Consider the following 72,089-nt stretch of genomic DNA (forward strand, 5'->3'; position numbering starts at 1 on the left):
GCTGTCCCATCAGACTTGCTGCAGCAGAACTGGCCTGATCCCTTCACCCAGAGGGGAGAAATCACTACTGTCCCACCACAGAATCATTCCTAGAATGCAGACCCTGAAAGCCGCAGAGCCGCGCAACTGCAGTGCCTGCGACTGAAGTGGACTTGGCTGCCGAAGTTTGGTCCGGAGTGCGCTGGGGGTCGGTGAGTACTTACAACCCTTACCAGTGGCCCCTGTTGCATCCATCCATTTTTACACAAGTGTTCCCTGAAGGCCATTCTTATTTATCGAGGTAACCTATGCTACCAAGCTATTCCTAACTCTTGATCCTGTTCTGTCCTCTTGGAGAGATCACCCACCTTCCTGAGTCGCTACAGCCCCTTGAAGAGACCCTGGTTTGATTTAACCACATGATCGCATGCAACAGCACCGAAAGTACTTTTGAGTTCAAGGCTCCACTCATCTCAGGGACTGGACTGCCTCTTAGCTAGGGTGTGAATTGTGAAGGAATGGCACAGGGATATCCGTATGTATAACCCCTTTCTTTGCAGGTTGTGAAACTGTACTCAGTAATATCCGTGTTGGCTATTGGTTACTGTTTATATGTTTGCTAGATTGGTGTTGTGTTGGTTTTGTTATTACTGCTGAATAAATATTTTGTGTTTGACTTAAAAGGCCTTTAATACATGTATATATATATTTGATGTACACCTGACTGAGAGTAATTTGTGGTTTTGTTTACTGCATGTGCTCATTGTTGGCTTTCGATCTCCCTCAACCCTCCTGAGACCTAGTCTTCACTGCCGCCAATGCTTCCGTGATTGGTCTGGCTTGTCCAGAAGGTTACCCTGTTACAAGAAACTAGACTGGCCTTCTGATCCTCTGCCCATCAGGTCAGAGTTCATAAATCCATCTTAACAAGGACAAAGACAGATGAGTGAGATGTGACAAGGTTGACTCCTTTTAAGGCTTATTATCTAGTTCATGAACATATTCTGAATAATCTCTCCGCAGAGCTACATCAGTGTCTTGCTGATTCCAATGGAATCTGACACAAAGAAACTGGTAGTGGCAGCTGACGTATGTGTCTCACAAACAGTGTCAAAGAAGGGTTTCCTAATTAGGCTGAAGGGCACGAGCCTTACTCTGAAAAAATCCACTGAAAGATACCCACAACATAGATGGTGATGTTCTATGAGATTGGTTTTAGTGCTAATGTAGTACCTGTCCACAATCAGGAGATAAAGAATCCCTTGCCTATATTGTCTCTCAACTGTGCAGATTCAGGGAATTCTGACCACAGGAAAAGTAATACAAGGTGTAGCGTAAAGGGTCACCAGAATTGATACAGGCCACAGACCTCACTTTACTGACTGAATTAGAATTCAATGGGCCTTGTGCAGAGCTTGCTTCAGTATCTCCGGGTGTCTAGGGAAGCCTCTATGACATTACAACAAAAGTTCCAAGATGCAATAGACAATCTATTTATAGGACCCCAGCTCACCAGATGTCCTGGTGTGGCTTCAAGAACATATGTTGTTGCTCAGGTGATTGTAGAGGTGGGTGGATTATCTGACTCTATTCCACTCAATGGCTAGGAAAATGTAACTGCAACTGTCCTGTTTGGGAATGACCTGGACACCTTTGGCTCTCTATATGTGTTGAACTACAATTCCCATCAGCCACAGCCAGCATTGTCAATGGTGAGGAATCAGGATCCAAAACATTTGAAGAGACACATGCCCTGGAAGAACCTGTCATGGTGCTGTGATCACTAGGTCACAAACAAAACTAGAGCAATATGACAAGGATGATCCCACACCAAAGAAGCATCAGTCCTGTAGGGAGTCTACCTGCTCTAAGGAGAAACCCAAAACCATGACGAGTAAGACAAGGATGTAATCTCATGTAGTTAAGCTTGCACCAGAGAAATCACCTACAACAGGACTTGTTCCCTTAGGCAAAGAAATTAATAGCACATTCGTGGAAGAACCACTAGAATTTGGAAACTACCCTGAGCTACAGAAATGTTTAGCAGAGTGGGGTCCCTCGACAGAAGAATTATGCCAGGTCCAGTAGGAGTGTCCTACTCTACAAGGCTTCTTCCCAGTCAAAAAGGTAAGCTACTGGGAATCACAAAATATTTTTCGATGATCGGCTCCATTAAGGTGAGGTAGTTGAGTTTGGGCATGGTGCCAACAATAGGTTTGTGGTGCCAAAGCACTTTTTGACTTTCCTAGTTTTGTTATCCCACAAGCTGTCTTTGATGGCCACCTCGGAATAAAGAAGACCAAGGAGAGTTTAGCTTATCATCATCAAATAAATGTTTTCAAATTGATCATTGCAATTCATAAAAGAAGATAATATATCTTAGCAATTGGTTACAAGAAAAGGTAAAAGAGAATCAGGTAAAAAAAAATGCAGCTATATCTAGTCACTATATCAGTGCATCTGTAGACATTTGTTTGACAGCTTTTCTCAAAACATCATTCAACAATGTAGAGACGCTTAATTCTTTACATAAAATCAGATAGTTAAAAGCCTGGGAAAACTGTCCTACATTAATGAATCTTAAAACCAGGATCAACTATTGTGCATGCAATGTGGCATATTTCTGGCCCAATAATACAAAGTGGAGGCTTGTCTCTATTTTATCAGGGCAAAAGGGGCAAAAGGCATTTGGTAGTTTTCCATGTTTTTTTAAGAGATAGACCAAGTATTTAAAGGCGATACATTAAAACGGAATCTTGCAACAGCCCTGTATACATACAAAAACACAGATGTTCATAAATATGGCTGTAGCACTATTACAGACACAGTTTGGTAGTATTGCTTCTTTTATTAATGTATTTATATACAGGAGGAACAATGCTCTTTTGACTAAAAAAGAACGTAAAATAGATAATAAATCAGATTTGATAGGAAGCAGTCAGCTTCCTACAATGAGGTGAGTTTGAGGGACATTCTGACCAGGTTGTGGAGGGAAGTAAATGGAACAGTCTCCCGGAACAATACATAAGTGAACATACATTGATTAAGGACAACCACAATTGAACATTTCTAAATGCAGAAAGGCGGTACGGTCAGCTGTGCTTGGATGTGAACATGATGGGTGAAGTGCTGGAATGGAGGTAGAGGAAGTGAGAGATGGAGAGAGGTTAAAAGCTAGGGAAACATGTTAGCTAGCAGGCAGATGAGAGGAAGGTTAAGCAGGTAACTCATAGGCGAGGAAGTAGGCATTTAGTTTGGTTTAGAACTAATCCGTGTGGACTATTTTTCAAATGTCCAGGGGAAGAGAATTCTATACAAGTGTAGCAAGAAGAGAGAAAGAGCGGAAGCCACAACGGTAGAGGAGGCAGGGCAGAGATTATGAGAAGGCTTATACATTTGGATTGAGATGGATAGATACAGTGGTGCCTTACTGTGCATAGATGTGTGAACCAGGAGAAGAAATTTAAATCTGGTCCTGTTTTTCATCATCAGCCATCCATCCTGGGTATGGTACGGGCAAGTAGGTGTGAAGTGTGCGAGCTCAAAGAGAGGCTTGGTAGCAACGTTAATGATCTTGTTGAGAGGACAAAAATCATAGATGGAGAGACCATAGAGGATGCTCTCACAGTAGTCCAGCTTAGAGAAGACAAGAGTGGTTAAGAGTTGCTTGGCAGTATTGAAATTAAGGTGGTGCCTGATTGTCCTTATATTTAGGAGGATCAGGTGAGCTCCTGTTCCAGTTTTAGAGTAGAAAGTAGAGAAGGTGTGAGAAGGGTAATCAATGATGCTGAGGTTTCTAGCTGAAGGAGAGTAGGGAAGAGTGTCAGGTGAGAACTGGATAGGCAGAGGTAGAGAAAGAGAGATAACTTTTGGAAGGGAAGAAGAGTGACTGTTTTGGTAGAGTTTAGCATCAGAGAGTCTGAAGCAATCTTATATTTAATGCAGAGAGATAGTGTGACATTTTAATAGAGAGATCATAGGAGAGTTCAGGAAAAGATGAGATTTGAGTGTCGTCTGTGAAGAGCTGGTATGAGTATCTCAAGAGCAGAAGTGTACGGCGTAAAGAGGAGTGGACACAAGACAGAGCATTGTGGAACACCAATAGTTTGAGGAGTGAGTTGAGCGGTGTTGCTGCTTTAAGATACAGAATTGACATGGTGCAAGGTAGGATTCAATCCAGGCAAGTGCTTGATTGCAAATCCCAAGAAGAAAGGAAGTATTGAGTAGATTAGAGTCAAAGGCACCAGACCAGAAGGGTCAAGGAGAGTTAGGATAGGGGATATGTTTGAGTGCTTAGCAGAGGCGTTGAAGTTGTACACATTTGTGAGAGAAATTTACATCGAGTTACAAGGATCTAGCTTATAGTGTGTCTTGAAGCAGAAACCAGCTTGTAAGGGGCCTCAAAGGTGGTGGATGTTTATGAAATTGGTAAGACAGTTAAACACTACCCTTTCAAGCATTTTAGAATAGTGCGGAAGGAGAGACATAGAGTGAAAGTTAGATGGTAGTTTTGAGTCAGCCCCCTGCTTTTTTTTAGGAGAGGGATGACTGTGGTTGTTTTGAAAACAGAGGGAAAGTAAGCGGAATCGAAGGACAGGTTGAAGAGTTCAGCGAGCTGAGAGGCGAGTATTGGGGCAATAGGCTTAACTAGCTTTGGAAGAAGAGGGTTGATGGGGCATAAGAGGGGTCAGCCTTAATCAACAGAGATAGCACTTTGTCAGTATTAGTGTGACTAAATATGAAGATAGAGGCACAGGATGATGGTAGAGTAGGCAGAGTATAGAATGTAGGAAGAGGGAGTGCGAGGAAGGTCAGGAGTGAGTCTCTCACTTTGGACATTTTGAAGTGAAGTAGTCAGCAAGGTCATTAGCTGTGATAAAGGAGTTCATAGTGATAGACTTAGGATGAGTGAGGAGTGTGTTTAGGCTCCTCTGTAGCCAGCAACAATGATTGCAGTGAATGCCAATGAGGGTAAGATAGAATTCCCTTTAAGCTCTATGAAGAGCGGGCTTGAGAGAGTTCATGGGAGAGAGGTAGACTTGCAAGTCCTCATCCAAGTGGGTACACCGCCATTTGCACAGCAGCCAGTGCATTTCTGTGTGTAGAGAACATATGAATGGGGTGACCGATGGTTGAGTATGTTGAGACTTAGTGGTGAAAGTAAGCTGTGGGAAGTGAGAGGATAATGAGTCATATAGTAGGGATTGGGAGCTGGAGAAGGCAGTGTTGATGGAAGAGGTATTGGGTGTGACAGAGGAGAGTGAGAACTGTAGGTCGGATAGAAGAGGGAATGGCAGAAGGTTTACATTTCCTTTTAATAATAGTTGAATCAAGTGGTGAGGAAAAGTCGGAGGGTGGAAAGGAGATGGTGGTGGAAACAATTGATCAATCAATCATACTTTATTTGGCATTAGCAATAAAGTAAAAAATTATAAATACAATATAAGCAAATTCATCATTAATACATACAAAAAAGTGTAACTGATGAGTAATATCCATTAATAAAAAAAACAGATATAAAATGGAAGAGGAGGCAACTATACAGTTAAATTTGAACACCCAAGGGAAGAGAACTCACATCCCCTATATAAGATAATTTACTGTAACAGTTATACAGCTTCCATTTTAAGCACAGTTATAGCTCATACAGAAACACAAAGTAAGTATGTTCTAATCCAGACATAACAAGATTACTCATCATGGGCAACCCATGATATGGCATTTATAACGCGTCTATACACATGTTAATTTATATGGCGGTTAACAAGTTCTTAATTGCAAGCCATGCCCAATGTATTGTACTTTGCCACAAATAGCACAGTGGGTACATTGTTAGAGCTTTTGCAAAGAACCAGTGCATCTGCTATGGAACAACCACCTGCTACTATTAGAATAGGCTTTATTTATTGAGTTCCCAGGGCACTATGGGTGGGACATAAAAACAAAGTGGGCCATGGTTTCTTCCATAAGATGACACAATTGGCAAATAACAATTGAGTGATTAGATATGGATGGTGTGACAGTAGTATTAGTGGCTAAGAGAGAGGTGGAGCTGAATAAGAGATCCAAAGAGTTACCTGCAGTGTTGTTAGGTAGGTATGATATATGATATGGCATCTATAACGCACCTGTACACAAGTGTTTCTTGGTCACGCATAGGGTGGAGGGCATTTTCACTAAGAAACAACTGAAGTTCAAACTTCTGAGAAGTGGTTGGAGAGGGAAAGTTAATGTCACATAAGAAAATGAGGTGATGTTCTGTAGAAAGAGAATCAAGAAGTTGTCTAAGATCATCTTAGAATGGTCCGGTGGGACCAGGAGGGTGATAGATGAAGAGGATGTGAACTGAGTGAGGCAGAGCAATAGTAAAGATGGCGAATTCAAAAGAAGTAGGAGAGGACATGTCTTCAGAGATTTAAGAGGCATTGGGGGGAGAGAGTAGGTGTCCAACACCTACACCTCTGCCAGTCAGTCAAGGAGAGTGAACAAAGGATAGTTTGGAGCCATGTAGAGCTGCCATTGTGGCAGTAGCAGTGTCAGATGGAGAAATCCAGGTTTCAGTGATAGCAAGAAGTTCTAGGGAGAAGAGCTAGAGTAAAAGTATTCTGTGATGAAGGCCATTTTGTTGCATTTAGGCTGAGTTCAGAGTTCAATGTTCAGTTGACGAGGTAAGGAAGAGTAGAGAAGTTGAGTCTCAGAGGAAGAGAGGCAAGTTGGATAGGTGTTAGAGGAGGCATGGTTAGCTCGTCGGATTTGTTTGTTGGAATGAGCTGAAAGAGACATGGAGTAATGGGAGTTTTGAGTTGTGAGTTTTACAATAGGGACAGGAAATGTAAGATTATGTAGGGAGGCCTATCAGAGAAACTTAGCAGATTTAAAGCATAGTGTAGCATACTGTTGGGTGTTAACAACCTTAACATGACTAACTATTGCCACTGCTACCAATGCTAACTAATTGCAATACTACTGATATTAGCAATTAGACTGGGGTGAGAGTGGGTTTAGCATCTCTGCTGATGAACCCCGAGCATAAGACGTGGGGAAACACGTGTTGAGAGGCAAACCAACTATCAGTTTGTAAATTAATATTTAGAAAAAAGGATATTGCGTGCTACTAATGCAAAAAATAAATATTACTTAAAAAGTGAACTTGCTAGTGTGACGGATTTATTATTTTGCCTGAAGCGCATTCCACATAAGTGTTTTCCAAAAAGAAAATTTGAATAAATATTGCAGCAGCCGCAATACTCACTTAAGGGTGCAGCATCCAGGCAAACAACAGTTTATTATTTGCACTTAGAAATCGCCTAAAGAGGAAGTAAAAGCCGAAAAGGACTGCAAAAAGTTAAACAAAACTGCATCACATACTTACATTACATCTTCCATCATGATCTGATTCACATCCACTAAGACTCTATTCAACCAAAACATTCTGCATGGCCAGGCATGTTTCCAGATAATTCACACATGTCCCTATAAAACTGCTATCACTGGAAGATCAGCACTGTCTCACATTTGCCTCAAGGAACCTAATACTGAATCTTTTGAAAGGTTCATTCACATTTTGTTTATAAGCCAATAAATACTAAAGACACATAAATAAAGAAATATAGCAGTTTCCTCATGAATTAAACAACCTGGATAGTTACTTGAAAACTCATTTTTCCAACAGGGAAGGAACTAAAAACAGGTGAAATTCCAAATCGGAGTTTAGTGACTACACTACGGATATACAATGGTACACATTGATCTAAATCATTCTCGTACCAAATCAAATGACTTATTTCAAGACATTTCAGTGTCAGTTTGACCTTGAAGTATTTATTTATTGTTTCTTAACATGAACAAATTTCAAGCTCATTAAAAAAGGGGAGTATTAGGTGTAGAGAGCAGCAAGCCAAGAAACGTATTCACAAAATTGTTTTCCAGAATCGACAGATTATCATCTTTCTAATTGACCCAGATTGCTGCCCCATAAATCAATGCAGGCACTGCCTGGGCTTAACACACAGAGAGCCTGACTGCTTGATTTTGGGGATAGCATGGACGGAGTGAGCATGTTTAAATTGTTTTTCCTCATCTTGTTGTGTCCAAGTTACTTGTGGGTGCCCGGGTCTAAGAGCTAGGGTGTCACAACTGTTTCCCTTTCATTGCTCTGGGTATTTTGTGTGGATGTCAAAGAATTATTTTAATAAATATTCACAAAGGTTTTTTCCACAGGTTTTCACAAATGTTTCTATTTTGTGTGGTGCATCATGTAATAGAGTGGTGAAGTGTCTTGGGTCTGACACCTACTCTGGTTGCTTTGCTGACAACGTTCCTATCTGTGGATTTGGGATTGCTGCATCAGGTCTCGCCCCACTCCATGAGTATGCATTCTACTTTGAGCCTGCAATTCCTATTTTAATAAACTGACAGCACATCAGCGCATGCATCATGTAGAAGAGCAGTGCAGAGTGTCTTGGGTCTTGAGGCATGAGCGAGATGCAGTAAGCTTTGATTTGCCTTTCCAAATGTAAAATCATAAGTATGTTGTGATGAAACGAGCAGCTTATTGCAAATATGGCCTTTGTATCGCAGTGGCCCACCCTCACAAAAGACCCTGGAGACCCAACAACATAAACATTTCTCAGAGCAAAACTTCCCACACAAAAAAAGACAGGCTCAACAAGAGGTATTGGATACAGCCCACTTTTTTTTTTTTTAACATCACACCACCTATCACTGTGGCAGAGGCCCTATCTGAAATGTTGACAAAACAGTCAGACAATGATGGCATGGGCCACGGTTCTTCTCAAACAATCGACAATAACAATTCTCTGCTGAACATGTGCATTGGATTGCAACAAGCATCTTTTGGAAGAAGAAACACTCTTCCCTTTAAGGATAGTAGTGGTAACATGATTAGGACAAATCTCTTGACTACTCAGGACCCAACAAGTTTGCTCTCTTCATCTGGAACTTCGGATTAGTCAGGTCTCGTGACCAAAACTGATGATGACTCTGATTCCAGTCCAGAATAGTTTCCTTTGTCAAGGAAACCTTGCCCACTCCCACCTTAGACGCAATCACAGCATGGGTGGAGGCTTTATTTAAAAGCTCCACTATTGAAGAAGAACACGATTGTATATATATTTTGGCAAAGTTTGTCAATGTTGGAACATTTTGCCCCGCCTGTGCCAGACAGCTCTCCGCGACCTGAAGCAATTACAACTAGCCACCCAGTTCCTCCTGCCCAAAATGTACCTTTCATTTCAAAAACCTCAGCCTATATCAACAAGCCAGTTACAGTGAAACCAAGAAACGACACACAGCAGCAGAGAAAGTGCAAAGTTGATTTAGTACACCAGCATACAGCTTCTCCCTCGGGTTGGGACCACAAGGAAATGTCTATACCTGCCACTTTTTCTGATGAAATAATAACACTAGAGGGTTTGACGCCAGATACCATGGCACCCACTTGCAAACTTAGAAAGAACAAAAACAAAAGGAAAAATACCAACGAACAGGGGAAATAGATAGTTCATGTTGGTCCAATTGCAGTCATTGGCTCTCATTACGAGTTTGGAGGTAGCCATGGTACTATTTGCGCCATGGCTGCCTCCAAAATCGTGTCCGGGTTCTGTGAATGAGGAATTATCGGATCATTCTTACCTTGGAGGACCTGGTAATTCCTCATTCACAAATCCAATCCCCATTTCCATCTGAGCCCCCATATGGCTCAATGGGAATGGGGATGGAGCTAATAACGGGCCCGTTATTAGCTCCTTGGTCCCGTTGCGGGACCCGTAAAGGACGTCTGGTGTGACCAGACGTTCTGTGCGGGTCCCGCAAGGGAATCTCTTAATAGGGCGGAATGAGTTTACCGGCACCAGCAAGATTACCGGTGCCGGAAAACCCATTTTGCCAACCTTGTAATGAGGCCCATTGAGTGTGACTGCGCCAATAAAGACTTAAATCTGCAGCCATAAAATCTGCTGACTCATAAATCGATGGTTGCTATAACCAGACAGGTGCAACTTGAAGACCCTATGGATCCATGGCTGCAACCATCTTCGACTGGTCCATGGCACCTAAGTTTCAGCTATAAGTTCAGACTGTCCACACTGCTACTTCTCAAATTATAGAGCGACTTGCTTCACGGCAGTTTATAGGCCCATCCAGTATTGGGTACCCACAAAGTACTCATTATTTCTTACATTCAAACAAAGCATATCCCATTATGCAACCACCCATTCATCCTGTCACAACCCCTAGTCTGCCTAACTATAAATGGTCAACCAACGATTCTGGGAAAACATTCAGGGTCAATGAAGATATGCGACTGTTGGTAAAATGGATTAAATTGGAGGAACTCTATGCCACTAATGCTGGCCCCTTTTTAAACCACACTCATATTTTGGACTTATTCAGCAAAATCCAACAAACAAGGATGATTAGTTCAGAAGACATTGTCCTTATAAAGTGGCCAGGGATAAGCAGTTTCTCCACCTGGGCTATAATTGAATTTACTTCACCTGTGATGGTGATCTTATTGAAATCCTTTGCTGTGGCCTTACAATGAGTAGGTTTCCAATTTACATATGTCAAAAATCATCAAACAACTACTGCCTTCGGACAGACTGCCATATAATGTGTAATCTGGTCTGATGCCCGAATCGTCAGTAGATAACAAGACTGAGCGAGCCACTTTGCAAGCTTCTCAACCACACATGGAAAGAAAATGAGATCATCAAAGTGATCAAACAGTGGATTTCGGAAACAGTCATAGGCAATGGCAATTGGCACACACCAGCTGAATGACTCTTGAATTCAATATCATGGGATATGCAAGGATTTAAATCTTTCCTCACCCATTCTCTATGTTATTTCATGATATCGGCTTTAGACCTATGTATGCTGCAAGAAACTTGGGCCACTAAGCATTTTAAATCATATTTGACACAATCTTGCTACACTATCACACCAGGGAAGAGAGAGTGGAGGTCTGGCAATTGGAACCAAGGCTAACTATCCCTTGGAAGCGTTTCCAGGCAACACTCACTCTCTGCATGTTTTGTCAGCCATTTCTGACACAGAAATAAATCTGTGTCAGAATGTTGATCATTAACATCTACGACCCACCTAATGGAGCTTACACAAAAAGAATCTCAAAACTATTAGGAATGATTGATACATTTTGGTACGAGTCTCATTCGAAAGGTCTGATATTAATTGTGGGTGACTTAAAAGTTAAAGATCTCCACCTAAAAGAAAGTGGCCCTCATTACGACCCTGGCGGAAAGGGGTTTACGCCGGCGTAAAGCATGGCGTACCTTTCCGCCTGACTACGAGTTCCCGTAGCGCCATGGTGATTTTTACGCCTGCTTTTTGCAGGCGGAAAAATCCATGGCGCTACGGGACTTGTTGTTAATTACGCCACCGTAATTTACGGTGGCGTAATTAACGCCTTCCCCACTCCCATTATACCCTATGGGGCAAAAATGGGAATGGGGAAGGGTAAATGGGGATTGGGGACTTACCGCCCCGCCAAGGTCGGAATGGGGCGGTAAGTCCGCCAACCACCATGGCGGAGTTGGCAGCTTAGCGCCATGGACCATGGTGCAAATTGCACCATGGTTCTCCGCCAGGGTCGTAATGAGGGCCAGTAACTTGGCCAAAGCTGATCAGAACCGGAAAGGGTTTTGAATTATGCATGAATCAGTCTGTTTTCTTCATAATGATTCAGCCAACACTGCTCCTAATTACACCTGCACTAACGGGCAATCTACCTCCCATGTTGACTATGTTATTACAGACTACTATGGCTGCATGTTGTGGCCAAGTAAAAATCAAAATAAATAACATGAGCAACCATGCATTAATAATCTGGACGATAAAAACCACACCTTCCAGAACTAGAGTCAGTCTTAACACTGGAATCAGGGATAACACTCAAGGTAATCATGTAATACGGACAGGAAGAATGCTAAAAAAGGTTAACAACATCTTTCCAGCAAACCAACCAACATTAGAGTCTTGGTTGGCGTTGCACCATTGGGACATAGAGGAAATGATAAGTAACTTACACATTTAAATAAATCTCCTCCGTTGAGCAAATCTTGTAGTGCTCATCTGTCCTTTGTTGATATATTGATACAGCAAAGAAAGCTTACGTATCAGAAGGCCATGTCTATTATTAGGGGTAAAGCTTCCTTGACAAATAAAGAGAAAGAGATCTGTTTGGTTACTCTTGCTACTGGACCAAAAAATTGCTGCGCCAAAACAAGCCTTCACTTAGTAATGCAAATTGGCAATTCATGTTCGAACTACTCAAGTCAAATGATAATTGTAAGTTTTGGGCTCACTACAGATATTTTCAGACAGCGCCTATCTCAAAGGAACTCAGTTCGATTTCAGAAGCCACTTGGGTCTCCCACATAATCGATGTATATTATGTCCCGAATAGTGAGGATGCCGAAGGTATTATATGCTCATTTCAGCCTAAACTTTTAACATCTGGCTGTGAGCTGGATGGCATAATTTACATCATTAAAAAACAAAAGGCCTCAGCATTTCTAAGATACTTATTACAACAAATCCATTATTCTGGGGCAATATTTTGCTGAAATCATTCTGCACAATAGAGACTAACGGTGAGATTCCAAAAAGCTGGAGAATATCCATCCATCCATCCATCCATCCATCCATCCATCCATCCATCCATCCATCCATCCGTGTTTAAAAAATGGGATGGACTGGATTCCGCTAATTATCGATTGCTTGAAATGCTCGATTCTAGTAAAAAAAAAATACTCTTGAATATTCTATTAAAAAAAAAAAACGAACTAACTAGGCACAAGAAAGCTATTTGCTGAAACCTTTTCAGACTGGGTTCAGAAAAGGACATTGCACCATCTGCAACAACTTGGGGGATAGACCCTCTTCTTTTGTTTTTCATTGAAATTTTGTATGCTAACACATCTCTTACAGTGTGCCTGAGTCAAGAGGGTCAATGCACTGAATATATCAACACCACCAGAGGACTAAAACAGGGATGTGTCTTATCACCCCTCTTATTCAACGTATATTTTGCTGACATGGCTGTAGCCATTAATGCTGCCCATAATTTCCCTCCTAAATTAAAAGCAGAGTAAGTGTCATGGTTAGCTTACACTGATGATATGATCTTATTCGACCTGCCTCCCATGGTGGGCAGTCATAATTTCGAAAAAAAAATGTCGACAGACAAAAATGTCGACAAAAAAATGTCGAAAAAAAAAATGTCGACTTTCGTTTTTTTTAATTATATATTTATTTTAGGGGTTCGGGAGTTAAAAAAAGGGAAAAATTAAAAAAAAAAATTAAAAAAGGGGGGTTGGGGGGAACCCCCCATTTAAAAAAAAAAATGCATTGAAAAAAAAAGTCGCCATTTTTTTTTTCGACATTTTTTTTTCAAAATTTTGACTTTCGACATTTTTGTTGTCGAAATTATCACTATAAAGCGCCTCCCATAGGTTTACAGCATTTGATTGATGTTCTTGCCAATTTTACTTTAAAAACTCATATAGTAATAAATATCTCCAAAATGGTAGAAATGTTCCTAGAAAGCTGTCATTCGCCTGGAAGTTGAATAACAACAAACTAACAATAGTGGAGGAATGCATCTATCTAGGCTTTCTAATAAGACAGAACCAACTTTTGTGATTTTATGGTGATACAATTATTACCAAAATCTGACAAGAATGGTTAGCGGCAGCAACCTGAAGGGGCTACTGGTTATCTACCATGTCAGCATCATACCAAGTCTAGTGTATGGCCTCGCTATTATACCCCTCAGAACACTAGTTGGCTAGACAGGGACTTCAGTGACCACTGCGAATCTGCTCGTTGTCGTGCTACCTGTGAACATCTCCCTGTTCTCCTGCCACTAACTACCCTGCTTGCTGAATCTAACTGTAAGGGCAGGACACCTAATCATATCTCCTTGATCTCTAAATTTCTATATATTTCAAAGGAACGTACCTAGAAGTGTTATGTTCATTTGTCTCATTGCCATTGGCTTGATTTTAATTTGTTATATTATCGATATATATCAACTGTCATCAGTGTCAATTGGGATCAAATTGCATCCTTCGTGGACCGTATAAGCTTGTTTCCTTTTGATGCATGATAGTATATTCAAGGGACGAGTAACATGTTCGGATTTTCATCACATCAATGAATTTTTATGAAGGTTATCCTATAATACAGCCGGCCACGCTACACTGATTTTGCTGTGGTCCCCAAAACATACCTTGCATAGAAGAATGTATGGAATAATTCCTTCTTTCTCACGTTTTTATGCAAAGTAATTTTCGAATAATGTTGACCTATTTTTTTGCAGAATTTCCAACAATGCCTGCATGTGTGATTATCAGTTGCCCTTGAGAAATCTGAAGACACTACAATGCAATTCCCAAAGACTATAGATCTAGTAAGAGAAAGGGTCAGATATTGCGGATATGCGCCGGCAGAGCTTGAAAGTAGAGTCAAAGAAGTCTTGCATGACACAAGGGATGATCGATTCTGCGTCTGCAGCCTGCACTTTACCCCAAATATGTACGACCCATCCATGTATACAAAGAAGAATCGACTCAGAACGACTCGTAAATTGTTCCCAAATGCAATTCCGACTCTCTTCGTTCACATGCCGCCTCAGGTGAGTCATGTTTCTGGATTTATCTGTAGCCCTTAGGGTAGTGAACAGTTAACTAAATAGACGGATTGGTGTTTTAGGTGTAAATGTCCCTTATAATACTTTTCATATTTACAAGATTGTATTGCTTTTTAAATAAAGACCATTTTGCTAAACATCTGTCCTTGGTTCTAGGAGCATCACAGAAAACGATTTATGGGCACAGATTACTATGCTATAGTGTCCTTTGAAATAAGCATAATGTTTTTGTAATCTCTCTCCTTACATGCCAATTGTTAAGATTAGCATTTCTAAATCAAATACAATGTTCCCTTTACAACTCCATGACTGCACACTGAATATGAAGGAGCAAGATTCAGCATCCATGTCTTTCCTGGAGTCAACAGACACTTTGAGCGCGTATCAGGTAGTCTTACTTAGCTATTCAGTTACGGAATTGTTTTATGCATGGAATTTGAGATAATCTGATCATATTTACGTATCGTGTCATTCGTTTACACAATGTTTCATTTGTGGTTTGATATTCATATGTACCATTGTCTCTGTCACATTGTGTGTGTTACATTTCAAATGTTTTCATCCAAACTTATACAAGTACTGTTTTACAGGGAGATGCTGAAGCTTCGACTACAATGACATCATCCCTCGTAGTTGATACAGAGCCAGAGGTATGCGTACTGACAGTTCCCTCAAATGAAAGAAAGTCGGTCCTAGATCTGATAGTATTAAACAGTGACAATATTAGAAACAAGCAGCAAACTAGTCACCAATCAGGTGAAATTGGAAATGTATATTTTGACTAAATGACATACACAATGTACAAGTTTATCTGTGTAAGCCATGTGTGCGAAAGAATAATTTGATTTCTAATACAAATGACTCATTTTAAATGGATACTCTTTTCTAGGCATGTATACAAGATCGGGATATTGAAGAGGAGGCACGTGGATCCAAGTTGGTGGACTAGCTTTCTGTTGCTGACGTTACAGTAAATAAGGTTTCAAAGAAAAGCAAGAAAGATAAGGTAATTTACAAACAATTTCATTTTTAAACAGTGTTTTGTGCTGGTGCCTTCATAACATGCTTTTTTTAAATGTAAATTGTCCAATGCTGTATGTTGGATTCACATTGAACATCTTTTTCCAACCTGTCTTCTAGTTGCCCAATGGTGTATGAACTATGAAGACACAGACAGTGACAGAAATGAGTGATGCTGCTTGCCAAACTAATTTCACCATGGAGCAATTAATAATTGAGGCGCAGAATGTTCATATCAATAAGCAGACTTGAGATTTTGCCCAATGGCCAGAAAATGAATTTAATGTGACCAGCGAAGCCAGCAAAGTGTTTTTGGACCATTGCTACAATGCGACTGCTCCACCAGATGAAGATGAAACTGAATGTATTGAAGATGCTTTTGAATTAGTCACAGACCACTTGACACAGTTGACACCCGCCAAAAAAGGGCCACCCAAAAATCATTCGACATTGATGCATTCTCCGATTCACGTTCAAGTAACAGACACTGAAATGACAGAGACTGAAACATCAATACAATTGACCGAGGAACTAGACAAAGATCTAGACTACAGTACGTCCAGTTTGGCTGATATGTCAACCACATTTCAGTCAGAAACAACATTAATGCAGGATGACAGTCTAATAAAGGAGGCCAAATACATGGTATTCAATAGCAGCTTGATGGAGATTATAAAGATGCTAAAATGTGTGCATTCAATGAGAGGGGAAATATGTGGGAAGCCATTAGTGAATGTGACTCGTGTATCACAAGGCAGTAGCCTCAAAATACATGCCACCTGTGAAATGTTCTATGAAAAATGTTCATGGTCTGCTCATCCGATGCTGGGGAAACTTCCAGCTGGCAATCTACTGTCTGCAGCAGCTTCACTTTTCAGTGGCTCCAGTTTCATTAAGTCGTCCAGTTTCTGTCAATTTGTGGGACTCCATTTCATTTCTAAAACGCAGTACTACAAATATCAATGTCAATATCTATTCCCTGCCATTAGTCGAGCTTGGAAAATTGAGCAATTGTCTATTCAAAGTACATTCTCCGAAAAACGGTTCAGGCTAGCTGACGATGGACAGTGTGACAGCCCTGGATTTTCAGCAAAGTACTGCACATACCACTTTCAGTACATGGAAAGTAAAAAAAATTGTGAGTTTGGTAGTCGTGCTGGTGTCCGAATGTTAATCCTCAGTGGCCATGGAGAAACTTGGTTTTATAAAATCACTGGAAGATCTACAATTGAGGGGAATGCAAATCGACCGCATAGCCATGGACAGACAAGTTTCATTAGCCAAGACAACAAGAAAGCAATTTCCAAATATTTGCCATCAATTTGATATATGGCACATTGCCAAATCCATCAATAAAAAAATCTCAGGTGCAGGGAAAAAAAAGGTTCTGAAAGTATTTCAGAGTGGTCCCAGTCTTTCAGCAACCATCTTTGGTCGAGCTCCAAAACTTGTGATCGGTCTGTGGAAACTGTACTAGAAAAATGGCTGTCACTAATGCACCACTGTTCCAATGTTCACTCTTGGACAGAAAACCAACATTTCTACCAATGTGAACATGGCCCTTTGTCGCCGGAGCTGGAATGGAAGAAGAAGTGGTTGATTCCATTTTCACCTCCACACAAAGCCCTTGAGAATATAATGTTTGATAAAACTCTATCAAGAGATCTGAAGGGACTCACAGAATTCTGTCACACGGGAAATTTGGAGGTGTTCCACAATATGTGCCTAAAGTACAGGCCAAAGAGATTGCATTTCGGCTTAAAAGGGATGACCTATAGGACATTACTAGCGGTATTAGTGCATAATGAGAATGTAGACTGTGAACAATCGAGGACTGCGGGAAACTTTGGGATGCTTTGCTACACTATGGCATTTACAAAAAGAAGCAAAAAATGGGTGGTGAAACCAGTATATGAGGAAATGGAATTCGATTTTGTGAAAGATCTTATTAATAATGTTTTGGAGATGCATAATCACGGAATTGCGAGCGATTTCGTTCAGATTACACATACATTGCCACAAAACATTGCCAACGTGCCCTGTCCACCAAAAGCAGAGCTTGTGGAACAGTTCACTTCCAGGTACAAATGGTTACCATCTGTTTTTTTTCTCAACAATGTTTTTATGAAGTGTCCAGATAAAGCATTCAATTTGTCTATTAAAATGTATCCTCTTTCTCAATTTTTTTTCAACTAGTACCATTTTTACGATTGCCATACAATGTAACACTGTGCTTTCATAGTTCACAGTTTCGTCGAGCTACTGTGGGACCTTCACTTATCGTGGGAGGGCCAGATGGATAACAGTGTGAAATAAACTTTGGGGTTCGGCAGTTGCCTTACCATACAGTTGCCCAAATAGCTGAATAACTGTCCATACCACAAAAGGGATGAGACCTAGGCTACACCTCCTGTGCCTGTGCTTCACAATTCCAGTTGTCATGGATGCGGTGAGACAAGATGTTGCAAACTAAGAATGTATCTTCATTCTGAGTGAATGTCACCAGCTTTGAATTTTTGCTTGCAAGCTGAGGAAGCCCAAGCATTGCACACAGTATAAGGTTCAATATTTTTTGACCTTGAGAGAAAGAAACTATTCCGAAAGGAATTGAATTAAAGGAGGGGTATAATAACCTGATATATGGTAAGGTTCTCCATTCCAAAACTGGACTAAAGAACATGTAAATTCAGTTTATGAAAAATCGTTGATCCGAACTGAGTCTGTGTTACGGTCTGTGTTATGACAAGAGAATGGAAATGCTGAATATAATGTAAGTTTGACTTTCAATGATTTTATACCCAAACAAGTCAACTTATCATTAGCTGACCGTTATTGCTGGGTTACATTGTACTCGTTTGTTCTGTGTGACATATTGCAATGAAACACAAGTAAAACCTTTGTGTGTACTGGTCTTTCTAACGTGCACATGGGCAGTCCAGCATCGAGATGCATGCAGACCACCACTCGGTTCCCCCATGTTCAATGCTAATAATTCATTAAAATGCCATCTATGTTCACCTCGAATTGTAGCATGAGCTTCCGCATCCCGTTTAGAGCTGAACATACTACATAGCACTATCCTCCGAAGCAAATTGTGGAGTACTTTCCAAGTTGTTTTCTCTCTTTTCTTTTCTCATTGTTTCACATCTGTGCTAATCGTTAGTTTGAATACGATGCAGAATTAATAAGTAAAATGATAAATTGTAATAAAGATCGACTACTGAGGCACATTCCTGTTATGTTTTCCAAACAGGCACATCCTGCCATTCTGCGATTGTCATCGATTCCAGATACCAACTGATGGCTTTTTCAACCAGCAGCTGCAGATACACATCAATAGCTGGATATATTTGATTCTTTTTTGGGACGATCGCCAAGTAACATCATGGAGAAAGGTGGAGAATATCACTAGGTTTGGTGATGTCAGGCTCAGGGTCGGGGGATATGATTTAGTGCCGCCAGGGCAGTCCTGCTTGGGCGATGCAGCAACGGATCAGATTATCATAAAATGGCCATGCCCTGTTGCCTGATTTCGTATGTGTACAAAAGTGAAAAACTACAGTAAGGTGCATAGGAACTATTCCTTTAAGTGATTCTGTGAGGGGTATTTTAAAGGCTATTTTCTGAGACAAATGTATGATAATGTAAAGGAGAGTTATTTTGTCAAATTATAAATACATTTTTAATTTAAATGTGTATGAGTGAGGTATGTTGAGAAATACATATTATTTTGTTTCTTTTGTCTAAAAGACTTAGAGGAAATAGATATGTATATTGTGTACTTGGTTTCAAAAATTAAAACCTTGCACAATGTAATGTCTGGGGTTGCTTGGTTTTCTGTGCAGAGGGGACCTGGCCTAGCAGTTCAGGCTGGGCTGCTACCTTCGGTGGCGGCAGCTGCTGACTGATTTGCAACTGGCTGGTCCCCTTTTGCAATGGCGCAGACGGGCTAAAAAACGGTGGTGTGGAAGGTTGGCCCAGAGCAATTGCCAGTGGTTTAGATTCATTCGAAACCTTCCACCCATCACTTTTGTGGTCAGTTTGTTTCTCCTTGTGAGAGAGGGTATGCCCAGACGTGGGTCCCTTGCTCGCTGCGCCACAGGGAACCAGGCTGCACCTCACTGAGAAGGTCCAACAAGGCCGAAACATGTCTGGGGTTGCTTGGTTTTCTGTGCAGAGGGGACCTGGCCTAGCAGTTCGGGCTGGGCTGCTACCTTCGGTCGCGGCAGCTGCTGACTGATTTGCACATGGCTGGTCCCCTTTTGCAATAGCGCAGACGGGCTAAAAAACGGTGGTGTGGAAGGTTGGCCCAGAGCAATTGCCAGTGGTTTAGATTCATTCGAAACCTTCCACCCATCACTTTTGTGGTCAGTTTGTTTCTCCTTGTGAGAGAGGGTATGCCCAGACGTGGGTCCCTTGCTCGCTGCGCCACAGGGAACCAGGCTGCACCTCACTGAGGAGGTCCAACAAGGCCGAAACATGTCTGGGGTTGCTTGGTTTTCTGTGCAGAGGGGACCTGGCCTAGCAGTTCGGGCTGGGCTGCTACCTTCGGTGGCGGCAGCTGCTGACTGATTTGCACATGGCTGGTGCCCTTTTGCAATGGCGCAGACGGGCTAAAAAACGGTGGTGTGGAAGGTTGGCCCAGAGCAATTGCCAGTGGTTTAGATTCATTCGAAACCTTCCACCCATCACTTTTGTGGTCAGTTTGTTTCTCCTTGTGAGAGAGGGTATGCCCAGACGTGGGTCCCTTGCTCGCTGCGCCACAGGGAACCAGGCTGCACCTCACTGAGGAGGTCCAACAAGGCCGAAACATGTCTGGGGTTGCTTGGTTTTCTGTGCAGAGGGGACCTGGCCTAGCAGTTCGGGCTGGGCTGCTACCTTCGGTGGCGGCAGCTGCTGACTGATTTGCACATGGCTGGTCCCCTTTTGCAATGGCGCAGACGGGCTAAAAAACGGTGGTGTGGAAGGTTGGCCCAGAGCAATTGCCAGTGGTTTAGATTCATTCGAAACCTTCCACCCATCACTTTTGTGGTCACAATGTAATAACATAACAAACACACAATTCTATCACACAATTGATTTTGCATTTAAATTATAACAACTTATAAAACGAATATACCATACATTCACATAATGACAGAACTAAAAACTCATATACATTATTCATTTAAAAGTATCTCCAAATGGACAGTCAATTCCAGTCCCAATAGAAATTGATATAAGCTTTTACGCCAATCCCAGGTGGATACATGTTGTACATACAGCCACATATCTTCTTCTGATAGGGCAGTTTAACCAACAGGTTCTAAGACATTCTTCCCTCTTTTGTCTCAGACTTAGACATATCACCACTAAATATTTTATAGATTCTAGGTCCACTCTACAATATCAGCAAATATCATCATCAACTGATTTTCTTCTCCACTGGAAGGCATTTTCCTTAGTTAGCAAGAGATTTAATCAAAAATGTAGCAGCATGTTATAACTTTTTTCTATGGGAATTTGCATAGATATGGGGCACATACATTTAACCTCTTGTGTACTATGATCAGGTCTGCAACTCGCGTACATGTTGTTATACTATCCAGCATCACAATCCGATCTGCCCTCAAAAGATGTTTCATGAACACATATGGGTTATTCAACATGTTATCATAATTTAGGTCATACTTATCGAAGATGTCAGTCAGTAATATCTTGTTCTGCTGTTTTTAGCTCTGCTTATAAGGAACCCTGAGGCAAGAATTTCCAACTATTACAGAGAAGTATTTGTTTTCCATAAAATATGTGCGTTTAAAGAAAACTGGAATCTTAGTGCAGCCATGGGGATTGCAGTTGTTAAGGAAAGTGTTGTTTTCCAGATAATACCTTCCAATGCTGTGAGATAACAATTCTCCAGCAAATTATAAATCTCTGTCCTATATATCAATGATGGCACTACCTTTGCTTCATAAAACGTATGTACCGGGTGAAGTGAGAACTTCCCAAATTTGTAGTCAAGTGCTTCATTGAGTTGCCAGATTTTTTGCTTTCTCTTTCAGATGGTTCACCACAACACTTTTACTTAGCTGGGCTGTTACAAAGAATCCCAAACTCAAAAACCACCTCAATTTTGCATTAATCTACCCACTATGCATGGATTTTCCTACGTCCTTTTGAAAAGGAAATTGCTTTCAGTTTTTTCGTATTGAAATTCGAATACTTGTCTTTACAAAAGGTCTCGAAGACCTTCAAGACTCCTTGCGTAATCTTTGTTTGATCCAACAGGACAATCTCATCTGAGAAGGAAATCCATGGGACCTTTGACCTATTGATGATAGGGGAACAAAGAATACTTCCTCAATGTGTTCACCAAGGTCCACCAAATATATGTTAAATAAGATGAGAGATAGTATCCACCCTTGCAGTAAGCCATAACTCATGGGTATATGCTGCGTGTGGTCTCCCTCTATATTTAACCAAACGCTTATGGTGGTGTCTGTGTGTAGGTGGATTATGATTCCCAATAAGCCCTTCAGCAGGCCCCAATCCATTCATTTAGTCCATAACTGACCTCCCTTTACGCAGTCAATTGCCAATGATAAGTTGATCATTGCAGCAAAAATATTGTGTTCTTTATGCTTCCAGGCCACCTACTGAACCTTATCGACTACATAGTTGGTGGTAGTTGTACCTACAGCCGCCCGAAAACCAACCTGATTGGGATACATACTTTTTTTGGCCCCTTCCCAGATGTTAAGTTCCTTCAAAATAATTGTAGAACAAACTTTTGAGTCTGTATCAAGTAGGCCTATATAACAAGGATAGATTAAATTCCTCAAAAACATAGCCCACTGACATCCCTGCAACAAATGCTTCTTTCTATGCTGATCACACTGTTCAAAAAGAACATTCCCCTCCTCTACACATGAGCTACATTCTCCATTAAAGTCCCCAAGTAGTATAATCACACACATATTCTGGGCATACCATCTGTTAAAGATTTGTTCCATGTGGGCATTCAGGCTTACTATGCTGTTGTCCAAGTAATTACAATAAACATTAATCAAAACCATCTTTTCCCCATTTTTCTCCGAGCTGAGAATAGCTTCAATAGCGAGGACTCCCACCATCGAAATATCAAACACCACAACATGCGTGAATATGGATGTGCTCATGAAAGTGAAAAGCCCTTGCTTCGGCCTACCACAAATGCCCATCACAGATTTATATACATTTATATACATGCATTAACACCGCCTCCGACAGGACGGTTTCTTTGAGTCAAATGGCATCATCAATACTCAAGATTGAGCTGATCCCTTACACCTCTAATAAATGACTGAATACACGTGTGCTCCAACAGCATACTCTAAAAATCAGAATGCTTAAATCCATCTCATGCTCTGAACACGGCCAGGCTTCCTGATAACCAAGACCAGCCTTTTCGCTCTTGCACATTATTATCATTTTCCTGCAATGCCACAACTCTGCGATTATCTGTTCTGACAGTACATGAAATGGGAACACTAAAAGCTATATCACCATCACCATTCCAGTTATGTTGAACATAGAAGTTGAAGTCTTGCAGTCTTATTCATCTCTTGAGGATAGCAGCATTGAGGACAAAGTGACAACTGCAATGTCAAGTCTCTTTTCCTCAATAGAATTCACACATGTAATATCACCTGAGTTCAGCAGTTTTAATTTTGGGATATCATGAAAGATTTATAATATGGTCTAGTGGTTCAGACAGATGCTGTCCTCTTTCAGGAACATTGATTGGGGGACATAGCAGGTTGTCTAAGGGTCTTATTGACTGCCCCTTTCCTCTAACTTTTGTGGTGTCCCCAAGGCTCGTGAGATGTACATATGTTTCTCCTCCTGCCAAGTACATTGCTGAGTTGGTGTTTGTCTATCAAAAATAACAGGCTTATTTGTTAGGCCTAAAGGGTGGCGCTCCCGCCATCTTTCTTCAATATTCCTGCCCACAATTTTAACACAACCACTCCTCTTTTGTAATAAATCTATTTGCTGTACTGATTTGACCATCTTTAGAATCGGGACACCTGGCACCGAAATTCTCTGCTTCCACATCCTGATCTACCCGACCAGTTCTTTCATAATGTTGGGTGGCAGCATTCTTCACCAAGCCCACATCTAACATAGCTGGTCTAGTGATGGATTGGTCTGTAGCCTCCATTGCTCTTTCCAAGATGTTCATGTTGTTCACATTTTGCCTTTTCTGTGGCGATTCTCCTTACACCCCTTTTTGTTGTTTAGAAAAATTGGGGCCACTGTTTTACTCCTGCTACCTTGTGTTAGGTTGGGGAGCAGAACTTCCCCCACACTGCTTCCATTTCCTGTTGTATTAACAAATCTTTATACCGATTCTTACTTCTTATTCTTTGCTTTTACATTTTTGGTTTTCTTTTGGACCTGTATAGGAGCTATAGATTTTTTTTCTTCCCCTTTTGGTAACATAGCTGTCAACCTCTGTACAGCCCTTTCTCTAAATCTCCTATGGCATGTTCATCTCACACGTCTATGAGTGATTTAAGCTTGTCAACACATGACCTGCCTTTGAGTTACCTGGGTTACTGCGAAGGCCAGATTTTCGTCAGGCTCGACATATATAATTAAGCCAAGTCTAGCAGGTTCATCTAAAAATGACATTTAAATACACTGGCGTTCTGCTCAGTTGATAAGGCAGCTGCCTGTTGTATTGTCTGTGTGCAGACTCTTATGGGTGTAAATAGCTGAGCCCCTGCCTAGATGCTCACAACTTAGCGCCCATTTAGTGATTCTCTTTCGATATTCAGAACATTCCTCAAGTATCTCTTCTTCGATCCAGTTTTAATTGGGTGCCTGGCTATTCCCTTTCAGACAGCGCCACCCAAGGTTTGAATATTGCATGCATGCGGATTGGCTGGGTTCCTGCATAAAAAGCAAGGGTCTTGATACTGAAGCCAGAGTCGACCACTTGAAGATACAATCAAAAGAAGAAGGAGGAAGGGGGACATCTGCAGCCACCTCTGGCGACTACCAAGGAGTTTTCATTGGTGTGACACGTAAGATCCAGACTGGATGACATACTCCTTGGACTGCTGGGCCTAACCAGCCTTGAGACAGCAGTCTGAGCCATCCCACAAAGTGCTTTGACCTCCCAGGCGTGCAATACCAAAACACCTTGCTACCTCTGGCACTGCTGCTTTTATCTGTGGTTCTGGCTGCAAACTTGTGGGCATCTTTCTGGGCCTACACAGACTCCATCCTGATTGTTAAAGTCCCCTTAGAAAGGTGAGGACTGTGAGAAGGAAGCATGTCTGCTGGGTGACAACCGTTGCTGCTACAAAGCCTGTGTTGAGCCTCCAAATCCAAGTGCCATGAAGAACATATGTTGGGCATCCCTGTGTCTGAGTGACTGCTCCTGACAAAAGTTCTTCATCCAGCCACCAAGGCCAAATGCCCAAACCAGAGCTGCTTTCCCCTTAGATTGGCGACCCGCAGGTGAAAGTTTTCTTCTTCATCATAGAAGGTACTGCCTTACTGATGGGTACGTACTTGGGCAGTATTTGTGTTGATACTTTCTCCTCCTGAGCTTCTGGAGTAACAGTGTGGTAGACAACCCAACTGTGTCCTCCCAAGCCCAAGGACATCCATCCTAAAGGCTTAAATCCTTCAGTTGGCCTGCCTAGTCCCCCTGTACTCTTGGAATCAGGTTTCACTATTTACCATTTACTGCCTTCCTTTGTTCTGCCACCCAAGGGTCACTGGTCCCCAAGGGTCACCATCTGACTTTTTGAGACTCTCATGACCCAGCTAGGGTTGTACCTCTAAAGAAAAGGGCTTTCCTATAGTTGTTAACCTACAAGTATTGCTAATTCAGCAAATGTTGGTTGACTAAATATTTGCCAACCTAAAGCTACTCTGTAACAGCAAACGTCTATTATAATAGTGGCTGTGTAGTTATGGTTAAGTTGTTAATCCCATAGGAAGAGCACTTTTTGGGCGGCTTATAACTTTGCTCTCCCTGGACGAACCCTAACCAAACTTTGCAAAAAAAGTATATGGCCCACTTTGTAAAGTTTGGTGAGGTTTGGTCCGGGGGGGGGGGAAAGTTACAGGGGGGTCCCACATTTTTTTCCCATAGACTGAATGGGGGAAAAACTTTGCGCACGCCTACAGCCCCAACCACTGGACGGATTTTCGCAAAATGTCCTAAGGATAGTATTCCCATCCATGCTGTGCGCAGGCAAGTTGAAACTGTTCTAAGGACACGCGCCGTGTCAGTGGACATATAAATTGACCACCATATGCTGCAGTTGAAATGTTTTATTCTATAGGTGTGATATGCTGCAGTGGTTGTGGCCAGGGCCTGTAGTCTTGGGTGCATGGCCGCAGGCCGTAGGCCGTAGGCCATACTCTCAAGACTCTAGGCCCTGGCCACAACCACCACAGCATATCACACCCATACATCACACCCATGGAATCGAATATCTATCAGGTAGTTGTGGGCAGGACCTAGAGTTTTGAGTGCATGGCCAAAGACCATGCACTGAAGACTGAAGTTATATGCACTGAAGTTATAAGCCACCATGGGTGGCTTACAACTTCGCGCTCCCTAGATGAATTGTCACACAACTTTGCAGGAAGTGTGATATGGGTGGGTCCATATAGACAGTTAAAATGTTTGATTCTATGGGTGTGATCTATGGGTGTGATATGCTGCGTTGGTTGTGGCCAGGGCCTAGAGTCTTGGGTGCATGGCTGAAGGCACAAGGCTGAAGGCCATGCACCCAAGACCTAAGTTATAAGTACTGAAGATATGAGGCACCATGGGTGTGATATGGTGCAGTGGTTGTGGGCAGGGCCTAGAGTCTTGGGTGCATGGCCGCAGGCCGTAGGCCGTAGGCCATACACCCAAGACTCTAAGCCCTGGCCACAACCATCACACCCATAGATCACACCCATATAATAGAATATCTATCAAATGTTTGAAATCTACAGTTTATGTACTGTTTGATTTGTATAGTTTGTATGTGAAGTTGTGGCTACGTCATGTTATTAAGATTGTAGAGTTTGGTAACAAGCACTGTAGTATAACATATCCATGGAGGTGAACATTTTGTATTGTGGTGTATGGTTAGATGTTTGTTTCAATGGTTCTGTCATGCAGCAGTATTCATGCGTTGTATTACAATATACTTACTGTTTGATTTGTTGAGATTGGATATATTTTTTCCTGGGTTTGGTAACTGGAGTAAATATTCTTTTTGAATTTCTGTGATAAAAGAAAACAGCATGTTAATGTATGTATTTTATAAAGATTTATTACATTGCATAATAGACATTTCAGCTTTTTTTTTACCCTCATATTTAGTAGTTTACAAACCAGTGTACTGTGCAATTTGCTCAGTTTCTGTGTTTGTTTTTCAAATCATTGGGTCTGTGGGAAAAAAAATCCATGTTGGATTAAAAAAAAAACTTTTTTTGTTATGCTACAGTCTATTTGTTTGTTTGTTTTCAATGTTCACTTGTTTCTGGCTAATGTTCTGTCTGTTGGCTTGTTGCAGATTTTTGGAGCAGTTAGTTACCTGTTGGCGTATTCTAACTGTCTATTTTTTGTTATAATTTAGTGGTATTCATTTATCTGTTTGCTTGTTATAGAATCTTGGGGCAGTTAGATACCTGTTGGCGTATTCAGTTTATCATTTTTTAATTGAAGTTTTGTTAATGTTTAAGTAGAGATTAGTTGTTAAACTTTGGTTTTAAAAGATTAAATAAGCGTTTGTAAGATTTACTGGTAATCTCTGCTTTAGAGTAATAGTAACATCATTACATTCAAACCATCCACATTTGTTTTTTATATATGCAGTTTAGTGACCTGCATTGGTGGTGGCTCCTGCGTGGTAGATTATACCTATTGTTGTGAAGGTTTTCTTACCAAGTGATACTTGACCATGTGTGAATCCAGTCAGCTTGCAGTTATTTTTGTTAACATCTGCATTGTAACATAGTAGCTTTAGTATTATGTATTTACTATGTGTTTGTATTAGTAAGGTGGAGCGATTATCTGAATTGCAGGTAGTACATAATCTATCATGGTTTGCATTTTGTACAAGTTACTGAAATGGAACGGATTCACAATTAGGTGTGAATACATACACAAAGCGCTCATTAGGGATTTGTTCCTGTGTCACATTGTTGCAGAGAGTGCTTGTATGTTTCCACATGTATGAAATCTGGAAGATTTCATTTATAGGTATGTTTTTGTTTTCCAGTACTTGTAGTAAGTACATTAGAAATTTGTGTGGATCTTCTTGTGAGTTTATAGTGAATTTCACCATTCCAGCAAAAGTGGTCCAATTCTTGTCTTATTCCATGAACACTATACGTGTTGTTAGGATTGTTTGTTGCGTTTCTATGAAGGACTAACATTTGCAAACACAATTGGTCTGTACTGTGTAAGTAAATGTTGTTAACAATTGGTGGCAATTGAAATAGAATATTCATTGCTACATTTGCGTAGCAACTTATACCAGTTATATTTGAAAATTTGAATGGACCAGATAGTTCTGTGTCCAAGTTATTTTTTTTGGAGTGTGTGTTGCTTCTTTGAAGAAGTACCTGAGTTACTTTGAGTAATAGGTTCTTCTTTGTTTGTAGTAATTGATGTAGTATTAGCTTTTTTTACTCCTTTTGGTGGATTTGCATTTCTGTTTGAATTAGTTTTCTTTTACAAGGTTTTCCTTTTTGTAGAACAGCATATGCCGCTCGAGCCATCAGAGAGGCAAAAGAGTGAAGATCTCAGAAAAAGGGCTACTGAAACTTGAGGCACAATACACAAGATCTGAAAAAAAAACTAATACACAAGCGAAAAGGGATGTTAGTGATCTGGACTATACTCCCTTATTAAGCAGATTCCAGATGGACCCAAACAAAACATCTAAACCACAGAACGGATACCGACACTCATATAATAAGGATCTGGTAATGAAAAGGTCGGAACACAGAAGGTTGAAGAAATACTATCAAAAGTTCCCTTCTCCTGAGAATATGGCACGTTGGATAAAGGCTGTGCGAGAGTACAGACAATGGTTGCTCCACTATCGTTATAAACTCCATTTGAACGATTCAGAACAAATGCTGATGGCAGTCTGTGGAAATAAACCAAAAGAATTTTGGAACCTGATCAAGGGGACCCAAAGCAAAGTCAACGATAACATCCAGAATAATTTGGGAGAATCCCGCTGGATTGAGCACTTTTCCAAACTATTTGCACCAATCCTTGACGAGAATACCACCTATCCCTCTATCAGAGAAAGTACCACAAATGATCCAACGTGGAACATTCCTGTCGACAAAGACTTAATTGTAAACAAACTTATGAAATTGAGCAACTCCAGGGCGCCGGGCCCCGATGGCATTAGCAACTTGAAACTCAAAAAACATCCCGAGCTGTGGACAAACTTTATGAGTAAGCTTATTTCAAATTGCAACCAGTCGAAAGAAATTCCATCTACCTGGAAAAAGGCAAACATCGTCCCAGTCTTTAAGAGAGGTGCAACCGATAATCCAAATCAGTACAGGCCGATTGCTCTTTTGGATGTTATGGGAAAAGTCTTCTCGTCCTTTGTGTTGGACGACTTCCAAAATTGGGTTTGTTCAACTAACTTTATGGATCACTTCCAGAATGGTTTCGTCAGAAATTCGGGGACAACCACAAACATTCTGCTTATGAGTGCCCTGAAAGCAAAAGCAATACAAGGTGGTCTTCCGGTATATGTTGCCTTTATTGACCTGGTCCAAGCCTTTGACCAGGTCAACAGACAACGTCTCTGGGTGAAATTAGAAGCAAAAGAATGTCCGGCCTCAATTCTAAATCCCATAAAGGCTTTACACCAAGGAACTTCCATTCAAGTCCGCCTCAGTTCGGATGGACGTCTGTCTGAGAAGATCGTGACAGCCAGAGGAGTTAAACAAGGCTGTCCCTTGGCACCCTCTTTATACAACGCGTACATTGCAGACTATGGGGAATCAAGTCTTGCTATCAGACACTTTCCACCGGCGTTGGGAGGAGAGAAGATCGACCGTCTATTATATGCTGATGATATCATCCTGATGGATCTGACGCCCATCGGCCTTCAGCGTCAGCTGGACAATCTGGTATTATATATTTCAGAAAATAATCTCCGGCTAAATAACGAAAAAACCAAAGTGCTCGTTCTGGGCAGGCAAGAAAAAAGGAATCTAAAACATTCTTGGCATTGTGAGGGTAAGAGACTGGAAACAGTACAAGCTTTCAAGTATCTGGGAATGACAATTAGCAATGACAGAAACGAAAAGACCATGCTAGATACACTTTGGATAAAGCTAAAGAACCTCACAGCACAAGCAAAGGCGGTGGATAGGAGGCACGGCCGCTTCTCAATAATTCCCATCCTGAGATTCTACAAGGCCAAGGTGGTGCCAGCTCTGATATATGGCATAGACGCAATGCCACTGGTCCCGAATTCTATCTGGGTGAAATATGAAAGTTTTTTTGGGCGAAACGTCCTGGGCCTAGCGACATCAACTCCCATGGCACTAATAAGGAGGGAACTTTGCATAACATCAATTTTGGCAATCAAAATGAGAGCCACTTTGATGTTATATCGTAAAGTTATCAACAAACCGGAAGCACGAGTGCTAGACCTCATTCGTAAAGAAATCATAGACGGAGATAATTGGATGCTCGCGGAATGGGAACAAAATAATCAAACAATCTTGAAAGAACTGGACCTGTCTATAGAAATTCTAATCCAAAACCCAAACAGATTAGTGAAAAAACTGTTTGAAGCGGACTGGATTCACACGCAAGAGATGGCAAATGACTACTCACTGACAGCTAGTTTCCCAAACGCTCCAATGAAGCTAAACACAGTCCGAAGCTACCCTCACAAATTTCCGGATACTTCTACTGTAACGGGGGGTGGCCCTCTCTCCCCCCCACCCCAAATGGAGGGCCCCACCTCATGCATCCCTCCCTGGCATCAGATAGGGGGGCACCTCATGCATCCCTCCCTGGGGTCAGATGCCCTTCCTAGGAGCAGATATCTGCCCCCAGGGAGGGTTGCATGAGGTGGGGTTCTCCATTTGGGGTGGGGGGTGAGTGCCACCCCCTGTTGCAGTATAACATTTGCTGCCAATTTAGGGTGGCCCTCAGCCCCCCCTAAAAAGCAGCCTACAATTTTGTATTATTTTCTTTGTTAACCCAACTTCGCTTGGCGCAGATGGGCACATTAGTGTGCCAATCTGCCCACAGGGTGCCCAAACCCTACTGCCCCATGCATTGGGGTGCCTGTCCCACCATTTTTGGGGGCCCTCTCCCCCCCACCCCAAATGGAGGGGGGGTGTACCTCATGCAGCCGTTTGTAGGAGGGCCAGGGAGGCCTGCATGAGGTGCCCCTGCCACCCATTTGGGGTGAGGGGGGAGAGAGCCCCCAAAAATTGTGGGACAGGCCCCCCAGTGGGTGGGGCAGTAAGGTTTGGGCACCCTGGGGCCAGATTGGCACACCAATGTGCCCCTCTGCGCCAAGGCAAGTTTCGTAAACAAAGAAAAAAATGGAAAATGGTGGAACGCTTTTTAGGGGGGCTGTGGGGCACCCCAAAGGGCCTGGGAAGTTTCTAATGGGATGGGACATTGACCCCCTACCCCCAGCCGCAATGGAGTGGGTGCCATGTCATGCAGCCCTCCTTGGGACCAGATATCTGATCCTAGGAACGGACGCCTGAGCCCAGGGAGGAGTGCAGGACAGCCCCCCCATTATCTGCCCCTGGGGAGGGCTACATGAGATGGGCCGCCCCTCCAATTTGGCCATGTGTGGGTTCCAATGGGTGTCCTTTTTTGGAAAATGCATGGGGTTCCTTGTTTCCCTTGCTGGCTGCATGTGTGGGTGCACCTACCGGGGGCGGAAAAGGAAAAGGGTATCCCACTGGTAACCCCAAGCCTTTCGCCAATGCCCATTTTGTTCATTTGGGCAACCTGCAGATTTGGCCCTAGGGTGTCAAAGCCAGCAAGGGAAACAGGGAACCCCATGCATTTCCGAAAAGAGGACACCCATGGGAATCCACAGAGGTCTGACTTGCGCAAATCGGCCCAGAATCTACTACCCAGAACCCCCGGCAAATTCAAAATTTGGGGGTAAAAAACACAATTCCCAGACATTTCACTCTGCTCAACCACCGAAACACGCTTCCAACAACCGATGTCATACCTTCCCGCGTTCCCACAGGTGTCCCAATGAAAACGGTACCTCACATTTGTGGGTTCACCAATTTAGCTGCAAAGGGAAAAGGCTAACCCACTGATAACCACAAAAGTGTTTGGCGAGATAACCTACAGATTTGGGCTTAGGGTGTCAAAGCCACCAAGGAAAACTGGGAACCCCATGCATTTCTGAAAAGAGGGTACGAGTAGGAATCCACAGAGGTCCAACTTGCGCGGAGCGAACCAGAATGTTTTACCCAGAACCCCCAACAAAGTGAAAAATGTGGGTTTTTTCGGCACATTTCGGATTTGTCTGGGGCTTCTGGGTAATAAATTCTGGGCCAATTTGCGCAAATCATACCTCTGTGTCCTCTTTTTGGAAATTCATGGGGTTCCCTGTTTTACTTGGTGGCTTGGACATCCAAGGCCCATATCTGTATGGTGTGCCAGTCGGCAGAGAGTCTGAAATTCCGGTCTGAATACAGACTTGGGGTTACTTGTGTTTTAGGCTTTCCCCTGGGCGCCCAGGTAGGTGCACCCACACATGTCAGGTACTGTTTTTAGCGGGACACGTGTGGGAATGCAGGACGGTAGGCTATGTGTTGTTGGGGGTGTGTTTGGATGGGTGAGCCGAGCGAAATGTGCGGAAAATGCATTTTTATTCCCACATTTTGGACTTCGCAGGGGTGTCTGGGTACTTAATTCTGGGGCGATTTGCCCAAATCGTACCTCTGCAGATTCCCACGGGTGTCCTCTTTTCAGAAATGCATGGGGTTCCCTGTTTGTCTTGGTGGCTTGGACACCCGAGGCCCATATCTGTATGGTGTGCCAGTCGGCAGAGGGTCTGAAATTCTGGTCTGAAAACAGACTTGTGGTTACTTGTGTTTTAGGCTTTCCCCTTGGCGCCCAGGTAGGTGCACCCACACATCTGAGGTACTATTTTCATCGGGACATCTGTGGGAACGCGGGACGGTAGGCCATGTGTTGTTGGGGACGTGTTTCGATGGGTGAGCCGAGCGAAATGTGCAGAAAATGTGTTTTTTTTCCCACATTTCGTACTTTGCGGGGATGTTTGGGTACTAAATTCTGGGGCGATTTGCTCAAATCGTACCTCTGCGCATTCCCACGGGTGTCCTCTTTTTGGAAATGCATGGGGTTCCCTGTTTTCCTCGGTGGCTTGGAAACCCGAGGCCCATATCTGTATGGTGTGCCGGTCGGCAGAGAGTCGGAAATTCCGGTCTGAAAACAGACTTGGAGTTACTTGTGTTTTAGGCTTTCCCCTTGGCGCCCAGGTAGGTGCACCCACACATGTCAGGTACTGTTTTTATCGGGACACGTGTGGGAACGCGGGACGCTAGGCCATGTGTTGTTGGGGTGTGTTTCAATGGGTGAGCCGAGCGAAATGTGCGGAAAATGCGTTTTTATTCCCACATTTCGGACTCTGCGACGGTGTCTGGGTACTTAATTCTGGGGCGATTTGCCCATATCGTACCTCTGCAGATTCCCACGGGTGTCCTCTTTTCAGAAATGCATGGGGTTCCCTGTTTGTCTTGGTGGCTTGGACACCCAAGGCCCATATCTGTATGGTGTGCTGGTCGGCAGAGAGTCTGAAATTCTGGTCTGAAAACAGACTTGTGGTTACTTGTGTTTTAGGCTTTCCCCTTGGCGCCCAGGTAGGTGCACCCACACATGTGAGGTACTGTTTTCATCGAGACATGTGTGGGAACGTGGGAAGGTAGGCCATGTGTTGTTGGGGGCGTTTTTCGATTGGGTGAGGCGAGCAAAATGTGCAGAAAATGTGTTTTTTTTCCCACATTTCGTAATTTGCGGGGGGTGTCTGGGTACTAAATTCTGGGGCGATTTGCTCAAATCAGACCTCTGCGGATTCCCACGGGTGTCCTCTTTTTGGAAATGCATGGGGTTCCCTGTTTTCCTTGGTGGCTTGGACACCTGAGACCCATATCTGTATGGTGTGCTGGTCGGCAGAGAGTCGGAAATTCCCATCTGAAAACAGACTTGGGGTTACTTGTGTTTTAGGCTTTCCCCTTGGCGCCCAGGTAGGTGCACCCACACATGTGAGGTACCATATTCATCGGGACACCTGTGGGAACATAGGACGGTAGGCCATGTGTTGTTGGGGGCGTGTTTCGATGGGTGAGCCGAGCGAAATGTGTGGAAAATGCGTTTTTTTCCCCACATTTCAGACTTTGCAGGGGTGTCTGGGTACTAAATTCTGGGGCGATTTGCCCAAATCGTACCTCTGCGGATTCCCACGGTGTCCTCTTTTCCGAAATGCATGGGGTTCCCTGTTTTCCTTGGTGGCTTGGACACCTGAGGCCCATATCTGTATGGTGTGCCGGTCGGCAGAGAGTCTGAAATTCCGGTCTGAAAACAGACTTGGGGTTACTTGTGTTTTAGGCTTTTCCCTTGGTGCCCAGGTAGGTGCACCCACACATGTGAGGTACCATTTTCATCGGGACAAGTGTGGGAACGTGGGACGGTAGGCCATGTGTTGTTGGAGGCGTGTTTCGATGGGCGATCCGAGCGAAATGTGCGGAAAATGCGTTTTTTTCCCCACATTTCAGACTTTGCAGGGGTGTCTGGGTACTTAATTCTGGGGCGATTTGCCCAAATTGTACCTCTGCAGATTGCCATGGGTGTCCTCTTTTCAGAAATGCATGGGGTTCCCTGTTTGTCTTGGTGGCTTGGACACCCGAGGCCCATATCTGTATGGTGTGCTGGTAGGCAGAGAGTCTGAAATTCTGGTCTGAAAACAGACTTGTGGTTACTTGTGTTTTAGGCTTTCCCCTTGGCACCCAGGTAGGTGCACCCACACATGTGAGGTACTGTTTTCATCGAGACATGAGTGGGAACGCGGGACGGTAGGCCATGTGTTGTTGGGGGCGTGTTTCGATGGGTGAGGCGAGCGAAATGTGCAGAAAATGTGTTTTTTTTCCCACATTTCGTAATTTGCGGGGGTGCCTGTGTACTATATTCTGGGGAGATTTGCTCAAATCGGACCTCTGCGGATTCCCACGGGTGTCCTCTTTTCGGAAATGCATGGGGTTCCCTGTTTTCCTTGGTGGCTCGGACACCTGTGGCCCATATCTGTATGGTGTGCTGGTCGGCAGAGAGTCGGAAATTCCCGTCTGAAAACAGACTTGGGGTTACTTGTGTTTTAGGCTTTCCCCTTGGCGCCCAGGTAGGTGCACCCACACATGTGAAGTACCATATTCATAGGGACACCTGTGGGAACATGGAACGGTAGGCCATGTGTTGTTGGGGGCGTGTTTCGATGGGTGAGCCGAGCGAAATGTGTGGAAAATGCCTTTTTTTACCCACATTTCAGACTTTGCAGGGGTGTCTGGGTACTACATTCTGGGGCGAACTGCCCAAATCGTACCTCTGCGGATTCCCACGGTGTCCTCTTTTCAGAAATGCATGGGGTTCCCTGTTTTCCTTGGTGGCTTGGACACCTGAGGCCCATATCTGTATGGTGTGCCGGTCGGCAGAGAGTCTGAAATTCCGGTCTGAAAACAGACTTGGGGTTACTTGTGTTTTAGGCTTCCCCTTGGCGCCCAGGTAGGTGCACCCACACATGTGAGGTGCCATATTCATCGGGACACCTGTGGGAACATGGGACGGTAGGCCATGTGTTGTTGGGGGCGTGTTTCGATGGGTGAGCCGAGCGAAATGTGTGGAAAATGCGTTTTTTTCCCCATATTTCAGACTTTGCAGGGGTGTCTGGGTACTAAATTGTGGGGCGATTTGCCCAAATCGTACCTCTGCGGATTCCCACGGTGTCCTCTTTTCAGAAATGCATGGGGTTCCCTGTTTTCCTTGGTGGCTTGGACACCTGAGGCCCATATCTGTATGGTGTGCCGGTCGGCAGAGAGTCTGAAATTCCGGTCTGAAAACAGACTTGGGGTTACTTGTGTTTTAGGCTTTTCCCTTGGCGCCCAGGTAGGTGCACCCACACATGTGAGGTACTGTTTTCATGGGGACACTTTTGGGAACGCGGGACGGTAGGCCATGTGTTGTTGGGGGTGTGTTTCGATGGGTGAGCCGAGCGAAATGTGTAGAAAATGCGTTTTTTTTCGCCACATTTCTTACTTTGCAGGGGTGTCTGGGTACTAAATTCTGGGGCGATTTGCCCAAATCGTACCTCTGTGGATTCCCACGGGTGTCCTCTTTTCGGAAATGCATGGGGTTCCCTGTTTTCCTCGGTGGCTTGGACACCCGAGGCCAATATCTGTATGGTGTGCCAGTTGGCAGAGAGTCTGAAATTCCGGTCTGAAAACAGACTTTGGGTTACTTGTGTTTTAGGCTTTCCCCTTAGCGCCCAGGTAGGTGCACCCACACATGTGAGGTACTGTTTTTATTGGGACATGTGTGGGAACGCGGGACGGTAAGCCATGTGTTGTTGGGGGTGTGTTTCGATGGGTGTGCCGAGCGAAATGTGCGAAAAATGCGTTTCTTTTCCCACATTTCGGACTTTGAGGGGGTGTCTGGGTACTAAATTCTGGGGCGATTTGCCCAAATCATACCTCTGTGGATTCCCACAGTTGTCCTCTTTTCGGAAATGCATGGGGTTCCCTGTTTTCCTTGGTGGCTTGGACACCCGAGGCCCATATCTGTATGGTGTGCCAGTCGGCAGAGAGTCTGAAATTCCGGTCTGAAAACAGACTTGAGGTTACTTGTGTTTTAGGCTTTCCCCTTGGTGCCTAGGTAGGTGCACCCACACATGTGAGGTACCATTTTCATCAGAACATCCGTGGGAACGTGGCACAGTAGGCCATGTGTTGTTGGGGGCATATTTCGATGGGTGAGCTGAGCGAAATGTGCGGAAAATGTGTTTTTTTCTCACATTTCGGACTTTGCAGGGGCCGCTGGGTACTAAATTCTGGGGCGATTTGCCCAATTGTACCTCTGCGAATTCCCACGGGTGTCCTCTTTTCAGAAAGGCATGGGGTTCCCTGTTTTCCTTGGTAGCTTGGACACCTGAGGCCCATATACGTATGGTGTGCCGGTCGGCAGAGAGTCTGAAATTCTGGTCTGAAAACAGACTTGGGGTTACTTGTGTTTTAGGCTTTCCCCTTGGCGCCCAGGTAGGTGCACCCACACATGTGAGGTACAGTTTTCATCGGGACACCTGTGGGAACGCGGGACGGTAGGCAATGTATTGTTGGGGGTGTGTTTCGATGGGTGAGCCGAGCGAAATGTGTGTAAAATGCGTTTTTTTCCCACATTTCAGACTTTGCAGGGGTGTCTGGGTACTAAATTCTGGGGTGATTTGCCCAAATCGTACCTCTGCGGATTCCCATGGTGTCCTCTTTTCAGAAATGCATGGAGTTCCCTGTTTTCCTTGGTGGCTTGGACACCTGAGGCCCATATCTGTATGGTGTGCCGGTCGGCAGAGAGTCTGAAATTCCAGTCTGAAAACAGACTTGGGGTTACTTGTGTTTTAGGCTTTCCCCTTGGCGCCCAGATAGGTGCACCCACACATGTGAGGTACCGTTTTCATCGGACACCTGTGGGATTGCAGGACGGTAGGCTATGTGTTGTTGGGGGTGTGTTTCGATGGGTGAGCCGAGCGAAATGTGCGGAAAATGCGTTTTTATTCCCACATTTTGGACTTCGCGGGGGTGTCTGGGTACTTAATTCTGGGGCGATTTGCCCAAATCGTACCTCTGCAGATTCCCACGGGTGTCCTCTTTTCAGAAATGCATAGGGTTCCCTGTTTGTCTTTGTGGCTTGGACACCCAAGGCCCATATCTGTATGGTGTGCCGGTCGGCAGAGGGTCTGAAATTCTGGTCTGAAAACAGACTTGTGATTACTTGTGTTTTAGGCTTTCCCCTTGGTGCCCAGGTAGGTGCATCCACACATCTGAGGTACTGTTTTCATCGGGACATCTGTGGGAACGCGGGACGGTAGGCCATGTGTTGTTGGGGGCGTGTTTCGATGGGTGAGCCGAGCGAAATGTTCAGAAAATGTGTTTTTTTTCCAACATTTCGTACTTTGCGGGGGTGTTTGGGTACTAAATTCTGGGGCGATTTGCTCAAATCGTACCTCTGCGGATTCCCACGGGTGTCCTCTTTTCGGAAATGCATGGGGTTCTCTGTTTTCCTTGGTGGCTTGGAAACCCGAGGCCCATATCTGTATGGTGTGCCGGTCGGCAGGGAGTCGGAAATTCCCGTCTGAAAACAGACTTGGAGTTACTTGTGTTTTAGGCTGTCCCCTTGGCGCCCAGGTAGGTGCACCCACACATGTGAGGTACCATATTCATCGGGACACCTGTGGGAACATGGTAGGCCATGTGTTGTTGGGGGCGTGTTTCGAGGGTGAGCTGAGCGAAATGTGTGGAAAATGCATTTTTTTCCCCACATTTCAGACTTTGCAGGGGTGTTTGGGTACTAAATTCTGGGGCGATTTGCTCAAATCGTACCTCTGCGGATTCCCACGGGTGTCCTCTTTTCGGAAATGCATGGGGTTCCCTGTTTTACTTGGTGGCTTGGACACCCGAGGCCCATATCTGTATGGTGTGCCGGTCGGCAGAGAGTCTGAAATTCCGGTCTGAAAACAGACTTGGTGTTACTTGTGTTTTAGGCTTTCCCCTTGGCGACCAGGTAGGTGCACCCACACATGTGAGGTACCGTTTTCATCGGGACACGTGTGGAAACGCAGGACGGTAGGCTATGTGTTGTTGGGGGTGTGTTTCGATGGGTGAGCCGAGCGAAATGTGCGGAAAATGCGTTTTTATTCCCACATTTCGGACTCTGCGGGGGTGTCTGGGTACTTAATTCTGGGGTGATTTGCCCATATCGTACCTCTGCAGATTCCCTCGGGTGTCCTCTTTTCAGAAATGCATGGGGTTCCCTGTTTGTCTTGGTGGCTTGGACACCCGAGGCCCATATCTGTATGGTGTGCTGGTCGGCAGAGAGTCTGAAATTCTGGTCTGAAAACAGACTTGTGGTTACTTGTGTTTTAGGCTTTCCCCTTGGCGCCCAGGTAGGTGCACCCACACATGTGAGGTACTGTTTTCATCGAGTCATGTGTGGGAATGCGGGACGGTAGGCCATGTGTTGTTGGGGGCGTGTTTCGATTGGGTGAGGCGAGCGAAATATGCAGAAAATGTATTTTTTTCCCCACATTTCGTCATTTGCGGGGGTGTCTGGGTACTAAATTCTGGGGCGATTTGCTCATATCGGACCTCTGCGGATTCCCACGGGTGTCCTCTTTTCGGAAATGCATGGGGTTCCCTGTTTTCCTTGGTGGCTTGGACACCTGAGGCCCATATCTGTATGGTGTGCTGGTCGGCAGAGAGTCGAAAATTCCCGTCTGAAAACAGACTTGGGGTTACTTGTGTTTTAGGCTTTCCCCTTGGCGCCCAGGTAGGTGCACCCACACATGTGAGGTACCATATTCATCGGGACACCTGTGGGAACATGGGACGGTAGGCCATGTGTTGTTGGGGATGTGTTTCGATGGGCGATCTGAGCGAAATGTGCGGAAAATGCATTTTTTTTCCCACATTTCAGACTTTGCAGGATGTCTGGCTAGGTACTAAATTCTGGGGCGATTTGCCCAAATCGTACCTCTGCGGATTCCCACGGGTGTCCTCTTTTTGGAAATACATGGGGTTCCCTGTTTTCCTTGGTGGCTTGGACACCCAAGGCCCATATCTCTATGGTGTGCTGGTCGGCAGACAGTCGGAAATTCCTGTCTGAAAACAGACTTGGAGTTACTTGTGTTTTAGGCTGTCCCCTTGGCGCCCAGGTAGGTGCACCCACACATGTGAGGTACCATTTTCATCGGGACACGTGTGGGAACGCAGGACGGTAGGCTATGTGTTGTTGGGGGTGTGTTTCGATGGGTGAGCCGAGCGAAATGTGCGGAAAATGCGTTTTTATTTCCACATTTCGGACACTGCAGGGGTGTCTGGGTACTTAATTCTGGGGTGATTTGCCCATATCGTACCTCTGCAGATTCCCTCAGTTGTCCTCTTTTCAGAAATGCATGGGGTTCCCTGTTTGTCTTGGTGGCTTGGACACCCGAGGCCCATATCTGTATGGTGTGCTGGTCGGCAGAGAGTCGAAAATTCCCGTCTGAAAACAGACTTGGGGTTACTTGTGTTTTAGGCTTTCCCCTTGGCGCCCAGGTAGGTGCACCCACACATGTGAGGTACCATATTCATCGGGACACCTGTGGGAACATAGGACGGTAGGCCATGTGTTGTTGGTGGCGTGTTTCGATGGGTGAGCCGAGCGAAATGTGTGTAAAATGCGTTTTTTTCCCCACATTTCAGACTTTGCAGGGGTGTCTGGGTACTCAATTCTGGGGCGATTTGCCCAAATCGTACCTCTGCGGATTCCCACGGTGTCCTCTTTTCAGAAATGCATGGGGTTCCCTGTTTTCCTTGGTGGCTTGGACACCTGAGGCCCATATCTGTATGGTGTGCCGGTCGGCAGAGAGTCTGAAATTCCGGTCTGAAAACAGACTTGGGGTTACTTGTGTTTTAGGCTTTTTCCTTGGTGCCAGGTAGGTGCACCCAAACATGTGAGGTACCATATTCATCGGGACACCTGTGGGAACATGGGACGGTAGGCCATGTGTTGTTGGGGGTGTGTTTCGATGGGTGAGCTGAGCGAAATGTGTGGAAAATGCATTTTTTTTCCCACATTTCAGACTTTGCAGGATGTCTGGCTAGGTACTAAATTCTGGGGCGATTTGCCCAAATCGTACCTCTGCGGATTCCCATTGGTGTCCTCTTTTTGGAAATACATGGGGTTCCCTGTTTTCCTTGGTGGCTTGGACACCCGAGGCCCATATCTCTATGGTGTGCTGGTCGGCAGACAGTCGGAAATTCCTGTCTGAAAACAGACTTGGAGTTACTTGTGTTTTAGGCTGTCCCCTTGGCGCCCAGGTAGGTGCACCCACACATGTGAGGTACCATATTCATCGGGACACCTGTGGGAACATGGTAGGCCATGTGTTGTTGGGGGCGTGTTTCGAGGGTGAACCGAGCGAAATGTGTGGAAAATGCATTTTTTTCCCAACATTTCAGACTTTGCAGGGGTGTCTGGGTACTAAATTCTGGGGCGATTTGACCAAATCGTACCTCTGCGTATTCCCACGGGTGTCCTCTTTTCGGAAATGCATGGGGTTCCCTGTTTTACTTGGTGGCTTGGACACCCGAGGCCCATATCTGTATGGTTGGTCGGCAGAGAGTCTGGAATTCCGGTCTGAAAACAGACTTGGGGTTACTTGTGTTTTAGGCTTTCCCCTTGGTGCCCAGGTAAGTGCACCCACACATCTGAGGTACCGTTTTCATCGGGACACCTGTGGGAACGCCAGGCAGTAGACCATGTGTTGTTGGGTGCGTGTTTCGATGGGTGAGCCGAGAGAAATCTGCAGAAAATGCATTTTTTTCCCCACATTTTGGACTTTGTGGGGATGTCTCGGTACTAAATTCTGGGGCGATTTGCCCAAATCGTACCTCTGCATATTCGCAGGGGTGTCCTCTTTTCGGAAATGCATGGGGTTCCCTGTATTACTTGGTGGCTTGAACACCTGAGGCCCATATCTGTATGGTGTGCCGGTCGGCAGACAGTCTGAAATTCCGGTCTGAAAACAGACTTGGTGTTACTTGTGTTTTAGGCTTTCCCCTTGGCGCCCAGGTAGGTGCACCCACACATGTGAGGTACCGTTTTCATCGGGACACGTGTGGGAACGCAGGACGGTAGGCTATGTGTTGTTGGGGGTGTGTTTGGATGGGTGAGCCGAGCGAAATGTGCGGAAAATGCATTTTTATTCCCACATTTTGGACTTCGCAGGGGTGTCTGGGTACTTAATTCTGGGGCGATTTGCCCAAATCGTACCTCTGCAGATTCCCACGGGTGTCCTCTTTTCAGAAATGCATGGGGTTCCCTGTTTGTCTTGGTGGCTTGGACACCCGAGGCCCATATCTGTATGGTGTGCCGGTCGGCAGAGGGTCTGAAATTCTGGTCTGAAAACAGACTTGTGGTTACTTGTGTTTTAGGCTTTCCCCTTGGCGCCCAGGTAGGTGCACCCACACATCTGAGGTACTATTTTCATCGGGACATCTGTGGGAACGCGGGACGGTAGGCCATGTGTTGTTGGGGGCGTGTTTCGATGGGTGAGCCGAGCGAAATGTGCAGAAAATGTGTTTTTTTTCCCACATTTCGTACTTTGCGGGGGTGTTTGGGTACTAAATTCTGGGGCGATTTGCTCAAATCGTACCTCTGCGCATTCCCACGGGTGTCCTCTTTTTGGAAATGCATGGGGTTCCCTGTTTTCCTCGGTGGCTTGGAAACCCGAGGCCCATATCTGTATGGTGTGCCGGTCGGCAGAGAGTCGGAAATTCCGGTCTGAAAACAGACTTGGAGTTACTTGTGTTTTAGGCTTTCCCCTTGGCGCCCAGGTAGGTGCACCCACACATGTCAGGTACTGTTTTTATCGGGACACGTGTGGGAACGCGGGACGCTAGGCCATGTGTTGTTGGGGTGTGTTTCAATGGGTGAGCCGAGCGAAATGTGCGGAAAATGCGTTTTTATTCCCACATTTCGGACTCTGCGACGGTGTCTGGGTACTTAATTCTGGGGCGATTTGCCCATATCGTACCTCTGCAGATTCCCACGGGTGTCCTCTTTTCAGAAATGCATGGGGTTCCCTGTTTGTCTTGGTGGCTTGGACACCCAAGGCCCATATCTGTATGGTGTGCTGGTCGGCAGAGAGTCTGAAATTCTGGTCTGAAAACAGACTTGTGGTTACTTGTGTTTTAGGCTTTCCCCTTGGCGCCCAGGTAGGTGCACCCACACATGTGAGGTACTGTTTTCATCGAGACATGTGTGGGAACGTGGGAAGGTAGGCCATGTGTTGTTGGGGGCGTTTTTCGATTGGGTGAGGCGAGCAAAATGTGCAGAAAATGTGTTTTTTTTCCCACATTTCGTAATTTGCGGGGGGTGTCTGGGTACTAAATTCTGGGGCGATTTGCTCAAATCGTACCTCTGCGGATTCCCACGGTGTCCTCTTTTCCGAAATGCATGGGGTTCCCTGTTTTCCTTGGTGGCTTGGACACCTGAGGCCCATATCTGTATGGTGTGCCGGTCGGCAGAGAGTCTGAAATTCCGGTCTGAAAACAGACTTGGGGTTACTTGTGTTTTAGGCTTTTCCCTTGGTGCCCAGGTAGGTGCACCCACACATGTGAGGTACCATTTTCATCGGGACAAGTGTGGGAACGTGGGACGGTAGGCCATGTGTTGTTGGAGGCGTGTTTCGATGGGCGATCCGAGCGAAATGTGCGGAAAATGCGTTTTTTTCCCCACATTTCAGACTTTGCAGGGGTGTCTGGGTACTTAATTCTGGGGCGATTTGCCCAAATCGTACCTCTGCAGTTTGCCATGGGTGTCCTCTTTTCAGAAATGCATGGGGTTCCCTGTTTGTCTTGGTGGCTTGGACACCCGAGGCCCATATCTGTATGGTGTGCTGGTAGGCAGAGAGTCTGAAATTCTGGTCTGAAAACAGACTTGTGGTTACTTGTGTTTTAGGCTTTCCCCTTGGCGCCCAGGTAGGTGCACCCACACATGTGAGGTACTGTTTTCATCGAGACATGAGTGGGAACGCGGGACGGTAGGCCATGTGTTGTTGGGGGCGTGTTTCGATGGGTGAGCCGAGCGAAATGTGCAGAAAATGTGTTTTTTTTCCCACATTTCGTAATTTGCGGGGGTGCCTGTGTACTAAATTCTGGGGAGATTTGCTCAAATCGGACCTCTGCGGATTCCCACGGGTGTCCTCTTTTCGGAAATGCATGGGGTTCCCTGTTTTCCTTGGTGGCTCGGACACCTGTGGCCCATATCTGTATGGTGTGCTGGGCGGCAGAGAGTCGGAAATTCCGGTCTGAAAACAGACTTGGGGTTACTTGTGTTTTAGGCTTTTCCCTTGGCGCCCAGGTAGGTGCAACCACACATGTGAGGTACCATTTTCATCAGGACACGTGTGGGAACGCGGGACGGTAGGCCATGTGTTGTTGGAGGCATGTTTCGATGGGCGATCCGAGCGAAATGTGCAGAAAATGCATTTTTTTACCCACATTTCAGACTTTGCAGGGGTGTCTGGGTACTAAATTCTGGGGCGAACTGCCCAAATCGTACCTCTGCGGATTCCCACGGTGTCCTCTTTTCAGAAATGCATGGGGTTCCCTGTTTTCCTTGGTGGCTTGGACACCTGAGGCCCATATCTGTATGGTGTGCCGGTCGGCAGAGAGTCTGAAATTCCGGTCTGAAAACAGACTTGGGGTTACTTGTGTTTTAGGCTTTTCCCTTGGCGCCCAGGTAGGTGCAACCACACATGTGAGGTACCATTTTCATCAGGACACGTGTGGGAACGCGGGACGGTAGGCCATGTGTTGTTGGAGGCATGTTTCGATGGGCGATCCGAGCGAAATGTGCAGAAAATGCATTTTTTTTCAAACATTTCAGACTTTGCAGGATGTCTGGGTAGGTACAAAATTCTGGGGCGATTTGCCCAAATCGTACCTCTGCGGATTCCCATGGTGTCCTCTTTTCAGAAATGCATGGAGTTCCCTGTTTTCCTTGGTGGCTTGGACACCTGAGGCCCATATACGTATGGTGTGCCGGTCGGCAGAGAGTCTGAAATTCTGGTCTGAAAACAGACTTGGGGTTACTTGTGTTTTAGGCTTTCCCCTTGGCGCCCAGGTAGGTGCACCCACACATGTGAGGTACAGTTTTCATCGGGACACCTGTGGGAACGCGGGACGGTAGGCCATGTGTTGTTGGGGGCATATTTCGATGGGTGAGCTGAGCGAAATGTGCAGAAAATGTGTTTTTTTCTCACATTTCGGACTTTGCAGGGGCCGCTGGGTACTAAATTCTGGGGCGATTTGCCCAATTGTACCTCTGCGAATTCCCACGGGTGTCCTCTTTTCAGAAAGGCATGGGGTTCCCTGTTTTCCTTGGTAGCTTGGACACCTGAGGCCCATATACGTATGGTGTGCCGGTCGGCAGAGAGTCTGAAATTCTGGTCTGAAAACAGACTTGGGGTTACTTGTGTTTTAGGCTTTCCCCTTGGCGCCCAGGTAGGTGCACCCACACATGTGAGGTACAGTTTTCATCGGGACACCTGTGGGAACGCGGGACGGTAGGCAATGTATTGTTGGGGGTGTGTTTCGATGGGTGAGCCGAGCGAAATGTGTGTAAAATGCGTTTTTTTCCCCACATTTCAGACTTTGCAGGGGTGTCTGGGTACTAAATTCTGGGGTGATTTGCCCAAATCGTACCTCTGCGGATTCCCATGGTGTCCTCTTTTCAGAAATGCATGGAGTTCCCTGTTTTCCTTGGTGGCTTGGACACCTGAGGCCCATATCTGTATGGTGTGCCGGTCGGCAGAGAGTCTGAAATTCCGGTCTGAAAACAGACTTGGGGTTACTTGTGTTTTAGGCTTTCCCCTTGGCGCCCAGATAGGTGCACCCACACATGTGAGGTACCATTTTCATCGGACACCTGTGGGATTGCAGGACGGTAGGCTATGTGTTGTTGGGGGTGTGTTTCGATGGGTGAGCCGAGCGAAATGTGCGGAAAATGCGTTTTTATTCCCACATTTTGGACTTCGCGGGGGTGTCTGGGTACTTAATTCTGGGGCGATTTGCCCAAATCGTACCTCTGCAGATTCCCACGGGTGTCCTCTTTTCAGAAATGCATGGGGTTCCCTGTTTGTCTTGGTGGCTTGGACACCCAAGGCCCATATCTGTATGGTGTGCCGGTCGGCAGAGGGTCTGAAATTCTGGTCTGAAAACAGACCTGTGATTACTTGTGTTTTAGGCTTTCCCCTTGGTGCCCAGGTAGGTGCATCCACACATCTGAGGTACTGTTTTCATCGGGACATCTGTGGGAACGTGGGACGGTAGGCCATGTGTTGTTGGGGGCGTGTTTCGATGGGTGAGCCGAGCGAAATGTTCAGAAAATGTGTTTTTTTTCCAACATTTCGTACTTTGCGGGGGTGTTTGGGTACTAAATTCTGGGGCGATTTGCTCAAATCGTACCTCTGCGGATTCCCACGGGTGTCCTCTTTTCGGAAATGCATGGGGTTCTCTGTTTTCCTTGGTGGCTTGGAAACCCGAGGCCCATATCTGTATGGTGTGCCGGTCGGCAGGGAGTCGGAAATTCCCGTCTGAAAACAGACTTGGAGTTACTTGTGTTTTAGGCTGTCCCCTTGGCGCCCAGGTAGGTGCACCCACACATGTGAGGTACCATATTCATCGGGACACCTGTGGGAACATGGTAGGCCATGTGTTGTTGGGGGCGTGTTTCGAGGGTGAGCTGAGCGAAATGTGTGGAAAATGCATTTTTTTCCCCACATTTCAGACTTTGCAGGGGTGTTTGGGTACTAAATTCTGGGGCAATTTGCTCAAATCGTACCTCTGCGGATTCCCACGGGTGTCCTCTTTTCGGAAATGCATGGGGTTCCCTGTTTTACTTGGTGGCTTGGACACCCGAGGCCCATATCTGTATGGTGTGCCGGTCGGCAGAGAGTCTGAAATTCCGGTCTGAAAACAGACTTGGTGTTACTTGTGTTTTAGGCTTTCCCCTTGGCGCCCAGGTAGGTGCACCCACACATGTGAGGTACCGTTTTCATCGGGACACGTGTGGAAACGCAGGACGGTAGGCTATGTGTTGTTGGGGGTGTGTTTCTATGGGTGAGCCGAGCGAAATGTGCGGAAAATGCGTTTTTATTCCCACATTTCGGACTCTGCGGGGGTGTCTGGGTACTTAATTCTGGGGTGATTTGCCCATATCGTACCTCTGCAGATTCCCTCGGGTGTCCTCTTTTCAGAAATGCATGGGGTTCCCTGTTTGTCTTGGTGGCTTGGACACCCGAGGCCCATATCTGTATGGTGTGCTGGTCGGCAGAGAGTCGAAAATTCCCGTCTGAAAACAGACTTGGGGTTACTTGTGTTTTAGGCTTTCCCCTTGGCGCCCAGGTAGGTGCACCCACACATGTGAGGTACCATATTCATCGGGACACCTGTGGGAACATAGGACGGTAGGCCATGTGTTGTTGGTGGCGTGTTTCGATGCGTGAGCCGAGCGAAATGTGTGTAAAATGCGTTTTTTTCCCCACATTTCAGACTTTGCAGGGGTGTCTGGGTACTAAATTCTGGGGCGATTTGCCCAAATCGTACCTCTGCGGATTCCCACGGTGTCCTCTTTTCAGAAATGCATGGGGTTCCCTGTTTTCCTTGGTGGCTTGGACACCTGAGGCCCATATCTGTATGGTGTGCCGGTCGGCAGAGAGTCTGAAATTCCGGTCTGAAAACAGACTTGGGGTTACTTGTGTTTTAGGCTTTTTCCTTGGTGCCAGGTAGGTGCACCCAAACATGTGAGGTACCATATTCATCGGGACACCTGTGGGAACATGGGACGGTAGGCCATGTGTTGTTGGGGGTGTGTTTCGATGGGTGAGCTGAGCGAAATGTGTGGAAAATGCATTTTTTTTCCCACATTTCAGACTTTGCAGGATGTCTGGCTAGGTACTAAATTCTGGGGCGATTTGCCCAAATCGCACCTCTGCGGATTCCCACGGGTGTCCTCTTTTTGGAAATACATGGGGTTCCCTGTTTTCCTTGGTTGCTTGGACACCCGAGGCCCATATCTCTATGGTGTGCTGGTCGGCAGACAGTCGGAAATTCCTGTCTGAAAACAGACTTGGAGTTACTTGTGTTTTAGGCTGTCCCCTTGGCGCCCAGGTAGGTGCACCCACACATGTGAGGTACCATATTCATCGGGACACCTGTGGGAACATGGTAGGCCATGTGTTGTTGGGGGCGTGTTTCGAGGGTGGGCCGAGCGAAATGTGTGGAAAATGCATTTTTTTCCCCACATTTCAGACTTTGCAGGGGTGTCTGGGTACTAAATTCTGGGGCGATTTGACCAAATCGTACCTCTGCGTATTCCCACGGGTGTCCTCTTTTCGGAAATGCATGGGGTTCCCTGTTTTACTTGGTGGCTTGGACACCCGAGGCCCATATCTGTATGGTGTGCCGGTCGGCAGAGAGTCTGAAATTCCGGTCTGAAAACAGACTTGGTGTTACTTGTGTTTTAGGCTTTCCCCTTGGCGCCCAGGTAGGTGCACCCACACATGTGAGGTACCATTTTCATCGGGACACGTGTGGGAACGCAGGACGGTAGGCTATGTGTTGTTGGGGGTGTGTTTCAATGGGTGAGCCGAGCGAAATGTGCGGAAAATGCGTTTTTATTCCCACATTTCGGACTCTGCGGGGGTGTCTGGGTACTTAATTCTGGGGTGATTTGCCCATATCGTACCTCTGCAGATTCCCTCGGTTGTCCTCTTTTCAGAAATGCATGGGGTTCCCTGTTTGTCTTGTTGGCTTGGACACCCGAGGCCCATATCTGTATGGTGTGCTGGTCGGCAGAGAGTTGAAAATTCCCGTCTGAAAACAGACTTGGGGTTACTTGTGTTTTAGGCTTTCCCCTTGGCGCCCAGGTAGGTGCACCCACACATGTGAGGTACCATATTCATCGGGACACCTGTGGGAACATAGGACGGTAGGCCATGTGTTATTGGTGGCGTGTTTCGATGGGTGAGCCGAGCGAAATGTGTGTAAAATGCGTTTTTTTCCCCACATTTCAGACTTTGCAGGGGTGTCTGGGTACTACATTCTGGGGCGATTTGCCCAAATCGTACCTCTGCGGATTCCCACGGTGTCCTCTTTTCAGAAATGCATGGGGTTCTCTGTTTTCCTTGGTGGCTTGGACACCTGAAGCCCATATCTGTATGGTGTGCCGGTCGGCAGAGAGTCTGAAATTCCGGTCTGAAAACAGACTTGGGGTTGCTTGTGTTTTAGGCTTTTTCCTTGGTGCCAGGTAGGTGCACCCAAACATGTGAGGTACCATATTCATCGGGACACCTGTGGGAACATGGGACGGTAGGCCATGTGTTGTTGGGGGTGTGTTTCGATGGGTGAGCTGAGCGAAATGTGTGGAAAATGCGTTTTTTTCCCCACATTTCAGACTTTGCAGGGGTGTCTGGGTACTAAATTGTGGGGCGATTTGCCCAAATCGTACCTCTGCGGATTCCCACGGTGTCCTCTTTTCAGAAATGCATGGGGTTCCCTGTTTTCCTTGGTGGCTTGGACACCTGAGGCCCATATCTGTATGGTGTGCCGGTCGGCAGAGAGTCTGAAATTCCGGACTGAAAACAGACTTAGGGTTACTTGTGTTTTAGGCTTTTCCCTTGGCGCCCAGGTAGGTGCACCCACACATGTGATGTACCGTTTTCAGGGGGACACGTGTGGGAACGCGGGACGGTAGGCCATGTGTTGTTGGAGGCGTGTTTCGATGGGCGATCCGAGCAAAATGTGCGGAAAATGCATTTTTTTTCCCACATTTCAGACTTTGCAGGATGTCTGAGTAGGTACTAAATTCTGGGGCGAATTGCCCAAATCGTACCTCTGCGGATTCCCACGGGTGTCCTCTTTTCGGAAATGCATGGGGTTCCCTGTTTTCCTTGGTGGCTTGGACACCCGAGGCCCATATCTTTATGGTGTGCCGGTCGGCAGAGAGTCTGAAATTCCGGTCTGAAAACAGACTTGGGGTTACTTGTGTTTTAGGCTTTCCCCTTGGCGCCCAGGTAGGTGCACCCACACATGTGAGGTATCATTTTCATCAGGACACTTTTTGGAACGCGGGACGGTCGGCCATGTGTTGTTGGGGGCGTGTTTCGATGGGTGAGCCGAGCGAAATGTGCAGAAAATGTGTTTTTTTTCGCCACATTTCTTACTTTGCGGGGGTGTCTGTGTACTAAATTCTGGGGCGATTTGCCCAAATCATACCTCTGTGGATTCCCACAGGTGTCCTCTTTTCGGAAATGCATGGGGTTCCCTGTTTTCCTCGGTGGCTTGGACACCCGAGGCCCATATCTGTATGGGGTGCCAGTCGGCAGAGAGTCTGAAATTCCGGTCTGAAAACAGACTTGGGGTTACTTGTGTTTTAGGCTTTCCCCTTGGCGCCCAGGTAGGTGCACCCACACATGTGAGGTACTGTTTTTATCGGGACACGTGTGGGAACGCGGGACGGTAGGCCATGTGTTGTTGGGGGTGTGTTTCGATGCGTGAGCCGTGCAAAATGTGCGGAACATGAGTTTTTTTCCTCACATTTTGGAATTTGCAGGGATGTCTGGGTACTAAATTCGGGGGTGATTTGCCCAAATCGTACCTCTGCGGATTCCCACGGGTGTCCTCTTTTCGGAAATGCATGGGGTTCCCTGTTTTCCTTGGTGGCTTTGAAACCTGAGGCCCATATCTGTATGGTGTGCTTTTCGGCAGAGAGTCTGAAATTCCGGTCTGAAAACAGACTTGGGGTTACTTGTGTTTTAGGCTTTCCCCTTGGCACCCAGGTAGGTGCACCCACACATGTGAGGTACCGTTTTCATCAGGACACCTCTGGGAACGCGGGATTGTAGGCAATGTATTGTTGGGGGCGTGTTTCCATGGTTGAGCCGAGCGAAATGTGCGAAAAATGCGTTTCTTTTCCCACATTTCGGACTTTGCGGGGGTATCTGGGTACTAAATTCTGGGGCGATTTGCCCAAATCGTACCTCTGTGGATTCCCACAGTTGTCCTCTTTTCGGAAATGCATGGGGTTCCCTGTTTTCCTTGGTGGCTTGGACACTCGAGGCCCATATCTGTATGGTGTGCCAGTCGCAGAGAGTCTGAAATTCCGGTCTGAAAACAGACTTGGGGTTACTTGTGTTTTAGGCTTTTCCCTTGGTGCCTAGGTAGGTGCACCCACACATGTGAGGTACCATTTTCATCAGAACACCCGTGGTAATGTGGCAAAGTAGGCCATGTGTTGTTGGGGGCATGTTTCGATCGGTGAGCCGAGCGAAATGTGCGGAAAATGTGTTTTTTTCCCACATTTCGGACTTTGCAGGGGCGTCTGGGTGCTAAATTCTGGGGCGATTTGCCCAATCGTACCTCTGCGAATTCCCACAGGTGTCCTCTTTTCAGAAATGCATGGGGTTCCCTGTTTTCCTTGGTAGCTTGGACACCTGAGGCCCATATCTTTATGGTGTGCCGGTCGGCAGAGAGTCTGAAATTCCGGTCTGAAAACAGACTTGGGGTTACTTGTGTTTTAGGCTTTCCCCTTGGCGCCCAGGTAGGTGCACCCACACATGTGAGGTACAGTTTTCATCGGGACACCTGTGGGAACGCGGGACAGTAGGCAATGTATTGTTGGGGGTGTGTTTCGATGTGTGAGCCAAGCGAAATGTGCTGAAAATGCTTTTTTTTTCCCCCACATTTAGGACTTTGCAGGGGTGTCTGGGTACTAAATTCTGGGGCGATGTGCCCAAATCGTACCTCTGTGGATTCCCACAGGGGTCCTCTTTTCGGAAATGCATGTGGTTCCCTGTTTTCCTTGGTGGCTTGGACACCCAAGCCCCATATCTGTATGGTGTTCCGGTCGGCAGCGAGTCTGAAATTCCGGTCTGAAAACAGACTTGGGGTTACTTGTGTTTTAGGCTTTCCCCTTGGTGCTTAGGTAGGTGCACCCACACATGTGAGGTACCATTTTCATCAGAACACCCGTGGGAACGTGGCACAGTAGGCCATGTGTTGTTGGGGGCATGTTTCGATGGGTGAGCCGAGCGAAATGTGCGGAAAATGTGTTTTTTTCCCACATTTCGGACTTTGCAGGGGCGTCTGGGTACTAAATTCTGGGGCGATTTGCCCGAATCGTACCTCTGCAAATTCCCACGGGTGTCCTCTTTTCAGAAATGCATGGGGATCCCTGTTTTCGTTGGTAGCTTGGACACCTGAAGCTCATATACTTATGGTGTACCGGTCGGCAGAGAGTCTTAAATTCTGGTCTGAAAACAGACTTGGGGTTACTTGTGTTTTAGGCTTTCTCCTTGGCGCCCAGGTAGGTGCACCCACACATGTGAGGTACAGTTTTCATCGGGACACCTGTGGGAACGCGGGACGGTAGGCAATGTATTGTTGGGGGTGTGTTTCGATGGGTGTGCCGAGCGAAATGTGCAGAAAATGCGTTTTTTTTCCCCCACATTTAGGACTTTGCGGAGGTGTCTGGGTACTAAATTCTGGGGCGATGTGCACAAATCGTACCTCTGTGGATTCCCACAGGTGTCCTCTTTTCGGAAATGCATGTGGTTCCCTGTTTTCCTTGGTGGCTTGGACACCCAAGCCCCATATCTGTATGGTGTTCCGGTCGGCAGCGAGTCTGAAATTCCGGTCTGAAAACAGACTTGGGGTTACTTGTGTTTTAGGCTTTCCCCTTGGCGCCCAGGTAGGTGCACCCACACATGTTAGGTACCATTTTCATCGGGACACTTTTGGGAACGCGGGACGGTAGGCCATGTGTTGTTGGGGGCGTGTTTCGATGGGTGAGCCGAGAGAAATGTGCGGCAAAAAAGTTTTTTTTCCCCACATTTCGGACTTTGCAGGGGTGTCTGGGTACTAAATTCTGGGGCGATTTGCCCATTCATACCTCTGTGGATTCCCACGGGTGTCCTCTTTTCGGAAATGCATGGGGTTCCCTGTTTTCCTCGGTGGCTTGGACACCCGAGGCCCATATCTGTATGGTGTGCCAGTCGGCAGAGAGTCTGAAATTCCGGTCTGAAAACAGACTTGGGGTTACTTGTGTTTTAGGCTTTCCCCTTGGCGCCCAGGTAGGTGCACCCACACATGTGAGGTACTGTTTTTATCGGGACACGTGTGGGAACGCGGGACGGTAGGCCATGTGTTGTTGGGGGTGTGTTTCGATGCGTGAGCCGTGCAAAATGTGCGGAACATGAGTTTTTTTCCTCACATTTTGGAATTTGCAGGCATGTCTGGGTACTAAATTCGGGGGTGATTTGCCCAAATCGTACCTCTGCGGATTCCCACGGGTGTCCTCTTTTCGGAAATGCATGGGGTTCCCTGTTTTCCTTGGTGGCTTTGAAACCTGAGGCCCATATCTGTATGGTGTGCTTTTCGGCAGAGAGTCTGAAATTCCGGTCTGAAAACAGACTTGGGGTTACTTGTGTTTTAGGCTTTCCCCTTGGCACCCAGGTAGGTGCACCCACACATGTGAGGTACCGTTTTCATCAGGACACCTCTGGGAACGCGGGATTGTAGGCAATTTATTGTTGGGGGCGTGTTTCCATGGGTGAGCCGAGCGAAATGTGCGAAAAATGCGTTTCTTTTCCCACATTTCGGACTTTGCTGGGGTATCTGGGTACTAAATTCTGGGGCGATTTGCCCAAATCGTACCTCTGTGGATTCCCACAGTTGTCCTCTTTTCGGAAATGCATGGGGTTCCCTGTTTTCCTTGGTGGCTTGGACACTCGAGGCCCATATCTGTATGGTGTGCCAGTCGCAGAGAGTCTGAAATTCCGGTCTGAAAACAGACTTGGGGTTACTTGTGTTTTAGGCTTTTCCCTTGGTGCCTAGGTAGGTGCACCCACACATGTGAGGTACCATTTTCATCAGAACACCCGTGGTAATGTGGCAAAGTAGGCCATGTGTTGTTGGGGGCATGTTCCGATCGGTGAGCCGAGCGAAATGTGCGGAAAATGTGTTTTTTTCCCACATTTCGGACTTTGCAGGGGCGTCTGGGTGCTAAATTCTGGGGCGATTTGCCCAATTGTACCTCTGCGAATTCCCACAGGTGTCCTCTTTTCAGAAATGCATGGGGTTCCCTGTTTTCCTTGGTAGCTTGGACACCTGAGGCCCATATCTTTATGGTGTGCCGGTCGGCAGAGAGTCTGAAATTCCGGTCTGAAAACAGACTTGGGGTTACTTGTGTTTTAGGCTTTCCCCTTGGCGCCCAGGTAGGTGCACCCACACATGTGAGGTACAGTTTTCATCGGGACACCTGTGGGAACGCGGGACAGTAGGCAATGTATTGTTGGGGGTGTGTTTCGATGTGTGAGCCAAGCGAAATGTGCTGAAAATGCGTTTTTTTTCCCCCACATTTAGGACTTTGCAGGGGTGTCTGGGTACTAAATTCTGGGGCGATGTGCCCAAATCGTACCTCTGTGGATTCCCACAGGTGTCCTCTTTTCGGAAATGCATGTGGTTCCCTGTTTTCCTTGGTGGCTTGGACACCCAAGCCCCATATCTGTATGGTGTTCCGGTCGGCAGCGAGTCTGAAATTCCGGTCTGAAAACAGACTTGGGGTTACTTGTGTTTTAGGCTTTCCCCTTGGTGCTTAGGTAGGTGCACCCACACATGTGAGGTACCATTTTCATCAGAACACCCGTGGGAACGTGGCACAGTAGGCCATGTGTTGTTGGGGGCATGTTTCGATGGGTGAGCCGAGCGAAATGTGCGGAAAATGTGTTTTTTTCCCACATTTCGGACTTTGCAGGGGCGTCTGGGTACTAAATTCTGGGGCGATTTGCCCGAATCGTACCTCTGCAAATTCCCACGGGTGTCCTCTTTTCAGAAATGCATGGGGATCCCTGTTTTCGTTGGTAGCTTGGACACCTGAAGCTCATATACTTATGGTGTGCCGGTCGGCAGAGAGTCTTAAATTCTGGTCTGAAAACATACTTGGGGTTACTTGTGTTTTAGGCTTTCTCCTTGGCGCCCAGGTAGGTGCACCCACACATGTGAGGTACAGTTTTCATCGGGACACCTGTGGGAACGCGGGACGGTAGGCAATGTATTGTTGGGGGTGTGTTTCGATGGGTGTGCCGAGCGAAATGTGCAGAAAATGCGTTTTTTTTCCCCCACATTTAGGACTTTGCGGAGGTGTCTGGGTACTAAATTCTGGGGCGATGTGCCCAAATCATACCTCTGTGGATTCCCACAGGTGTCCTCTTTTCGGAAATGCATGTGGTTCCCTGTTTTCCTTGGTGGCTTGGACACCCAAGCCCCATATCTGTATGGTGTTCCGGTCGGCAGCGAGTCTGAAATTCCGGTCTGAAAACAGACTTGGGGTTACTTGTGTTTTAGGCTTTCCCCTTGGCGCCCAGGTAGGTGCACCCACACATGTTAGGTACCATTTTCATCGGGACACTTTTGGGAACGCGGGACGGTAGGCCATGTGTTGTTGGGGGCGTGTTTCGATGGGTGAGCCGAGAGAAATGTGCGGCAAAAAAGTTTTTTTTCCCCACATTTCGGACTTTGCAGGGGTGTCTGAGTACTAAATTCTGGGGCGATTTGCCCATTCATACCTCTGTGGATTCCCACGGGTGTCCTCTTTTCGGAAATGCATGGGGTTCCCTGTTTTCCTTGGTTGCTTGGACACCCGAGGCCCATATCTGTATGGTGTGCCGGCAGGCAGAGAGTCTGAAATTCCGGTCTGAAAACAGACTTGGGGTTACTTGTGTTTTAGGCTTTCCCCTTGGCGCCCAGGTAGGTGCACCCACGCATGTGAAGTACCATTTTCACCGGGACACCTCTGGGAATGCGGGACGGTAGGCCAAGTGTTGTGTTTTTGTGGTTTTCATAACGTTTTGACCCATTTGCTGGTGCCCTTTGTCACACAACCCTTTCATTTCCCAAATGTGACCTACATTTAGTCGCTGCTTTAGGCACCATACACTTTAGTAACCTGTACTGTGGAAATAGAAAAATTGATATGAGGCCGGGAAGCCCAAAGGAAACACACCAACACAGGTTACAAAGAACATACAAAGCGCTTTATTCAAAGATACAACAATTACCAAAAGTCAATTGACATACGGATAGCTATTCGGCCCTCAGAGTAACAGGACGAACCATCAACGGTAGTTCGCCGTGTTAGTGTGAGAGACGGAATATTGGGATACTCGGGTTTTTATACTTTTTATCCAGCTCTGGCCAACCCCCTCGCAAGTTAACCATTCTCAGAACCAAACCTAGGGTTTGTAGCCAGGTCAATCCCATAATGTATGCATTTTGATCAGTTCCGCTGATACAGTTGTTCATTTACACATAGGTCAGGGATAGGACAAGGTCTCAGTTCGAGACCCTAACAAGTGGCCTGCGGGCATATTATTTATTCATGTGTGCAGAGGTCACAACAGCCAGAATCCCACTCGAAATGTCATTCGGCCTCCATTTTGTTGTTCAGGGTGACTTCCACACTACAAGAGAACCTAAAATGGCGGCTAAATCCAAGATGGCGACTTACACAATACATTAAGGTCAAGACCTTGCCGCGGAATCTATGTACACGATGTTTTTAGACAACTTGGCGTAGGCCAACATACATTCAAACAATGCGATAGGAGGTACAATATTGTTTTGATTTCCACAGACCCTCCTTTTGGCCTATGCCAACTGCTAAACATCATTCCTAATACTTTCGAAAATAACTCCATGTATTATCATCCATAGATTCCGCATCATTGTCTGTAATGTCTATAGCCATAAGGTCGTTCATAAGAACCTCTTGAAACATGAATTCTTTAGATGCTGTATCTGGGGTATATATTTTATGCCCTATTGCGCTCACTGCTTGAGCACAACACCCCCCTATCATTCCACACATACTTGGGAGGCATTGAAAACAGAAACAAAGGAATAACAGAATCCCTAAAATAACCATAATAACGGAAAGGACCTTCCAACCCCAAGATTGCAAAGAATCCCAAAACCAAGTACTAAAGCTCCAGTCTCCTACAGGGATATGGACTTCAGAACTGAGAGTATGTAAGTTCTGAATTGCTTTAAAAATTGTTGGCGAGGAGTCTGGTGCGAAAACACAACAAGTGGACCCTACTAATTTGCATACTCCACCTCGTTCTGCCAAAATGACATCTAATGCCATCCGATTTTGAAGTGCTACCAATCTTATTGCCTTTTGCTCTAAGGTCATATTGTAGAGTATGTCCGTGGTCCGGTTGATCGTTCTCTCCAGTACCCTTGCTAATCCCCTAATGTTCTCTGAGTTTGCTATTTGTCCCCAAAAGGGCACAACCGATTTAGCTATGTCCCCCAATACTTGCCCAGGGGTATCTCCGTTGTTGTCTCGCCGTGGGCGAGCCTTAGAAATCTCTAACGTACTTGCTAGAAATACCCCGGGTAACAATATTCCTAAATAACAGGTCCCCTGCCAATCCTTGGGCAACCAGGAAAATGCTAAACTACCACAAACAAAATAAACAGGCCCCCCTACATACAGAGGCCTGTTTTCCCCAGTCAAATTTACAATATTTTTGCAAGCTTCAAAATCTCCCATTGGCCTAGTGTCATTTCTCCGTACACAGAAGGGAACCGAGTCAGGACTATGATTTACAGAATAAGAAGGAGGTACAGCATCCTTATTGCCTATCAGAGCCATTTTAAAGGAAATCAGAGTTTGAAAGGGAAGAGATAGTTTGTCAGACGGCCTAATAGAAGCGACGTTAGGTTTACTTCTATTTGCGAAAAGCGAGCATCCCAGGGGAGTCAATTCACGTTTCTCAAAATCATTTAAATTAGTTCCATCAAAGTTCCCTGAGATGCTATCATCCATCGGCCAAAGAATAGTGCTCTAAGAGAGGCATAGCAAGAAGTCGTTAACGGTAGAGGATGTACATCCCAGTCCCTTGTTCCCATGTTGCGGTAAGTGAGTACAAATCCAACAATTACTCTTATTAAAAATGGCATGAGTAGCATTCATTACTATCATCAGAGTGTTATTATGATACTTCTGTCTATGTTGGGAGTCTCTAGGGGACAGAGTGTGAAGGTGTACAGATGGAGTCAAAACAGTTGGTACGATCTTGGTCGGTAATAAAGGTTTCAAAGGATAGACTTCTTCGAAATACCAAAGTCCTACAGCAGCAGTTGCAAAAATAACAATAATCAAAATCAAAACACAACAGTACGTTTTTGGGGCCCAGGCACATTGTTCATTGTTCGATTTGGTCACCCCTTTATCTAAAAGTCCAGTGCGGGGAGCAGCGGTGAAGGTGGCAGGCATCGTAGTTTCTCGATCGACGGCCCCAATGTTCGTTGCTGGCGACACTACGGTCGCGTGATTTCTTAGTCCTTCCCAACCCTAGCCAGCAGAATCCCTTTTTGTTCAACAAAACAAAACAATTTTCCGATCACTTCCTTTTCCAGATGCACGACACTCGTGCCGTAGTTCTATTTCTGTGGTCGAAGGTTGTACCTGATGGTACCCAAAATTGTGTGGTCCGAAAGCAAAGTATCGTCACTTCCTGAGGGAAGCGACGTGTCGGTGGCGACGGAAGTCGCAGAGCTCGAAACAGTGTTTTCCGGAAGTGATTTTTCAAAAGAGTGCAGAGACGAAATGGACTGTTCCCCAAGCTCCTCAGGCTCAGAGAACTTCTCCGACGCACTCACAGCGCTGTTTGCTACTCCAGGATCAGAGACTGTAGCATCAGCGAGGGGTTCTGCTTCTTCTGTAGCGCGTGGCGTCGGGTGAGGAAGTTTCTTGACGTGCGTCGCGTGAATCCAGTTCTTCTTTCCAGCCACCCCCACTGCTGTCCTGGTGACCAATAATACCTGATGGGGTCCCCGCCAGCGAGGCGCGAGACAAGAAGACCTCTCGTAGGCCTTCACGAGGACCCAACTCCCAGGCTGTATATCGTGTCCTGGGCCCGTGAACCGTACAGGTAAAGCAGCATGCACCTGGTGGTAGATGAAACACAGGTTTTTAGTTAACTGGTTACAGTAGTCTACAAGCAATACATGTTCCACCTCCCTCAGGGCTTTAGGTTTTGGGAGACCCCAAATATTAGCAGGTCTCCCCATTACTACTTCAAATGGAGAAAGCCCAGTTCTAGTCTGAGGTGTGGTACGCACAGCTAATAACACAATAGGCAAAGCATCTGGCCATTTTAGTTTGGTATCAGCACATGTTTTTGCAAGTTTATTCTTTAAAATACCGTTGTGTCTTTCTACCAACCCAGCACTTTGAGGATTCCTAGCTGAATTAAATTCTTTCTCAATACCTAGGGCTGCACATATTTGCAAAATTACTGCTGCGATAAAGTGAGGACCATTGTCCGACCAGATTATCCTCGGGAGCCCAAATCAAGGAAAGAATTCTTTTACCATAATCTTTGCAGTGGTCATGGCGGTAGCATCTTTGACGGGAAAAGCCTCAACCCATTTACTGAAGGCACAAATTATTACAAGAACATATTTTAAATGATTACATCGCTCCATTTCAATAAAATCAAAATGTATAACCTCAAAGGGGACAGAAGGGGGCCCAAAACTTCCCCTTGGAGTCACTGTCCCCTTACCCACATTGTGCTGTAGGCAGATCATACAGTTCTGGACGTGCCTCTTTGCAGTTTCCAGAATCTTGTCATTTACCCAAACCTGTTCTAACATTTTCGTGATCTGCTGGGCACACACATGCGTAGGACCGTGTGCCATCGTAACCATTGCCAATACATAAGAATCAGGAAGCAACCATTTCCCTTCGGATGTATCCACCCAACACCCTTCGTCATCCAGTTTCCCCATTCCTTCAGCCCACTTTCTAGATTCTTCCATCGTGGCATCAGTCTGAATATCTCGCACAGACCAGACCCAATACCTTCATCCATTATGCAAACATCTCTCATTTCCCTCGAGGTATACATGTCCGTGCTAAGGTCTGTGGCCGTTTGTCTGGCTATTAAATCCGCAAAAGCGTTCCCTTTGCCCACATCATCTATGACCTTGCGATGTGCTGCACATTTCATGATCGCTAACCGTTTAGGGAGTGAGAGTGCCGAAAGTAATTGCACTATCAAGGGGCCATGCTGAATCTTGGTCCCATGTGAGGTCAGGATCCCTCTTTCTGACCAAAGCTTTCCGAAGTTGTGAGCCACCCCAAATGCGTACTGGCTATCAGTATATATATTTACTCTTCGCCCTTGGGAAAGTTCACAAGCTCGGGTCAACGCTATAATCTCTGCGGCCTGCGCGGAGTTATGCGAAATTCTCTTAGTTTCGACAACTTTGCTCAATGTAGTAACTGCATAAGCAGCTGTAGATGTACCATTCGAAAGTTTGAAGCAGGAGCCATCGCAAAACAGCTCCCCTTCTGCATTATCCAAAGGAGTATCTATGAGATCTATCCTGCCCTTCGTTTCTTGTTCGGTGGTATACAGGCAGTCATGTGATTCTTCGTCACCGCAAACAGTGTTTTGCGGGAAAGGTAAAAGTTCAGCCGGATTGAGAACACAACACCTCTTAATTTGAATATGAGGGGCAAACAGAATTAGTTCATACCTTGTTAACCGTGCTGAGGTGAGGTGTAGCGTTTGGGTTTTGTTCAATAAAATATCAACAGAGTGAGGTACCATCAAAATCAGATAATGGCCTAAGACCATTCCCTCACTCTGTTTTACAGACGCGGCAGCAGCAGCAACAGCGCGCAAACATCTTGGCAAAGCGCATGCAACAGGATCAAGGGTGGAGGAGTAGTAGCCGCACGGCCTATTCTTCCCTCCGTGTTCCTGTGTTAACACAGCCAAAGCACATCCATCACATTCATGCACAAACAACACAAAGGCCTTGTCATAATTTGGAGTACCCAGAACCAGTGCGCGGTTTTGAGAAGCTCAAATGATCGTTGATGTTCCGATTCCCATGGCAGTGGCAGAGAAATGCCCTTCTTCGTCAAAGCCAACATCGGTTTTACCACTAGTGCGAAATTCGGGATCCACAACCTACAGTAGGAAGCCATACCTATCAGGGCTCTGACTTCCTTCTGCGTATTTGGAACAGACATGCCAGAAATGTGTTTTATTCTTTCAGGTGTCAATCTTCTCCCCTCCTTTGACAGGAGGTAGCCTAGATAGGCAACCTCCTGACAACAATATTGACATTTTTTAAGCGAAGCTTTGTGACCATTTTTAGCTAGATGAACAATCAACAGTATAGTGCCTTCTTTACAGGCATTTTCAGAATCTGCAGCCAAAAGTAAATCGTCAACATATTGAAGCAGCGTGCACGTAGGTGGCAATTCAAGGGTGTCGAGCTGCTCTTTTAAAGCTCTACTATAAATACTGGGACTTTCAGTATACCCTTGAGGTGCCCTTGTAAATGTAAATGAGCGTCCCCCCAAGGTGAACGCAAACAGATATCTGCTTTCTTCATGTATAGGGATACTAAAGAAGGCGTTTTTCAGATCCACAACGCTGAAGTGCGTAGCCGTAGCAGGGATCATTGTTAATATCGTCGTCACATCAGGCAAATTGGAAATTGTGGGTGACCACTCGGTTAATAGCACGGAGATCAATTATAAACCGGTATGGAATTGCATTGTCGCCTTTCTTATATATGGGTAAGATCGGACTGTTACACAAACTACCTGTAATCTCTTCGATCAACCCACGATGTACAAAATCGGAGACAATGCATTTCAAAGCACGTTCGCCTTCGACTGATATTTTATACTGCAGGATGCATGGCAGTTTCACCCCATGTTTCAGGACTATTTTAACACGCTCAATCTGTAACACTCCGACATCATTGTCGTCCACCGCCCACAAACATTCCGGGACAATGCTAAACTCGGGAGGTAAAGGTCGAATCAAGAACTGAGAATTAGGAAGTTGCTGTGGTGAAACCGTTAGCCGTACTCCATCCGAAGAACAATGAATTACTGCATTCAATTTCTTTAACAAATTCAACCCCAGCAAATTCTCTCCACAGTTCGAAGTGAGAAGAAAGGGACAATGGTCCGTAAAGGGACCCAAAGAAACGGATACCGGCGCAGAAACCGGACAGATGGTTGGTACACCAGAAAACCCTACGGAAACATTTGTTTGCCCTGACAGTGTGATGTTTGGAACCCGAGAATGATCAATGGAGCACTTCTGTGCTCCAGTGTCAATCAAGAACTGGTGTTTCCTATTCCCCACTAATAATTCAACGTAGGTGCCTTTTTGATTAACGGGAATAGGCGAAGGTTCCAAACCCTGCTTTGGGCAATCCTAATAAAACGGAGCCTCGTCAGAAGGAAGCTCTTCAGAAAGGTAGGCAGCAGAAGGGTGATCAAATATGTTTCTCGAGTCCATACTTGAGGTCTGATTTTCCTGTGAAAAAGGTTGTTGAGAATCTTGTAAAAGCTGACCTCTATCAGGGCCCCCTGTTCCAGGGCGGTCCCTAGGTCATCTACCCATACCCCCAAACGTACTGTTTGACCTCTGGCGAAGGACGGGGCACTGTGCTCGCCAATGACCTTCCTGGCGGCAATAAGCACATTGATTTACATTCACAGTACTCAGAGGAGCGTTTCCTTTTGGAACGTACTGACCTCTAGTCTGTGTTGTACCTCCTCTGGGGTTTCTAACAATTTACTGCAATAATACTTTGGTTTTCAAATCACCCTTTCTCTTTTCGATTTTCTCCTTTTCATTATTAACACGGTTCTCATAATACTGAGCCATGTGCAAAACCTCAGATTGAGATTTTGCCTGCCAAGCGCCCTCTGAGGACATCATTTGTGACTGGATGTCAGGTAACAATCCACGTACAAATTTGTCCACGAACAACCTCTTTCCCGACTCTGTACCTAAATCCTGTCCACTGAAGTCAGAAAATACCTGCTCGAATCTATTAAAAAATTCGGTGGCGCCTTCAGTTTTTCCTTGGACACAGGCCGTAAGCTTGTCCCAAATAATCCTTTTCTCTGGAATTATAGTTTTTAGTTTAGCGACAATCCTATCAGGTAAAGTAAGTATCACCCCTGGCGGTTTCTCACCAGCTGGTCTTTCTCCATCAATTCTAATCATATTTGCCCACGTATCTCCCAACCCCGGCACATCATCTATTGTCCGAACCTGTTTCCATACATCTACGGGTAGGAGTACAGGGAATAACAAGTCAATGTCACTCAAGGTGAACACAGAGGACTGTAGAACGGACTCTATTTTTTTGTAAAACCCCGTCGGGTTTTTCCTAATATCGGGAACTGATTGTCTAATTGTGTTCACTTCCTGTCGTGAAAACGGGACGTGAACAAATTGCGATACATAATGTGCAGGGATATCCACAGCGGGGGCACCAGTCCCAGCGTTGGCGGGGATCTCAACTTTTGGGACAAAGGTCAGAGGAACCTCTCTCATAGGCAACTGAGATATAGGTACCTCCGGCCGCTTACTAAGCAATAGAGCCAGGTCGAGCGCTAAGGCAGCTGTAGAAGTGTCGGGCGAAAAAGCCCTTTTACAAATCCCCAATAATTCTATGGGGCAACTAACCTTCTTCCTTACACATTCTTCTTGCAGGTGCTGTACCATCACCTGAATTACCTTTCTTTGCATTCCTACTGTATACTGACTATACGTGTCATACACTTCGTCTGGCGGTATCGATGAATCCGAGATCCATGGAACCGCATCTTTGGTACAAATTCGTACTTCCTCAGGTGCCGCTCTATGGCACGGAAGGAACCGTTTCTGTACATATATTCTGTCGTCCTCCTCATCCTCATCTCGTGATTTTTCAAAGTCTTTCCTGAACTCAAACAATCTTTCAACATGCCCATATACTTTCTGCTCTGTGTCCCTCGAAAGTGCCAAAGCGTTCAGATCTCTCATCCCTTGTGGAAGATACGAATTTTGTAATCTACCCCACATCACACACAAATGAGTCCCCAAACCTTCAATAAAGACATTTTTCTCGGGAAAATTATTCAAATTAGATAATGTAGAAAAAACATTAGCTTGATCACCTTTCTCCATGCAATGCTTAGCCCATGCAAACAATTCCTGTTTCCTATCTGCAGAAACAGTACTACGAGTCACAACCTTCGACCCTGCACCTGGATCAACTTCAATCAATACGGGGCCACTCGGGAGCGGAGGTATAGGTAAATTCAACAAAGGTGCAACTATCGGTGCAGGGGGAAGGGGCGGTGCGATAGGTGGAGGAACAACAACCAAAGGACTAGGAACAATAGGCTGTACAGGGGGAACAGGAATAACAACAGGTGTAACAACAGGAATAGGCAGAGCGCCTAAAATAGGGGCATACGGAGGTGGCGCTGAGGCATCGGCCTGCGTTCATTTAATAACTTCTCAATAAATTCTTCAGAAACATGGAAATCTTTAGAGGGGTAAATTTTTTGGACTCCGAGTGAAAAGGCTCTATCCATATTTTTAACTAATTCTGTCCGCTTTTCTTTATCATATAATAACGCTTTTTCAGTGTTGGTTTTATGACGACGTGCATGTTTATCCCTACTTTTAAGCTGCTGCAATGCTTCTTTCCAATTTTGTAACACATCAAAGGCTGCTGGTCCAGCCTTTTTCTTTAACAAGATCGATTCTAAGTATTCGATACGGGGGATCTCAAAACTACCGTTGATTGGCCACTGAAATTCGGAGGCATGTCTGGTCTGTCTGTGCCAAATATCATTAAATACGATACTTCCAATGCCATACTTACAGTACATAGTAAATGCCGGCAACCCCTCCTGTGGTGCCGGGCGGCTAAATTCCAAAGATTGTCGATCGCTGCGGAACAGAGCCCTAAAACAGCTAGACAATTTTCCAGGCATTTCACAAAAAATTGGTGTTACCTGGTTCAATAATTGTGTCTGCAGATACAATACGCCAAATTCAAAGTGTCAGGGTTAAATTAAGAGCCGGGTCACGACTGCACCTGACCAAACCTAAGGAGGACCGTACGGTTTACAAAGAACTTACCTAATGAATTTTACCTTGTGTTTGGTGGTTTCGGCAAATCTGCCCGCCTCAAAATTGGACCCTCGTCAAGATGCCGTGTCAGACCACACGACTATCGTCCGAGGATTAGATCGTGCAGCGCTGCCGAGGTATCGCGTCTCGATCGGTCGGGCCCGCAGAATCACACCGTCCGATCCCGGTTCGATAGTCTGCGTCAACCTTCAATGATCCGGCATCAGTCTTGAGGGTCCCTATTCGGGCGCCAACTGTGGAAATAGAAAAATTGATATGAGGCCGGGAAGCCCAAAGGAAACACACCAACACAGGTTACAAAGAACATACAAAGCGCTTTATTCAAAGATACAACAATTACCAAAAGTCAATTGACATACGGATAGCTATTCGGCCCTCAGAGTAACAGGACGAACCATCAACGGTAGTTCGCCGTGTTAGTGTGAGAGACCGAATATTGGGATACTCGGGATTTTATACTTTTTATCCAGCTCTGGCCAACCCCCTCGCAATTTAACCATTCTCAGAACCAAACCTAGGGTTCGTGGCCAGGTCAATCCCATAATGTATGCATTTTGATCAGTTCCGCTGATACAGTTGTTCATTTACACATAGGTCAGGGATAGGACAAGGTCTCAGTTCGCGACCCTAACAAGTGGCCTGCGGGCATATTTTTTATTCATGTGTGCAGAGGTCACAACGGCCAGAATCCCACTCGAAATGTCATTCGGCCTCCATTTTGTTGTTCAGGGTGACTTCCACACTACAAGAGAACCTAAAATGGCGGCTAAATCCAAGATGGCGATTTACACAATACATTAAGGTCAAGACCTTGCCACGGAATCTATGTACACAATGTTTTTAGACAACTTGGCGTAGGCCAACATACATTCAAACAATGCGATAGGAGGTACAATATTATTTTGATTTCCACAGTACAAGTCACCTACTTTTGAAAAGTTCTCTGCCTGTGCTCTTTCAAAAAATGTATGCTTGCCGTTCCTCACCATATTATTTTTCCCGATTTACACATGCCAAGTGCGTCTGTTCAGGCCGTGAGCATAAAACTCCTGTGTACCGTGGCTCAGTGTTTGGCTTGTGGTATTGCTTGTTTTGTAAAACACTACAAAAAATGTGTGCTCTCCTAACTGCAAGAGTCGAGGGAATGTAGCGGAGCATTGCTTTTCTCAAAATTCATAGATTCATAAAATTCATTCATTGCCGTACCAAGCCAACCATGTCCAACACATACCTTTTTTTTGGTCATTTTCCCGCTTTTCCCCCAATCTATGGTAGTTTCCCCTACCTAGTTGTTTCCTGACCTATGCAAATCACCCCTTCCTAAACTTGGAATTTTGTCTACTTTTCAGAAATATATGCCTTTCTGTCCTCCAAATTGGCTTTCCTACCCTTTTCTTCCATTCCGTCCATGCATGTCCAATTGGCAAAAATTGTCAAAATCGCCTACCTCTCACAAAACGGTTGATGACCACATCAAAATATTTTTTTTCCGTTTCCACTCAACCTGTTCCAGGAAATTGGGGAATTCAGCACAGCAAACCATTTGTTCTTAGCTCTTACAAGGAAAAAAACACAGGCTACTTTGTTCATCAGTTTATTGGCATTTTTTGAAAAAACCCAAAATGTTCCCACTTTTTTTTTATTTTCTCACACCCCCCTACAGCAACCTAGGATTCCTGGGTGGCGTTACGACTGGCTACATGTGGGAAAAATAGGAGCCAAATTTGGCTGAGATATCTCATGTAACAAAAAAGTTACAAGCCACTGAATGGCCACATATCAAAATCACCTTAAAAGGCCCTGGCACTGGGGAGAAATACCCATGGCACTTAAAGGGTTAAAGGCGCATTTGATTGCTAGGAGTTCCTTGTCCGTGATGGCATAATTAATCTCTGGAGGTGAGAACTTTTTCAACCAGAATGCCATAGGATGTAGCTGGCCAGTTTCCGGGTCTCTCTGTGAAAGGACAGCCCCCATTGCAAGACTGGACGCATCAGTTTCAACGACATAAGGGAGGTCTGGACGAGGATGTCGCAGGATTGGAGCGGAGGTAAACCTTTGTTTAAGTTCCTGAAAGGCTTCTTCTGCTTCTTCGGTCCAAGCAAACTTTTTATTATTTTTTCGTAATAGTACTGTGATTGGGTGCACAACCTGAGAGAAGTCTGGGGTGAACCGGCGGTAGAGGTTTGCAAAGCCCAGCATGCTTTGTACCCCTTTCAGAGACGTTGGTGAAGGCCATTTCAGAATGGCATCTACCTTGTGCACGTCCATTCTGATGCCTCCTGGAGTAAGGATAAAACCAAGAAATTCTACTTCAGGGACGTGAAAAAAGCCTTTTTCAAGCTTTGCAAACAAGCAATGTTGACAGAGCTTGGTGAGGAATGAACAAACGTGCTTGACATGATCTTGTTCCAAGGCCGAGTATACTAAGATGTTTTCTATGTACACTAAGGCGCACACATCAATTAACTCCCTTAAGACATCATTCATGAAATGCTGGAATGCCGCAGGAGTGTTGTATAACCCGAAGGGCATGACTTGATATTCAAACAAGCCATACTTAGTACAGAAGGCGGTTTTCCATTCATCTCCTTTTCTGACTCGGACCAGGTGGTACGCTCCTTGAAGGTCTAATTTGGTATAAATCTGGGCATCTTTAACTTGGTCTAGCATCTCAGGGATAAGTGGCAAGGAGTAGCGGTTCTTCACAGTGATCTGGTTCAATGCGCGGTAGTCAATACAGGTTCTCAAGTCTCCTTCCTTTTTCGGTACGAAGAACAAAGGACTGGCTGCGGGGGACTTTGAAGGAAGGATGGCCACCTAGCTTCGGCAACCAGTCTGTTGAAAGTAGCCATGTACGTTAACAAGTCCTGATTCCCCTGTCGGAGGGACAATAGTTCATTGTCTACTGCTAGTTCCTGGGTATGGCGAGCAAAAGGTTTTTCCATTTCTCTCTGGAACCCCCCAAATTCATATAATAGAGGATCGTCATGGGTTACCAATGGCACCGACCAATCTGCTGCTCTACCACTCAGGTATGATAAGACAAAAGCTACCCGAGCTTGGTTGTTTGGAAATGCCCCAACCTACAAAGAAAATGAAGGTGGCACTGATTGATGAATGCCGCATACTTCTGTGGGTGGCCTGAGAACCTTTCTGGTGGTGCCAGGGGCACTGTTCCAGGTAACGTGATCTGTACCAGAGTGGGTGGTATGGTGGGGTTTTGCATCTTGCATCGTTGGATTGCTTCCAGGTAGATGCGTCTGTCCTGCCTGTGATTGCAAGTATTGCCTGCTAATCTCTTCAGTGCATTCTTTGGTCACTATTAGGTCTCTCCGGAGGGCATTAGTCTCTTGTCGGGCAGAATGAACCTCGGCACGAATCTCTCCTAGTAATTGGGCCAATTGGTCAATTTCTGATGTCTCCATGGCGCCCAGGTGGATTTGTTATGGTAGGCTTTGCATTCTGTTACGCTCACCTGGTATCCACAGGGACGCCACCCAGCCGGGTTGCTCGCTGGTATGCTTCTCAGCTTTGCCCTGATGTGGTCTGCGGGGAAGGTTCTGTCTGAAAATACAGGAGGACTGTGTTCAAGACTGACCGACTGGGGTAAGTATCCTCCCTCCACCCCCGTATGATTTCAGTCCCTCTGGAACCCTCTCCTCACCTTGTGGTAGAATTAGGCATGCTCTCCATCCTGCCTTCTTTGCAGGGGCGCGTTGTCTTTCATGGGCGAGTGCGGTCCAGTTACTTCACTTACGCCGGCCCATTTGATATTGTTCAGGTAGGTCTTATTGCTGTTCTTTAGTTTGTTGCTATTCTGCATGCCTTTCTTTGTTTAAAATGTCTCTTTTTTTCACCCTTAGTTATGCAGAGCTTCAGCGCGGCGAACTGGCTTGGTTGAGCCCCGCTGGTAAATGATGGTGCATTAAGAGCGCTATGATGCGGTAAGTAAGAGCTATGCACAGCGCTGCGAAGTCTTGCCTTTGCTAACCTGTGTTTTCCTTCCTTGTAGGTCGCGGTGTTCTTCAGCACGAGTGGAATGTCCGGAGTGGTGCCAGCCGAGAGGCGACCAGCCAGGTAAGCCTTTTGAGCAGTTTGAAATTTGTAAATGTCTCTACTGCTTTCTTTAATGTTGCCTCTATCTTCCTCTTTCAGATCATTCTGTCCAGGAGGCATGCAGATTCGAGGAAGCTGTTCTCAGTAGCTGCAAGTTTTTAAAGATGAAGACTGCAGGTAAGATGCTGCTGCTAATGATGTTCCTTTTGTCTCCTTGCAGATTCTGCTTCTCCGAGGTTCGAGGGAATAGCTGGACACAGTGAGCGTCACGTTGCAAGCTGCAAAGTAACGCGAAGCGTGTTGTCTTGCTCGGGTGTGGTTTAAATAGCCCCAACAAAATAGTCCAGGTAAAGTAGTCCCTAGGCTACCACACCCAAAACACTAGACCTCATAGCTTGGTTCTCACGAACCAAGCTATGTGGATGCCTCCATGTTGGCTGACAACACAATAAAGTAGTTTCCAAGCACATTGTTTTTCATGGTGTATGAACCTGGCACCATGGGGGCTTTTGAAGAGGATGCCAGGCTCTAGAGGCCCTAGTCCTGACTCCACCTGGCCAATGGGTATTCCAGAGGGGGTTTTGGGCGAGGGTCGTGACAATAGGAGTCATAGTTATCTAGTATCACTTCTTCTTTTCTCCATGGTTTAAAAAGTTGTAGCAGGGACATGTAATATAGTTCTTTCTGTTGAGGAGTTTTTAATGACAATTTGATATGATTAATTAAGCTTCATTTGGCAAGTTTCACTAAGCTGCCTTCACAATCTGTCACTCTATATCTACCTTTTTTTCCATCGGGTTTTATATTATTTTTGTATGTAAAGTTTTGGACTATGTGGTATAGACACATGGGCCCTCATTACAAGTTAGCACTTTAGCACCATGGTCCATGCCGGATTCCGCCATGGTGGATGGCGGAATTACCGCCCCATTCCAAGGTGAGTGGGGCGGTAATTTCCCATTCACCATTTGCCCTTCCCCATTCACATTTTTGCCCCACAGGGCAGAATGGGGATGGGGAAGGCGCTAATTACGGCACCGTAAATTACGGTGCCGTAATTAGCACCAAGGTCGCTTAGCGCCTTGGACTTAAACGCCTGCAAAAAGCAGGCGTTAAAGTGTGAATCAGGCATTAAGGGTTAACGGCGCCGACGGCGCCGTTAAACCCTTAACGCCTGACTTGTAATGAGGGCCATGGTTTCCAAAGTGGTTCTCCTGTTCTGGTAGTATGTTCCTGGTAAATTGTTTTTCAAAATGTTTTGGCTGTTGGGATCATTTTTTGGGATCAATTTTGGCTATTTTTTCTATGTCCTTATATGATTTGAGAACTCTTTTTCTAGATATAGCAGGACCAAGACTTAGCCATACTATATTTTCAGATTTTCCATACAAAGCAGTACCAGTTAAACGATCTGCAGCTTCAAAGGAACCACATTCTTTATGAGAGATCATTTTTATGCCTGTACAATTTCTGAGATAGTGTTTTGTCTGATTATAGGTCATTCCAGAGGTCTTGAAGCTATGTTGTTTCTGCTTTTGTTAAGTAGACTGTAACATATCGTGCAACTGCAGTGGAATTGTCTTCAATGTACTGCACATCTATGTTTGCATTCCATAAGAGGGCAATGATTGCATTATAATCATTGATATATTTTGATTCTTCTGTTCTTTTTATGTAATATGTGTTCTTAGGTGATTTACCTTTAACACTATGTCTAACTGAAGACATGAAGTTGTTCACTTCACCTGTTTCTGTAACTGGTCTAGGGAAACCAAAGCAGCATTTGGTGTAGTATTTCCCTTTGTTTTTGTATTTCGATGACAATATTTGCCACATTTGTGTCTTTGAAATTGTACAATGTGTGCATGAAGATCACTATTTGTTGCTTTTGATGGAATTTCATAAGTGACATATTTTTCGATAACTGTAAAACAGTGGAATCACTGTCCTGACCAAATTTAGGAGAATCTTTAATCCATAAAAGCATGTGGATATGTGGTGCTCCTCTGGCTTGGTATTCTTTTCTCCAAAAGAAGTATTGTACTTCTCTGAGGGGAGGAACAGTTTTATCAAAAATAAAGTGTAGCAATGAAACGATGATGGAAATATCTTGAAACATTTACAGGATCTAGAGAGCAAAGTTTTCCAGGTGTTAGTATATCTATGTTTGGTTTGTTTTTGTTTGATAGGCGTAGGAAATCATGTAAATCTTCACATGCGTATTCTGCACAACTTAATGTAACAAACCAAGTGGGTGGGCCAAGGTTTCTTATCATAAAATGTACATCTCTGTGACGTCGGAACCAGTACTCTTTTGTACCACGCATGTTTGTTAACAGATTTGTAATGCTTGATTGTAAAATCTCATCTTTTTCTAGAAATGTTTGTATTAGTTGTGTAGCTGACATATTTTGAAAGTGGGTTCCTGATTTCAATATGTGTGCAACTCCGTAACATAGAGTTGCTAGTTCACTTTCAAAGAGTAGGTGGAATATGTATTACACATTTTGTCTAAATCTGGGATCTTCAGAATACGTTCATAACGAGCAGTATTCTGATGCTGTTATCTGAGTGGATCTATCATCGTACCTTCCTCCTTTGCCAGTAGGAAAGAGTAGAGGAAAAGCACATGCTTCTATACTTTTTTCCCATATGCTGATTGGTGATCCTTTGGTTTGTCGCATTTGGTACGTTTCGACTGCATCATCTATGGTGTCATTAGAGTGTAATGGATGAATTGTATAATGGTCTAAAATATTGGATACAGTAGCAGGATTTAGAAGTTCAAATTGACCAGTTTCTGGTGACTCTTGAATTATTTCAGTTGTTTCCCTTAAGTTTTCTTCAATATTTATTTCTTTGTAGTATTCATTATTGTCTTTTAGATATTGCAAGGCTTGTCTAACTTTATGTAAGTCTATGAGTTGTTGCCAATTTTTTTTGTCTTTTGTTGGTACACCATTTACTAAGACAATTAAAGATTGCTCTACTGGACGTTGCACTCCCAGAGTGTGCACATTTTCTTTCAGATCTAATGGTAAATATACTACTTTGCCACGAATGCCTTTAACCAATTCAGAGGGAGGTAATTTTGCTGTATTTGGTTGAAGGTGTATTATTGCTTGAAATGGGTGCACTGTTTGAATTATTATGCTCTCATATAAATTGAGTTGTTGCAGGGGTTTTGGTAGAGGGAATAATTCCAAGTTATTTGTGATACCACGTGAAGGAGTTTGGTTGTTGTCAAGTTTTGTAGTGCAGTAACTGCAAAGTATTAAGGGGTCAGTTATTTCGTATTTGTTTTCTGCTATAAGGTAGAGAGCTAATTCAAACCATTTCGAATCTTCATTGTCTTCTATTTTGTATGTTATGTCTACAGTTTTTGTGATACTTTTATAAAAAGTTCTGCGGCAACACACACACACATGGTTTGGTACTTCAGC

Source organism: Ambystoma mexicanum, chromosome 7q (genome assembly GCF_040938575.1).
Source record: "Ambystoma mexicanum isolate Mex_15411 chromosome 7q, UKY_AmexF1_1, whole genome shotgun sequence".
NCBI classification, from domain to species: domain Eukaryota; kingdom Metazoa; phylum Chordata; class Amphibia; order Caudata; family Ambystomatidae; genus Ambystoma; species Ambystoma mexicanum.